The following is a 66,171-nucleotide window of genomic DNA, read 5'->3' on the forward strand; positions in this document are numbered from 1 at the left end:
CAGACTTCGGCAGGAATTATCATAAGGATCATTTCGTCAACAGAAAGTTTCTTTCTATCTATGATAGTTTTCAAGATATTGGCTGAGGTCTGCTTAAAACATTTTTTTCGCCTTTCCTGGGCAATAACACTAAGTTGTCGTCCGACATCTTTAATCGCCTCCAGACTTATGTAGGCCATTTCAGCAACTGAAAGTTTTTTACTATCTATCTTCGTTTTCAAGATATTGGCTGAAAAATGAAAAGAAAAAAAAATGCCATTAGCGATAACTCTAAACAAGGACACGTCTGACAAACTAAAAATAGAATTTTGATAATTCTACCGGTTTTGGAAATATGAGAAAACTACTGATGTGTTACCTTTGTTCTATTTTTAGTAACAGCGGCAATGTTATTATTTTTAATCCCATAAGATCTATGCAGAATACCCTAAGGAATAGGATCAATTGGTCTGGTAGTGCCAGAGATTTTTTTGAACTAATACATTAAAAAAAGGGAAACAAAAACGTCTATACAGGGCAATTACTCCAACATGGCTTTACTGATTAAAACGAAAATTCAGCTAGAGATAGATCTCATCATGCAAAATAATTTACCCTACTCAGATTAGGCCAAACCTATCGATTTTGGAGATATATGGGGGAAACAACTTCTGTTTGAGTTTTAGAGGAGAAGACTTTTGAAAGTAATAGTAATAAAAATAGCAAAAAAAGGGGCAAAGTTTCCTGAAGTAATATACTAAAGATGCGTATACTGCTGAAAAATGGATAATTTCAACGTCCTAAAAATTTAGAAAAAAATTTATTGAATTTCTCCACAATGAAGGTGCACGTCCTCAATGTGTCCAAAAACACAGTGCAAAGTTTGAATAATATTGATTTAAAACTTTGTGAGTGACATACATGTATTAACCTAAGTATGAACCCTTAGCAAGAGCACAGAGTCAAGCTGCTACTAGATCTACTACAGCAGATGGTAACTCAGGTAAATATTGCACAGAGAAGGACAGCTTTGTTATATAAGTTACGATTATATATTGAAGAACAAATAGAAATGAATCTGAATTTTATTCAGTTCCAACATGGTAATACAAGACAGGCTTATAACTGTTTCATTATAACAACACTAAAAATAAATGCACAATATTTTTTTCAGACAGCCAAAAATCACTTTTTTACAATCAACTTTATAAAGTGACTTTTAAAAAATAAACATGCACAGTGTAATAAGCATTGAATCTCCAAACGTTTAAAGCAAGATTTACTAACAAGTGTAAAACTAAACATTATACATGTATATATACTGCATGAATTCCATTAGACAATGTTTTAAAAGTGAACATAGTTCTTTTCACACATTTTCTATTTGAAAGGGCTTTATATACACATATATCAAAAACTAGTTGATGTATTGTTGCTTAGAACAATTTTTCATTGAATTTACTATATATATATATATATATATATATATATATATATATATAGTAAATTCAATGAAAAACTGTTCTAAGAAAAGACTTCATAAATTTGATATACATAATTAATTCATTTCATAACGTGTAAATTCAGCATGACCATATAATAGTTCTTCTTTTATATATTCATTCCATAACTAATATTAAGCTGACAATGTTTCTCTCTTTGAGTAATTATGTAAAAACGGACAAATCAAGTTACCTTTATAGTCACTTTACCATGGCATAAACAATGTCCACAAAACCTGTATATATTCATTTAACTTTACACAGTGAAATCTGTCTAAACTGAACCCTAAATAAAAAAACAAAAAAAATGTCTAAATAAGACATTTTTCTTTTCCCTTGGTATCGGTTCAAATATATTCTGAACTTGGGTAAACCGAACACCTGTCTAAATAGAACAAACATTTTTTGGTCTTCCATCCACTGAACTCAAACTTGTACTGCTGTGACATCTATGGCAACACCGCCTGCACAAAGTCTGGTGCCTAGACCACTCGACCAGCTAGGCAAGTCTAGGCAATGGACTTTGTGAAGGCAGTGTTGCAATAGATGTCACAGCTTTACGAGTTCCAGTCCCGCGGAGGGAACGACCAAAAATTTGATTCGCAAATTTGACAGTTCTAACATTGTTTGGAATTTTTTTTAGACCCTTCTATGCTTACATTATCTTCCCTGTATCAATTTGATCTGATGGAGCAGTGTAGCAAATAGAGTCATCACATTCTGAGACATTTGTGTATACATGTATATATATAGGTTTTGTGGACTGAAGGTAGCACATGTTATTTCACAATCACATTACAACAAAATACCATAATTGTTACAAGTCAGTATTAAACAATATTTTACACCACTGTTCAAGAGATTTACTAGAAATGCAAGTATGGATTAAAACAGTTTATGCAACAATATAAGAAGGAAAGCAAAAAAGCAAACCACGAGTCATTTGGTTATGAATATTGGTGCACAAATGGTAATATACTTGGTAACATGTAATTTGTGATGAATGAAAGATGACTTCACATACCACGCATTAATTCCAAAAATATATTGATCTCCCTTGCTCTTACACCAATAATGGGATTAATCCGAAAATCACTCAATAATAACCTGTGCTACTTCAGTGTCAATTGTTGTAAAATATCCTAAAAATGGCATTATATAAAAATTGTACACACTGATCACATATTATAATAAACAGATTAAAATCTATGTGAACATATACATGAATAATGTAGAACATACTAAACACTTTAAATGCATGATTTCTGGTTGTATTAAAACACCAATGTACAACCTATTTCTATCATTGTCAAATATATATTTCTTCCATTATAGTAAATCAGGCAAAATGAAAAACAAACAAACAAACAAACAAAAAAAACAAAAAAACAAAACAAAAAATGATAATAAAGATGTGCCACCCATTGCCAAAATTCTTACATAGAATGGTACTTAAAACTTTACTAAGGCTACTTATGTATCATGCTTTAAATGATTATTTTATACTGCTCAATACAGAAAGCTAGACATACCCATGTCTTGATGTTGAATAAGATTATGATGTATCAATTATATGGAACATGATGGAATAAAGTCAAAATAACGAAACAACCACAATTTTTAAATTAAAACTACCTTTAAGTCATTCACATATAAAGTTCTAAAAGGGATATCAGAATGTTTTTGTCATATATACAATTCATAAAATCATTTAACAGATTACAAATAAACTAAACATATATGTAACTGCTGTTTATGCTCTGTTTATGTTTCTAAGCCAAAGTACAATTCAGTGTCAGAATTTAATTTCCATCACTAAACATACACTTTACATCAAGTTCACTACACATACAGAAGCAAAGTTAGATAAAACGATAATACAATGTCCTTGAATTGATTATCAGTTTAGTTATATTAATTTTATGCCATATGACTGTATACTCAATCTGAATAATATCAAAGTATAACAGTAGCTTGTTTATTAGTAACTTTATTATTGTTTTTTTTCCCATTATTTTCACAGCCTGAAATTTCTATCTCAGACTACTCCCGTAATACTGAAATATTTCAGATATTTCCAAAGGCAACATTACGTTAAATCAACGGTGACATTGCTGATAAACTGTCACAGAATATCATCAGTTTAGAAAGTCTGGACAGATCATCTCGCCCTATAGGTTCAGTGAGATTATCTGTTTTGACATCAGAACTGCCATTATTCTGTATACATTGTGTAAAAAAACTTTATAAACCTATATTATGCTGTACTTACAATGACTATGTCACTATACAATGCTAAAACAACCTATTAGTTCATTATTAATTAATATTCAATCTTGACTCTTTCAACTCTTCTTCCTTTGATCTTAAGAGCAGTATTAAGTAATTTATACAAAAGTTTCTAATCTATGATATTAGATCATGTTACATGCTACACAGTTAATAGATACAAATAAAATTTTTATTTATCTGTAAATTCAGATATATATTGATTCATTTTTTCTGGACTTTACTATGATTATTAACTTTGGTGAGATACAGAATTTGGTTTATTTACTTATTTTATGAAAGCATTTCTAACTCCTTTTGTAACTCAGTGGTAATTAAAAAAACATCAAAATTATTTCCAAATTTACAGGAATTACTATTAAGTGTCACTTGTAATTGAAAGTTGTAATTAATCATTATTCTTGGATCTGTGCATAAATCTGTTGTCCACCATCATCCCCAGGTTGCTGCATCACATACTGAACAGTACCATCCTGATCAACAATAGCATGTGTAGCATTCTCCCCAGCTTCAGCTGTCTGTACAATAATAATGGTCTCTTGTCCTGCTTCACCTTGAAGAGTGGTGAGAGCTTGTCCCGCCAACAGTTGGGCAGCATCAGTAACATTGCTATATGTTCCATCACTTGCTACAACATATGTGGCTTCTTGTTGGCTTGGATCTAGGTGAACATTCTCAATCTGAAATACAACAGGAATGAAAATTTGAGATATTTTCTTCAAAACAAGTAAAATGTAACACAATTCTTCACATGATGTTTGCTGAATGGGAATGTGATAAATTGTGACACAGAATGAACAGAAAATTGAGATTTAATTTTTGGCACAATTTAATGAGAACAATTCACTTACACTTACACTTGACACCATTAAATTCTCCATCATATAAAATCAAAAGGCTAAAGAAAATAAATAACTTAAAGGATAAATGAACATTTTTAAGGATTATTAATTAAAATATTCATTATGTCAACATACCTCAGCAACCTCTCCTTCTTCATAATCCTCCCCTTCAGCCTCAATGTCATCATCGTTGTCCGCATGGAGATCATACTTCCTAATGATAGCCTGGGCAGCCTCCCCAGCAGTCACATGGATCTTTCCAATGTGCTCCAGTAACAATTTCTTCCGTTTAAACTGCTCGTGACACATGTCACATTGGTAAGGTGACATTTTTTTGTGAACGAGTTGAATGTGGGACATCAGATTTGATTTGTTATTGAAACATCTTCCACAGTCATTACATTTGTGAGGTTTCTCACCAGTATGGATAAGCATATGTCTATCAACATGGTACTTCTTGGTAAATCTCTTCTCACAAACTGAACATATAAAGATTTTTTGGTTGGGTGATTTCCATCCTTCATGAACTCTTTTGGTGTGTCCAATCAAAGCCCCTAGGGTTTTGAATGCAGCTTTGCAAGTGTTGCAGAGATACTGCCTTGTGTGAAGATGCATTCCTTTAATGTGAGTATTAAGATTCCCTCTAAATGCAGATGCATACTCACAATGTGGACATTTGTATGGCTTTCTACCAGAGTGGACAGTTCGCATGTGAGAACTCATGCCAGTTTTCAGTACAACTTTCCCACAGATTGGACAAGGAATTTGCATCCTATTTTGTTGGTGAAGTTCCTGGTGACGTTTCATGTTTTTGGTTGTCTTTCCACATTCCTGGCACTGTTCACCTTCATCTTCTGGTCCTTGTGTAGAAACTTTCATTATCTTTTCTCTCCACTTTGCATTTCTCATTTCTTCTTCATAGTCCATTTCATCTTTGTGTTTTCCCTTAATGTGTTTAACTAACCCTATAAATGCCTTGTCACAAAAGGGACAATTGAGAGCCTCCTCAGTGTTTCTGACTGTTCTACGTTTGGGCTCCATGTCTTCAAACAATGCAACATCATCACTTCTTCTCTTTTTCCTGCCAGAATTATCATCTTCACCTTCTCCGAATCCAAAATCATCAACGCCTAGAGGGCCAAATTTTTTCTTCTTTAGCTTGGGGTCAGTCTGAGTCAGGACAGATCTTCTCTCTGCAGTTTCAATAACAGTTTCAACTTCAACAAATGGGATTTCAACCTCTGCAGTACTTGTTCCAGGTTCTTGATCAACTTGCTCAATGTTATAGACATCACCAATAGCATTTTGATGAACTATTATTGTATGTTGTCGATCATCAACTGTTTCTGTAACAACATGTGGGGGTGGCAACATATCAATATTAGAATCATTTGGCTCTTCCTTGACAATCATCTTACTAGTGCTGGGTCCAGCTGAAGAATCTGTCATGGTTGGTCCTGATGAACTCTTCAATTTTTTAGGTGTCTGGGCTTCAGTGGGCAGAGTCTCAGTAGATTCTGCAGGTCGTGATCGCTTTTTGGAAGGCGCTCCTATCAAAGACTCTATAAGGTCAGTTTCTTCTGAGTTCAGAGCTGTGTCTTTTGGTGACTCAGCATTTTTTGGACGACGTCCACGTTTTTTCTTCGGTTCAGGAGTTTCTTCGGCTTCTATTTCTTCCTCTTCCTCAACATCATCATCTTCTTCTACAACCTCTTTCCTTGGTCTTCCACGCCCTTTCCCCTTTGGCGTATCTCCTTCATCTTTATCTTTCTTTGGTCTTCCTCTTTTCTTCCCTTCTTCAGTGGGGCTATCCTTCTTTGAAGATTTGCTAGAGGTCTCCTCTGCATCTTGACTTGCCTTCTTTGCAGGTGTCTTTTTCTCTTTAAGCTTTACTACAGGTGTATCTGATTTAGAGGGTCTACCTCTACCCCTTTTGGTTTCAGATTTAGGCTCTTGACTTTCCTCCTGCTCTGATTCTTCCTCTTCTTCATCCTCCTCTTCTTTAGATTCTTTCTTTGCACGACCTCTTCCTTTAGATTTTGTCAGTGGAGTAGATGTTTCTTCCTTACTCTGTTTACCATTTCTAGCTTTAACATCTGGTGATTCTGTTGATGTTTCCACTGCAGACTCTTTACTTCTGAGACTTCTACGAGTAATGGGCGTATTGCCTTCACTTAATGTAGAATCTGTTTTTTGCTTCTTTTTTGTACTATGACCATCCTCTGTTGGTTGCTTCGGTGGTCTGCCTCGACCTCGTTTAGGGGTTGCCACAGTCACAGTAACTGTCACTTCACCATCCTCATTTGTAGTTGTCTCAATCAAAGTTTCAGCAGTTTCCTCCATTGCTTCTTCTTTCTCCTGCACCTCCTCACCCTGTTCTGCTGGAGCAGTGTCTTCTTCAAAACCTTCTGAATCCTTCAATGAAGTGACACTTTCTGGAATAATGACAGGTGCCTCTGGCTCTGGTGGAACCTCCATTGGTTCAGGAACATCTGCTGCAGTTGGAGTATCTTCTTGATTAGTTTGATCCTCAAGTGGTGTGAAGTGTTCTGGCACAATGACACTTTCTCCAACTGGGATAATGGCCTCACTTGACTCAACTGGTGTAGGCTGGAAATATGTAAAATAACACTTTTAAATGTGTTCATCACAAGGTCAAAAAATAATAGTTACCATATTTTGGTGTGCAGAATACACATTTATGTATTGTGGGCAGTGCAATTTATAAGATCTAAATGTGTGAAAAAAAGTTTCTAAGACTTAGATTGCAGTAAAATGTTGCAAGACAAAAGATCAATATTATGCACTTGATTGGTCAATTCATTTTACCATGATGTGGTATTTCCTACAAAAATATGAAGGAAAGAAACTTATATTCAGACTAAAACCTCACATAAAGATCAATAGCTACATAAATTGGATAATTTTAATTTTGAAGCTTGATAAAATTGACACAGGATGTATGAAATAGCTCAAAAAACAAAATAGAAATTTGGGAAAATCAGACATAATTATGTGTCTACAAGACCTGCATTCAATGTTGGTGACCCAGGTAAAAAAATATGACATTTAATTGGGTACTAAATGATACCCCCTCATGTTGTGTTATCTAGACTCCATAATACCTAAAAAGAATGAACTTTCACAATTCTTGAGGGCTTCCTCATCATTTATTGAAGACCAATGTGTGGCCTCGGGTTGACATTTCCATCTCAATGAGGTGCCGTCTCCATACCTATTCTGGTTATTTTTAATATTCAAAGAAAGGTTTTGGTTGTAACTCAAATTTTGTAATTTTTCATTTTAAAACATACATTTTAGGAAGAAAATTGTAAGAAACAATCAAAATAAATTTCAAAATTTTTCATCATTTTCAACTGCAAAAGCATTTGATAAGGAGGATTTGACAAAAAAGGGACTTTTTGGTTTTTAGTTCTTTCATTTTAATCTCTAATCATGTTCCATAAATAAGAAGGAAATATTGTACAATCTTTATTTGAAACAGGTTATTAAGACATTTGAACATGATTTGGAGAAAATATCACTTTATATTCAATACTTAAATAAGTATTTGATTATTAGATTAACTTTCTTTCAGTAACATTTCACTTACAGTTTGTTTGTTTGTTTACATTATGCATTGTCTTTTCTTGTACCAAAATCTTTTATTTCATGGCCAATTCTTATTTATTGAAGCACAACATGCACTCCCATGCTATGGAAATGATTTCTATGTAAAAATGTGCGCACAATACAACATGTTGGAGATACTTTTAACACATTTATATGAAGTTCTATTTACTAAATAGAAAACTTGGCAAGTCCAACCCTATACAGTTGGGGCAAGTATGGACACACCATTCAAACTTGAAATTTGTATTGACTATAGAATATTGTGGAAAAATGCCAGGCATCAATATGCAAAAAAATTTAGAAAAAAAATTATAATAATAAGAGACACACATTTTCAATATGTATATAATCACTGTGTAAAGTTATAATAGTTGTTGAATACTTTTTCGAGTTACAGATTATACAAAGTACCCTTAAGTTTGACAGATGAACAGAATTATGCGTCTACAAGACCTGCATTCAATGTTGGTGACCCAGGTAAAAAAAATATGACATTTAATTGGGTACTAAATGATACCCCCTCATGTTGTGTTATCTAGACTCCATAATACCTAAAAAGAATGAACTTTCACAATTCTTGAGGGCTTCCTCATCATTTATTGAAGACCAATGTGTGGCCTCGGGCTGACATTTCCATCCCAATGGGGTTGCAGTCTCCATATCTATTCTGGTTATTTTTAATATTCAAAGAAAGGTAATTTCATCAACAACAAACAAAAAAAAAAATTGGAGGTAAAAACATTAAAACGACTAACTTAAGTGAAAAAAAAAAAATCCAATCAAAGTGAAGTTTGAACTTGGTCTGTATTTTATGATACTCAATAACTACACAGTTTGAAAAAGATCCCTAAACGTCTTCTTAAGTAATCATCTGGAAACCGTAGGGGGATGGACAAATGGAAGGACATGCAACTTTCCAGATGGTTTCATATAATAACTCAGCACTTCTTGTGATGGTATATAATTACTTCAAGGACATGGGGCTGTTCCATTAAATATATAAAGTAACCAAGGAAGGCATTTTTTACCAATGGAGCCACCGATAGAAGTTCTATAGATGTTTTGTGTTAAACTTTATCTTTTTGTCAGGACCTGAACACCTATCCATATACCAAGGCCAAACAAAAAAAAATGCCAAGATTCTCAGCCAACTTTAAAAAAAAAATGATGAGGGAGGGGGGCTTATTTTATTTCTTTATCAGAAGCAAGTTTTCTTTTTTTCCGAGAAATTTCATTGAATTGAACAGTTCTGTAAACGTACAGGGTGTTGAGAAGTTAAATAAAATACTCCATGGCATTAAAACTTTACCTGAATATGAGATGTGGCAAGAAATAAGAGCCATCTCTCCGCCACGACATACTTTCATTTTCATGATCAATGTTAAATAACAACCTCATTCGCATCGTATTTTTTACCTTTCTGTCAAGTGCGCAGAGGAACCTGATAACTAATTAAAAGTCCATTCCTAACTGGATATGAAATTTCTGCATAAAAATCGCAGATTCTGGTGCGTTTTAGGGATGCGGTGGTGCCTGAGAACCTAGCATTTTTTTTTAGCCAAAGAACAGAAGTGTCTTACCCCCACCACCCCCCACAAGCAGATTGAAAAATAATCAGCCATCATTATACCTCATCTACTGGTGTTGTGGCAGCTTGTTCTGTCTCTGTAGATAGGATTGTTTCTGGTAGCACTTCACCTTAATCAAATAAAAAACAAGTGAGACCAATAGTGTCATAGATTTTGTTTTCATAATACAAGCTACTTTAAGATTTTTACAGCCATGCAGAACATAATAGAATTATTTTGATCTGCTAAATTCACACACATATCAGTCAAGTATTTCTAAATACAGTATGCTAAAATCTTTTGCAAGAAGTATTTGTAATTACCAAAAGAAAATCAACCATTTTTGTGTACACTATTAACACTGAAGGTCAATCTGTGCATTGCAATGATAATACCTTTTCCACATCTACCACATTCTTTTGTGTATTTGTCACACTTTTTATCAACATTTTCTTTGTTCCAAGAGGAGGTTGTGTGGTATAAACTAAAACAATGAGTTTCTAGATTTTTTTCTAGAGACATTTTCAGGAATTAAAACCAAAGCTGTCAAAAAGATTACATCAAGCCATTTTCTATTACAGTTTTATTTGAAATAGGTCTAATCAAATCAAATTTTACTGCTATTTAATGGTTTCTTTATCCATCAATTCCATTTTCTTGCATTTCATAGTCTGTACAAAAAGAAAAAAAGAGCGAACAAAAACATCCCTGATTGTTACTTATTCAACTGTGTGCAGTGAAGCATCAAATACATAATAACAGGAGTGCCAACCTGTCCTCAGCCCATTGTCAATTAATTATCAAGTAACAAAACATCAATTTCAAAGGTGAAAACAATTGTTGCTAATTTACTTTATTTAATTTAATCCACTTGATGAACAGATTCCAGATTTCTGATATCAATACATGCTTGGCAAATTAAAACTTCTGTTTTGACACCATTGTTTTAGTGAAACACCTGATTTGCATACGAACAGGAAATATAAACATTTTAGCTGAATGGATTCAATACACTGCTGTATTTTAATCAATAAATGGATTGCAAACACAGGCAAACATAAAAAAATACATTGATTTAAACGATTATCAATGGAAGGATATGCATTTCACAGATTCATCAGAATCCTTTCATCTCAATATGGTTTTCTGCTGGTTATTTTTCCTGGTTGCCTAATGCCCTTTTTACATGGAAACCATCTTTTATTGTTGAACACCCTTGTCAAGAAGGGGGTCTGCGGTTAACACAAATGTGCAGAATACACAGAAGAATATGGTACTCACCCATCAAATGGGAGTTCAAATCAATGAAGATAGAAGTTCTAGAAATCATCATTTCCGTAAGAGGCCTAAGAGATGACGATTGCTATGGCTATTGACCTTCTGTGAAATCTATCACATCTACAGATAATAAATATTCAATGAGCAAACCCTTGACTCTAGAACTTTTCATATTTACTTATGAACCTTTCATTCATGATTGTGAATTTGAACCCCTAAAAAAATAAACCTACTCTCTTGGTTTTCAGTAGTACTTGTTTCTATTGATGACTCCACAGCTTCTGTTGTAGACACACTTGTAGGTTCTCCAGTAACAATGGTGGCTTCCTGCACTGGTTGAACCTGTGCTGTATCTTCAGTAAAAATAGTGGCTTCCTGCACAGGTTGAACCTGTGAAACTTCATTTATCTTATCTAAAACATCATCTACTGAAATGGAAATATAGTTGCAGTAAGTATACTAATGCTGTCATGAAATAATCATAAGTTTCATTATTCATTGGGTATAATTTTTGTGGAATTTATTGCTGAGAAAAAAAAACCACCAGAAAATTATGTTGTACAGGGAAAATTCTCCAAACCGGACCCTAAAAAATTTTTTTTTCCCTTCAAATCGGCTGTTTTCAACAGTCCAAGCCAATATACCTTAAAACGTGTGTTTTGTCTTCAATTGATCGGCCATCCCCTAAAACCATACATCAGCCGGTTTTTCACTTTTAGTAACATAATTCAAGTAAAACAACCTCTCAATGCTGGTCAACTGGTTATTGTTCACTTGTAATAAATGTGTCAACAAAATTGTAAATGATTACAAAATTAATAATTAATTCACCGACCTATTTTGCATTTCAACAATGGACCCATGATAATTGAAGGGGACAGTTGTTTAAGCAACAAATTTAACCCAGACATCACATTTTGTAACTGGTTAGGTGTTAATTGGTGTGTACACACTTTAGGTAATCAGGGTCATTTAATAGTATGATCTTTAAACTGTCAATTAATGTGATCTGTACACAAACCAAAACAATTGAGGTAAAATTATTAAACTATGATGACAGGTAGTTCACTAAAACAATACAAATGATTAATTACCATAAATGGCCCTTTGATCTTTAATAAACATTCTTTCAAAACCGTGAACATTATTTTGTCGCCAGTACCATTTGTAAAATCAAATCATTTACAAAAGAAGCAAGCTTTGAAATGTAATAAAATGCCCAAATATTTGAATTGGCATTATACATGCCTCCACCAGCAAACTGACAACATGTAGGGTTATAAAACACATAAATGGAGACAACTCTTAGAATGCATTGCCATTTTTCACAAAACTGGCCATTTCCTCTTGTCCCAGTGGTGACTGGTTTGGAGAAGTTTCGCTGTAATTTATTTATCTGTCACTCAAAAGATTGCTTCTGTATAAATGTATTTTCATGCAAAAATATTTCATAGAACAGAAAAATAATCCCTAAAAACTCAATTTCTGTTGAAAGAAGAAGGGGCTATTAAGGGTCTTATTGACCTAAAATACAACTGAAAATTAAAGCATTGAATAATTTAATTGTGAATTCCAGACTTTTATCTATCACAGACAAAAAACATGAAGATTTCTGATAATTCTTGTTTTGGAAGGACAAAATTATTGCATGAAGTTTACCAGTATTCTGTAAAATTTTGTACTTTTTGGTCACTTTCTGGTCATATTTTTGGCTAAGAAATGGTGTCTACACCCTAGAAACAACTTCATATTTGGTAAATACATTCATTATTACATAGTTTATCATATGTGAAAATATAAAATTGTTTCTTGGGTGTGGACATAGTCTATTTTTCTAGATGTAAATATGTCAAAAAAAACCAAAAAAAACCCAGTTTACAATTTTCAGCAGTTTTTGCTAAATTATGGCACCATTATGGCTTCAATACAATGAAATAATGACACAAATTATATTTTTTCCTTATATTTATACATGTATATATTATGAACAACAAAGTTATTACAACAAAGTTGATATAGTAAGCCAAATTCAGAGCTTAATGTCCCTACACCTTTGTATTAATGGTTAAAATTAAAGAAAAAAACTTACTGTAAATAAGGTACAACAATCATCACCTGAATTTAACTTCTACAGTTACTTTGGCTTCCTTTTAAATAAGATCATGAAGATGCATGCACATATACAATGTACATTTTTGTAGGACAGGGAATGACGTTACAGGTTGTCCCATTGCCTGGGACAAATGAAACTACGAATAGGACAAGTAAAACTTATATTATACTTGACCAAATAGTTTTCCTTTATTAACACAGATTTATTTAAAGATAACCTAGATTTCAATTTGGGCAAGTAGAATTTTCATCAACTTGCTTTATAGGACAAGGTTAATAAAATGTGGACTTCATTCCTTGTAGGTCTTCGTGTTATTCACAGTTGTCCATCTGAATGAATCATTAAGTTCATTTTTTTGGAATGAGCTTCTTTAAATCATTGTCTGCCCATTTTTTTTTTCAAATTAATATAAGGTGACATATGTTTACCAGCATTTGTAGCATCTTTTTGTTCAGCCATGATATTAGCAGGCATACCACCTGATAAGCCTTCTACACTGTAAACACCATTAGACTGGGGTGCTGCATCAGCTGTCTGGTAAACACTTTCTAGAGTCTCAGCAATCTACCAAAATATACAATGTACAAATTTAAAAACATAGTGTCAAGTTCATACTGGTTATATTATATATACACAATGTATTTAATCAAACATGTTGAACTCTGTTGGGGTAATTGTGGACACAATATTAGTTTTTGACATGCTTTAGCAATTGGACTTTCAGTTTATTATGAACACAACAACTGGTTTGGACATAATATTGCAAGAAATTTAAAGTTCAATTAAAAGTGAAAGTTCTGTTTTATGGCTGCTTATCAAAGACCTTTTCCTTCAATCCCTTTAATTAAAAAATGTAAGAGATATCTCAAGTCTGATTGAAAACTGCAGGGGTTTTCGTACGGAATCAAATAATTTTCTTTTTTTTCAAAATTGGACCAAAGATAAACAAGTTCATTATTTTTTTTTCCAATTTGTCCTAGAAGAAATTAGAATTCCAATGTGCCCTAGGATTCCAGCTTTCCCCTGAAACATATACAGTGTACATGTACATGTATCACATATCAAAACTATCAACAGACAACAGTTTGACAAACTATATAGAATCCCAAGTTAAAAGAGCAGCAATCAAAACATGCAATTATAAAAATGCAGCAACGAAATCATTCAGGATAAAGATACAACTCTGTATTCAAATTAAAAAAATCTTCAGCAAATAATACTTATCAAGATAAAAAATGGCAGTTGACCAAACTGACATAGTGCATCTCCATAATGCAATTGGGTTCTTAGATTGATCTCCATTGTAACATACCTCTATTTGAACTTTGGTTGGTTCTATTCATTGTGATGTACAATGTATGTTTTCAGTATGCCCAGCTCACTTCATGCAACAATGCATCAGTAATATTGAATTTTTAGGAGTTGTAAATTATTTCTTTGAGGGCTCAACGCCCTTATATTAGTCAGAAAAAATGAAAAACAACTTCTATCATACACCAGAATTATATTTTAACCCTGTATATACTTCATTTACCTGACTTTCAGATAATTTGACCAAATCATCAACTGTTGCAATGTCAATTCCATCACCAGCCCCATCAGACACAATACTATCTCCAGCCCCAGCAGACACAATACTATCTCCAGCCCCTTCAGATACAATACCATCTGTGGCCCCATCAGACACCTGCTGCAATCCCTCCCCAGTGTCCATTCTGGGCACTGCTAGTAATTACTGAAAAAAAAATACAATGTATTTTTCGAGATATATTTAACAATTTACATATGAAAACACAAGCTTAGTCTCCCCAACTTACATGACAATTAACATAGCAGTATTTATGCAATTGCAATTCTGTTGAACAGATGTGAAACTGCGTACATGTATTTTGCCTAGTAAAGGTTTTTTTTAATTTCCAGTTTTATTTCAATTTATCGTTCATGACTGTACTCCAATCTTCTTAAAATGTTACTAATAATTATGTTTCTCCTTTTGAATCCCCATTTGAAATCAAGATGGTTTATAAAATAACAGTCTTGGCCATATAAATTTCTGACAATAAGCCCAAGCTAAACATTTAAATGAACTTATATCGCAATCATATTTTTTGGCATGTTAGCCAAATTTAGCTAGCCCACCATTATTTTAACCAGCCTTGGTTGTTAATTTTGAAAACTGAAATAAGCTGGTACTTGTAAAACAATAAAAACACACGTATGTCCATTGGCTAAATGCATTAAGCATAGAATAGGTAACAGTCAAGAACATTGTACAATTATTCAATTGACCCCTAGAAGACACATACACAGCAACTCTTTTCAGGATTGCCGTGAGTAATGGTTTCACAGATAATAATTTGCTACACTCAATTAAAATCCCCCAAATCATAAGGAACAGGGCTCACACTGTTGGACAATTTGCGGTAACCTTCAAGACAGCATATAGAATGAACCTTTTTCACTACAGCTTACAATAACTGATGTATAATACATCAAATATTACTATTATAATACTATTATCATTCATACTTCATTAGGAAACATGCAAATAAAAATTTTGTTGTGTAAATTTTTCTCATTGGTAAATTGGTGGATTATATAATTGTTTTATTCCATAACTGTCAGAACAATAAATTTTTCATATTGTATTTCTTCTGCTTGAGACATTGTTTGTACAGTATACCAATCACCCCAAATGTGTCAATAAAGCTGATTTGTTAGTCATAAATTATGAACGAGATATTGTCCAGTTGTTGTTGTTGTTTTGTTATGTTAATTATTATTTGTTTTGCATTTTTTGTAAGATTACGTAGATTTTGTTTTTTATGAATAGTTTCACTTCATTTGTTTTGGGGCCTGTAACAGCTCGCTTTGTGGTGTGGGTTTTTTCCATCATTGAAGACCATACATGTACATGTATGGTGACCTGTAGAAGTTAAGTCATTTCTTACTTGGTATTTGGGGGATGACTCTCTCATTTGCAATCATATCACACCTTTTTATACTAATACTCTTGATCAACTTACATATGTATATCCTGAGACAGGATATACACGTATTGACTAAGGAAGCTGAGCCCAGGAAAAAAAAACAGTACAAAATAAAAATTCCAACTGAATTGTCTCCATCTGAAATTTTCTAACAGATTACTGCTTAAAAAGGAATAAAATGCTTCAAAGGGTGAAGCTTATAGCACTCGCATAGGTCAAACCCTCAATAGTTGAAGCAAGTAGGGACACATTATTTAAACTTCACACAGCTTTGAATTTTGATTACAATCAGACTTTTGACACAGGCCACAGGCACTTTTTAACCCCTTATTCTTAGATGGTTTCAGTCAAAACCTCCAAAATCAATCCAAACTCTTGTGGTATAATTACAAAGTGATTTATTCCCTTGTATTCAAATTATCATCCAGAAATCAGAAAGAAAAAAAATCTTGGTTTCTGGCCTGTCATTCTTAATTTGGCTCAAGTAACAACCCCAAAAAATCAATCCTGGTCTTCCTTTGTGGTAAGAATTACAGTAAATGATTATAGCATGAACAAAAACAGTCAAATGTAATATACCTTACATATAAACTAAATTTATGACCATGGTGCAACAGTGGTGTAAATCTGATCAAAACAGATTTATCTATGGTTTTAACATTATATATTAATATAATTTCTGTTAAATTAAATTGACTTCAATTCCAATATTCATTCATGAATTTGATAGTTATTTATAGTATTTCTATAGAGCTACTGTTTAATATTCATGCTATGTCTCTTTATAATGAGATCCATTCACTTTTACTCAAGTTATTGTTATCGTAGCTTTCCTTTCCTCGTTTGTCTACCCCGGACTTGACTTTTTATGAGCAACTCGGTGGGTGTTTCTAGAAAAGCAGAGGACGCTTTGAAATCTATCATGAAATTTGCTCAATTTCCTTTGAAATGTACAGTGCGGTCTACATAAAATTATGATGGGTCTATGTTGACCAAAAATTAAGTTTCTAACACTGAAATAGGGTCCATAAACATGCATCTCCCTGATGTCCAGACCATAATTTTACTATTAGTGAATGGATCTCTTTGAAACTGTTTTCAAAGGTAGGAAAGAGTAATCAAGGGAACCAAGGTTATAGCGTGATCAAAAGAATGTAATCTAGGGACAAAGACTAGACATCGAAAACAGACATATACAATAAAGAACATAAAGTAACTAAATTCATACATACAAAGTAACAAAAGCAAATGAGCAACTCAGACTCCACTAAAAATGGAAGCATGTACCTGGTGCATCGGTAGGGTAAGCGTCCTCTGCCTTTCTAGAAACACCTGTCAAGTTGCTCATAAAAAGTCAACATCGGGGTAGATGACAGAGGGAAGGAAAACTATGACACGCTGAAAAAAATCAGTTTTCATGGCACAGATGGATACACCATAGTGATCTACCAGTTCATGATGATGACCATAAAACTACTGTAAAAAAATCAGTTTTCATGGCACAGATGGATACACCATAGTGATCTACCAGTTCATGATGATGACCATAAAACTACTGTAGTGATTACTTCAATCTTGTAGCCATATAACCCTGTTCTAGAAGCCTATTTGTTCAAATTCTAGCGCAATACAAAAAGCCACGCATAATGAATTTGAAAGCCTTATTTTCAAAAGCTCACAAGAGCTTCTGTTTATTGTTTTATGTCTTACCGACTTTAAATAAAGCTTGTCTATGTCTATGTAGTTTCGGCAAGCTCCGGCATAATGTAGGTGTTGCAATATGAACACTCCATATGCAGGTGCTGAAGGGATGCTCACACATCAGTGGCAGATCTAGAGTTTTATGTGAGGTGGGGCCAAACAGAATTTCTTTACCAGTGAGGATCACAAAGTGATCCGCATTTGCTAGGGGGTTTTGGGGCATGCTTCCCCGAGAAAATTGTGAAATATTACACCTCAAATCCATTCTGCAGGTATCTTGAAAATTTTTAAAAATTGCAGTTTTCTAATGGGTGGTGGGGGGCAAGGCCCCCTGGATCTGCCATTGTACATGTGTGAGTAATTTGCCTCCATGATGTCAGTTAGCAGAAAAGGTAAAAATGTGGATTTTCAGTATTATTTATTCAAGTAAATTTTGTGAAGAATTTCTACAATCATTGTATCTTTGGCATAATGATTTTGAAAGTATTGGTTTCTAAGCATTGCAATGGTCCACAACTTTAAAATGTCATTTATCCTGGGAATTCACAGTGAAATTTTGAAAATAACTTTTAACATGTAATGATGTAAAGTAATGGAAATGTTTGAAATGGTTAGTGAGATCATTAGCTGAATTATGGCATACATGTATTTCAGAGAAATGCATAATTTGATGAAAATTGCTTTTCCTGGTCATTATTATTTTCCCATAAAATCAGTGTAGTGATATTGGTAATCTCGCTATGGTTTAAGAGGTGCGTTGTGCAAGATATCGTAAAAAAAACAATGTAGCAACAAGATTTTTATCATTATAAAAGAACAGCATTCCAATGTCCCCTGTGAAAAATCAATCAACCATAACCAAAGTCGAACTTAATCTGTAACTCTTCAAAATAGAAATGGACTCATAACTTGAAGTCATCCCTGAAATACCTAATATCACTGCCTGGGATATTCAAAGTACTCAAATGGTCATATACATGTAGCACTGACTAAGAATCACATAGTAATGATCTGAAATACATGTAGGCATGATATTAATTCTTGAAATCTGTCCTTTTTTCCACAATGATCTATGATATTAACTACATGTACTACAACTTTTTGAATTATCAGATATTAAATTGGTATGACAAGTTACCTAAAATTGTCATTTTGTTAGTAATTTAGGGAGAATATCACTGAGGGGCATAATATAAAAATTGCTGTTTCTTTGCAGTCCCATGTCTAATTTTGATGTTTTTGGTCTAATTAGACTTACAAGCTTTCATAAAATGTGCTTAAGGTCTAACTAACCACTTCCAGGCAACCCCCTATGTACATTGTACATTTTTTATAATACCATAAGACACACTGAATCAAGACCTATGCACACATTGCACTATAAGTGCATTATTTGTGTGTATTCTGATCGAAAGTAGTCAAAATAAAGTTGAGAATGTGTACATTAAACTCATATTTGCAATTTACTACAAAAGTGTATTAATATTGTTTACGTCATGTGCGAGTAATTTGCCTTCATGCTGTCAGTTAGCAGAAAAGGTAAATATTTTCAATATTTTTTATTCAAGTAAATTTTATGAAGAATTTCTACTATCATCATAACATTAATAGCATAATGAATTTGAAAGCCTTAATTTCCAAGGTTTGCAATGGTATGCAACTTTGAAAATGATGTCATTTCTCCTGGGAATTCACAGTGAAACTTTGAAAATTACTTTTTTAACATGGAAAGTAATGGAAATGTTAGAAGTGGTTAGTAGACCAGAAACACTTTATGCAGATGTATCTTGCAAAATGACAAAAACTTTTTATTCCAATCTGAAGGCAACAAGTTGCATCTACTATTTAGTTGTATTCACAGTGTTATTAATTGAATTACAATGACATACATGTGAACCTACATGTACCAGCAGTAGTTCAATTCTTCTGGAATTGGAACCTTCCTACTGTTCTACCATTGAAACAGAAAAACTATGGCTTTCCGAAAATTATCCTGTAAACAAATTTTGGACGCCAATTTTTTTTTTTCCTGAAGGAAAAAACTTGAGAGGATCGCATAACGAAATTTCCAGTTGATCTCAGGTAGACAGGTGCACATGTTAATTAGGGTCATAAAAACAGTAATTAAGAGCTTTAACGGTTATCGACGAGATGTAATTTAAAAGGTGTGAAGATTATATAACAACAGGGGATGATTGACAATTATCCCAAGTTTTAGTGGCACACGCTTAAATGGTTAAACAATTTTATTACCGATGATTGGGACTTACTGTGTAAACATTGGTCTTTTGATGGTTATGGAAACATTGACCATGCATCCACTGAAAATGAAATATATTCAAAGTATGGCTTGTTTTTTATCCAAGTCAATGGAGGAACTATGTGAATTTTTCAATTTGGAGCACTCTCATCAACTGTCAAAATGCTGAAACGTCATATTTCATCTTCCGCACCACCAGCCAAGAAAGCAATTAGTAGTTATACTTAGTACTATTCAAAATTCAATGCTGCATGAAAGTCAAAGTGGTGCCCAGCCAGTAATGACTATTTGAAATGAAATAATTTTGATGCATATTTATGCAACAGTAGCAATTACAGTGACAATTTTTAAATGAAAATTATTTATTTATTAATAGTAGCTATATACATGTAGTAATGATGACACTTTTAAATTGAAAGTTATTTATGTTAATGCTGTTCTTGTTATGTAAATAATGTCATTAATAAATAAAATCATTAAAATGGTCAAGTGTTACTGCATCAAAAGGGTCATTCCAACTATTCAAATGAAGTATTCAGTATTTCTCCTCATGGAAACAGACTTAATGCAAGGTTATCCTCAAGTTCACACATATTTGACTTGTTACGCTGCAAAAAGAACGCAGATAAAAAACCTCCAATTTTCAAACCCAATCTCCAGCTGAAAATGACAAATCTCCAGTTTTGAAGGAATGTCTTTATCACATGTATGCAATAAATATTACAGCCTGGTGTACATGTATGTGCGTGTGCATGATATATATACAATTTACTGCAGTCCATTGATAACTAAACCAGAGTGGTGCATACATAGCTTTAGTAAACTGTAATCCATTTATTTTAGAGATATAAAGACTACAACCTGGATGGGGGTTGTATAGCTGCAGGTTGTGTGCAACTGGACCACAACTGAACATACATGAGTGATGGCTATTAATATACCTGATGTAATTTTGTAATTATCAGCCACCCTTTATATTATTGAGGGGAATACTGACCAGAGTAGTTCTTGCTAGCAAGTAATTATAGCCAACCAATTTTTCATCCACTCCTGTCTTGAAAACAGTGAGATCTACTCTCTGACCAGTACATCAGTTGTACATGCACATGTATATATTAAACTGGGACCTACTTAGGCTCCTGACCCATAGACTATTACGACAGAAGACACACAAATTTATTTAATATATAAAAAGAATTAAGCACCAACACACCTCTATCGAACAATTGATGAATAGATGAGGAAACTTGCATATTTAATTGTTTTGGTATTTGTCCAGTCTAGTCACTAGTGACGGGATTCGGGAAGCCGCATAATGTTTCCGCCATTTTGAATTAAAAATGAAACAAGGAAGGGTTTCGTTATTTTTCGTCTACGACAGGCTAATTACATAATTATGAAGGTCCGTCATGACGCGTTCACGTAACTCTATTCGAAGCCGGCACCCGGGGGTGCACAACTTCAAAAATTGTCGCCCTTGCCCAGAATCTTCAAGGGCAGTAATCACAAGGGCCACTGCTTTGTAGTTGTCGCCCGTTAATTTAATAATGAAAGAAAACGCCGTTAAAAATCAACTTCAAAATGGTGACAGTTGATGCCATATAGGCGTACCATTCCAATATTACCTTTGAAGTGTCCAAATTAAAAGAAAACTTCAAAATTCTTCTTTTGTTGTCCTCCCAACAAATAAGTTGACGCACGCCGTCCCAGATTTTACCCACAATCCTTCAAGATAATCACGTGGAGAATTTGCGGGAAATTCAACATTGAAAAAGACAAGAAGTTTGGTATTAACTTTAAAATAACGAACGATAAAAGTTCTCGATCGATCAAGTTTATTTCACAACTCAAAATTAAACTTTACGTTAATTAAATGTTACTTCTATCATTTAATTACTGTCATAAATAGCGAGAATAACAATGAATATAATGCATGACCACGCGGCACGTGTGTAGATTTTCCACACTCTATACGTTGACGTACTCCCAATGCAAACAGTTAGAGTGGGGAAACGCTCTCGGACCCACGTGGTGTCTGGGAGTAGGCCAGAGTGTCAACACAGCAGCCCAGCCGCTAGTAGGACAAACTCTGACTGAGTTCTTCGGTCAGGTATCCCGAAGGCTGGGCTCCGCTACCTTCTACTACTGACCGGCATTACTAACAGAATCCCCGTAAGAGGCGGTCGTGCGAGATCCGTAAGGATAGTCAAGATCGTAAAAACCCAATCATCACGTGTGTAGATTAGTTTGGGAGAGGACACTTGGTCAGAAACTTCTAGTAGATCAAACACCTGACCCCAATCCAGGAATTTTTAATGGATCTACACACCCCATGATAGACAAAATGATGTATTTGAAATACTTGAAAGACTTATTCTTATATGATGCCGGAACATACCAGCCCAGTACCATCAATGATAGATTTGTTATTTAATTTAATTATAGGTATCTGGTACAATACAGGGGCGTAGAGCCTAGCACATCAGGTACAGCCAGAGCAGTACAAATAATTTTCGTTGGTACGGCATGCAGCACCTAACTCTTTTGTAAAGAAATTGTACAAACATTTTTTGTGATATTTTACTCTTTCAGTAGTATACCAAGACAGACAGCCCGGACGGAGAGAAGCGAGGAAAGACCATTCTCGGGGATAGAGTTTTTGAAAAAAAATACTTTAAATTTCACAATGGTATGTGGCATGTACCTTTCAAGCCGTGACATCATCTGTCCTTAGATTTTTTTGTAAAATGCTCATTTGAAATGGATGGTCAGACCTTAAAACGGCGATTTTCAGTATCCACGTCTATGACTTGGATCAAAATACAACTCTTAATTAGTTGTGACCACGAAGTAAAAACTAACTCTGAAAATTGAAACAGTCAGCTGATACCCCAATTATAATTTGAAAACAAAATATTCCAGTATTCAGTTTTTAATTGTAGAAAACTGCTTGTATTAGTTTGATAACTTTTAGACACAACCTTCAATTTACAGTAAGAATTTAGGCGTGGATTATTAGGAACGGTCTTGGCGTAAGCCCCTCTTAAAATTCGAGTATTTTTTTACACAATCTTTACACCTCAAATAATCATGCCTTTTTTCTTTAAGTGTCAGTATCTATCTGAATCGGGCAGCGAATGAAACATGCGGTATGAAAAAACTCACCATTTTGAAAGTAGAAACAGAATCTAGGAAAAAAAGACAAGATTTACCATATCATTTTAGTAAACGGAGGTATAATTTCATTAATGCACTATAAATTAACAATTTAAGGGCATATGACTGTCAAAAACCTATTTTTTCTAACAATGCTATTAAGCAAATACAGTGGTGCAGAGATCAATAACGTTTTTTTTTCAAATAGAGAAAGAATCATTGAGCGAAATTATATTGTCAGATCGGTGGAGTGTTGGCATGCACGCGTCTGATTTTTCCCATTTTGCCCGATTCTTACAAAAACTTACATTTAAAAAAATATTCATTTTCCGGGATGAAATCTTGATATTTCCGGAACGATATGAATTGATCTTTGGTCATCAATTATTCAGAATTTTATCTTGATGAGTATAGACTTAGAAAACTCGTAGCAAATTTTATTACAGAGCTCAAACACGATGATATATCTATTTGTAATATATATTTTTTGTTTAAAATATTTCTTTGTCATTATTTTTTCTATAATATTTCCTGTTTGAAATCGGAGATAACTAATTCATTTAACACGACACTTGATAATTTAAAGTTAAAGTCTCTTTATTGTTTATAATACTTAAGCATCATCATCATCATCTTCTTCTTCTTTTATCTAAATTGATCCAAATTTCGGCAAAAATATTCTAAAGCATCAAAACACACGAAAGTTTGTAGGGAAACAGAAAATGTAGACAACAAAATAAAATATTACAATAGGATACTGAAGATAGGGGACAAGGCAGGCCAGCACAAAAAACAAAACAAAACAAAACAAAACTAAACTAAAGTCTCCAACAAATCAGGTGCTTCGGAAGATTAATTAAATGTGAAAAGCAACAACCTCATCATAATATCTTAAAATCAGAATCGGAACAGATTACACTTATTTGATCCAACCTGATTATTTATTCAAATAAATACTTTCCCAATTTTTCTTCCAACATCAATTTTAATCCTATCGCAGATCTTGAAGAAGGGTTTATTTTTTAGTATTATAACTTAAAGGCAACCGATATCATATACCATTAACACTAAATAAATTATTTATCAATTCATAGTATCGCAAAATAGGTTTTTAGCAATTTACCCAAATTCGTTTACCTAATGCCAAACGTGAGTGAAGTAATAAGAAAAATTCATAGAATACAAGCATCTTGAAATCTCTGATCATTCACAGTTTTATAGCGCAGGATATAAACATGTTTGGTAATTTCAATGAACAACATGCATTGATGGTATTAACACACATCTTCAATTGTTTCGGTGAGTTACAATTTAAATTAGCAGTTAAGAGCGGATCCAAGGGTGTTGATTTAAAAAAAAGGGGTTCCAGGCTTTTCTTTGCCTTTGGCAAAATTTGCACGAAATCAACAAAATTTTCCTACTAAAAAAGGTCATGCAAGCTATCCGCGAATAATAGTAGACATTTGTTGAATATTTATACTTGGAAAACAGTCAATTTTTTATCACGGTATGTGATTCCTTTATTAGCGATATTTTATTAATAGCGTGTGATCCGGGTGTACAAGCAAAATCAAATGAACACACATTCTTCTTTTTCTTAATGTTTGAGTTGACCAACGAGGAGACCACAGAGGTCAAAATATTTCGTTTTTATCGATTAAGTTAATTGCGTCCTGTGGCAAATTCAATTCGACCATGTTAGTCTACACAGTTCAGATTTATTGTTACATTTGTAAATACTGAAATCAATCAGCTACAAAATTGTATGCCGTAAAAATGTAGCGAAACATTAAGTACTATTATCGAAATAGGATGCCAAATCCAGTACCGATAAGATCCAACAAGCAGTACAAGGAATGAAGTTTCAATGTTTTAGGGCTTTTGAATGTTGTTACACTGCAGATTTCGGTAATAAGGGAGCAACCATTTGATTTTTAAGGGGGGTTGTTGGTTGGCTTAATTTTGAAAAAATGGCAGGGTGGTAGCAGATGGTAAAAAAAAATCAAATGGTTGCTCCCTAATGCAAATGTAAGAGGTTGAATATATTGGCATTTACAATAACTTGGATAAATATTTGTCTTCTTTATTAAACTTTGATGTGTGAGCTATAAACACATTTTTTGTTAAAGATACGAACTAGCAAGATCCTTTCTCTGTATTACTGGTTGTCGACCGGGATTTTACCACAGGGACTTGAGGTCATGAGTTAGATCTATTAAAAGGAAAAACTATTTTTTACATTTTACCATCCATTGCCATACTATTGACTTTCGAACTACTGACCATATTTGGGCTATCTTACCAACAAACCACGCATGCTCAGACATGATACTACTAAAAGTCGGAAACGGAAACAGATAGAATGCAAGAAGAATGGTTATAGCTATACTATATTTTTTTTGCCTCAAACAAATCGTTAAAGCGCGGTGAATGTTCAAAGAACATTTACTGAATATCCGTGTCTGATTAAAATTAACTTGTGGTGTACTGAATTGTAAAAATAAATGACATTTTCGTTATAATCGTTGTTTGTTGATTTGTTTATTTGCATTCATTAGCTGTTGTGTTTTTCAAGTTTACTGAGCCATTATCTTCGTTTGATGAACGCGTTGCGAGGACACGGAAGCGACATTTTAACGAACACTTACAACATGTATAAAACAAAATGGTGCAGCGTAATACCCTCAAAGGTAGACAAAATAAGGTCAAAACATAATTCCAATCACCTACAATACATATATACTAAGCCATAGTAGGCAAAAACATCAATAAAAAAAAAAATCGGTTTTCTAATATTAAAAAAATTATAAAAAAAAAAATAATTGCTCATGTTATCATTAATTTCTTTTAATTATTATATTGAAAACTATATAGTAGAGTTTTATGATGTTAGAAAATTAATTCCTTATTACACAATTTTCTAAATATTAAAAGATCAATTTCATATATTAAAAAATAAAATTAAAATATAAAAAATAAATTCTATGCAGAAAAAAAAATCAATTATGAAAAGTCGAATTCATATTCTAAAAAAAATATCAAATAGTATCAAATAATATTTTTTTTATATTTAAAATAACATCAACATTTTATAAATAAAAGCCATTCTTTTGAATATTTAAATTTGATTTAAAAAAAATTTAATTTGATTTTTTTTTATATTAAAAACCGATTTTGAATTAAATAAAAACCATGATTTATAATATTGAAAATTAATTTTCAAATTAAAAAAAAAACTCAATATTTAAAATTCAAATTCTAATTTATTTATTTGATATCAACAATTCCATAGTTCGTATTGGAAAAGTAAAAGATACATTTCTAATGCATGTTAGCAAATTAATTTCTTATTTCGAAAGTTAAAAAAAAAATCAAATTTTTCATATTAAAAAAATTACAATCTTGCTCCAAATCTTTGTTGATTTTACATATTGTATATATTTAATTATTCATCACTTTAGATCATAAGACATCTTAGATTTTATATAAGGTTTTTTTTTAATGTATAAAAACATGTTGGAACTACAGCATTTGAAAAAAAAGATCATTACAGATGAAATGGAAGAAAATCTTAAGTTCCGAAATTTCCTCCATTTTAGATTAGTCTTTATTGTGACATCGAAACTCAGAATATTAAGCACTTGGAATGAGCAGATATGTTAGATATATCGATAATTGTAACACATGTGCCCAACTTGCCCTTTTTTACTTTGTTAATGTGCTTAAAATTAACATTTTGGCTCGTTTTGAAGTGGTTTTTAGGAGTAGGGACGGCAATGTTTCATCTATATGGAGTTGAAATGCTTCAAATATATATTTATTGCATGGATTCATTTGAAAGCTAAGACACTACATAAAGATTCTGTACCATAAAAAAGATTTTTTAAACTAAGGTGTTTTAACAAATTGACAAAAAAAAACGTGTTAAATGGTAAAAAAATCTGAAATTCCCAAAATTCCTCCTTTTTAGATAAGATCATTATTATAATCTTAAATTTGACAATTGATACATCAATAACTATAACAACTGTGCCAAAAATATCTTTTTTACAATGTTTTTATGAAAACAAATAGTATTTTGGTTAATGTTGATGGATTTTATCAGGGGTAGGGGTGGCAATTTTTCACCTAAATGGAGTTGAAATAGCTGGCACGGATCCAAGGACTGGCGTGCCGGGCGTAAGCCCCCCCCCCTAAATCGGTAAGAAAAAAAATTTCACCACAAGTTTCATCTCATAATATTTTTGCCTTGCTTTGCACGGCATTTAATTCAATTAACGCCCCCCCCCCAACTCAAATCCTGGATTCGCCCTAAATAGTTAAACTATTTACTGTCTAGAGTATTTGAAAGCTAAGACAGTACATGGGTTGTATATTAAGGTACTGTATCATATAAAAGTTTTTTTTTTGAACTACGGTATTTCGTTTAATTTACAAAATGGGAGAACTAGAAGAAAATCAGAATTTCAGAAAATTTTTTTGACAATTATATAATTATTGATACCACAAAACGAAAAACTAAGTGCTTTAAATGCGTAGATATGTTGGATACATCGCTATTTTAAATTTAAATGACAAAAATGTGAGTTTTTCAGTGTTGGTATGTTGTGAATTAGCATTTTATTTCATATCAAAATCTGTCATCTACTGGCGGGTTAATATTTTAGTATTCTAGGAAAACTCTTACATGAAAATAGGCTTTTTCTGGATTCATGGTGTAACAAAATGAACTATTTATAGTAACAAATTTGAGACGTTTTGCCCGCAAATAATTGTAGAGTCAAATATATCGGACTTTTAATAAAATATTCGGAAGTAAAACTTTTAGCCATTTTTACTAAATTCTGAATGAAAATCACTACAAGTCACCAAGAGAACCACAGAAGAATCAATTGTGATATTACTAACCAGAAAATACTTAATAAGTCATTTCATGCAGAAGCATTATACTCCAGGGGTTTTCACTTCGAAAATACATCAATTTAAGTAATTTATCTCTGGGATAGGAGTACACATATTGCACATAACTCAATAACCGTAAGTGTTACTGCAACATTCTTGGTACAATTGGAAAGCTGAGATATTGGGCATCCTCCCAAGTCAGGATTATGAGTCAACCTTCACTCCCTCTCAAAACCCTGACATGGGAGGATGAGATATTGAGCTGCTGAATGATTCATATGTATGTCAATTTACTTCCTTTTTGCAAAAGGAAGTGGGTTGAAGAAACCAAAAAAAAAAAACAAACAAACAAACAGACAAACAAATATTTTGTTTTTTTCCATGAATGAGAAATGAAAAAAAAATGTTTCCGTTCATTTTTTAGCGGCAAATTGATTCTTAAATGGGAGGATTTAGGGTACCTTAAAATCATATTGGAGATGACGAGTGGTGGGGTTCAGGAATGCATACACATTCACAAATAACTTCATTATCATTGCTTAATTTCAGTCATAAAAAATTTTGAACCAATAATTTAACATTTCAATATTAAAAACATAATAATCCATAATTGCTATACCTCCAGAACATCAGCGTGAATGAACATGGTATATAATCTGTGTTTCTACAAGAACAGATATTGCCATCAATATTTAGTTTTTCATTATTTCCTAAAAGTGTTTCACAAAAACAACGGATACCAAAATCAAAATCATACGAATTATGTTTTTTCTGAATTAGCATTATCGCCTTGTTTTATGGACCATCCGTGAACGGTTCACAAACCAAGCCGAGATCCTATTGTCGTCGTCCACCACTACATCTTTTGTAATTTTTACCACATACAACTAGGAGTTGTTTCTATTATCTCGAATTTGATGGATTTGTTAATTTTCATTTTTGGTTTCTTGTGTTATTCCTAACGTGCACTTTACCATTTGTAAGTATGTTTCTATTGTTCATCCTCACCTTATTATAGTCACGTGATTGTTTTAAAATTTTCTTGTTCTGCATCACGTTCTCTCTTCGTTTCTTTGCATCAAATGTTTTTACCAAAACTCCAGTTTTTTTAATCGTCGGCTCTATCTTTTCTTTCTGTCCAAACGACTTTCACATCTTAAAGACCAAGTCCGTCACGGATAATACGCACTCTCGATTTTTTTGTCATCTCTGGAATTTTCTTTCCGCTTCTGTTTCATTTAGCATCTTTATAACAATATTAGTCTGTTGAGTCATCGTGTTGGGAAATTTGTTTTAGATTTAATCTTGCTAACGTAACTTTTTATATTCTTAATGTCTACCTTGAGTTTACCAATATACTGTCTTCACATTTACATTTGTCATCTTATACTTCAATTATTCTTCCTTTATATCTACTTCTTTCATGATTTTATTAATGTCAACAGTTTTGTTTATATCTAATTTCTACAATGTTTTGACGTTTGTCTTTTTTCCCAAATACGTTTACCATTCAAATTCTTGTTATGAAGATATCTTTGAAAGGGCTAATAAAAACCCTAGTACTGATAAGCAAAATTGGGATCTCCCGTACTTGGCGATCGCAATACAGGTATACCAGTATTGTGCACAATACTGGTATAAAAATTTGTTCCAGTATTGTATACCATTATTGTGATTTTTTAAAATATACATACAGTATAGTATTGTAGTAAGTATTGTCATGAGCATTGTGAAAATTCAACTCAAGTTCAGTTTTGTCATTACACATGATTAACTTTTATTGATGTAGCAATGTTGACTTTGATATGAAAGACTGCAAAAACTGTTGTATGATATTTATTTCGTACATGTTAGAAGAAAATTGAGCACTATTTTAAATGAAAGCACAAATCAAAGTACTTTAGAACGAATCAAAATATTATGATAAAATTACATATAAAGATGGTGACACACATCTACTGTTGGGGCAATTGTGGTAACCAGGCATTCAGCAAGATCCTGCAGCATATAGCAGAACAGAATTAGTGTAAGACATTGCTCATCATTGTTATCTTGGTTGTTGTATTCTGATATATTGATATGATGTTATGGTAATAAATTAATACACATGTACTTTTTAATAGTAAAGAAGGATATGGCAACTAGCATATAAATTGATAACACAAAATCTATAAAAGCAAAAGGAGAGTACTTTTATTGCTGTTCTTCATCTCTTTTGCTTTTCAACAAATGGTGGCATGAACCAATACAATATACTATAAAACATATGCGATATCATATTTTCACTATTAAACTACAATATTAATATCTTAATTACAATACTAGTATACAATACTAATTACAGTACTGGTATACCAGTATTGTACACAATTTTGAAAAAAAATCACAATACTGGAACAATTTTTTTTACCAGTATTGTGCATTATACTGGCATACCAGTATTGCGATCGTCAAGTATAGGAGATCCCAAAATTGTTCATGCTATATTAGGGAAATTTTGTACAAGTACGGTTTTATTGATGTGTGGTTATATCAAGGAGTCAGAAATATAAATGTATTTTTATATGAATTTAAACAAAGAGCAGTAGATAATTTTGTGAGTGAAATGATTTTTCTTAAGAGTCACCAAAATGCCAATTGTATAAATATGTTTATGAATGTAAAGTTTTACAGTTTTATTTGGACCGTCCGGTTAACTATATTTATAAATCATATATATGCAGATACAGAATATCCGCACATAATTTAAATATAGAAACTGGTAGATTGTGTAATGATGACGACAATATATATATTGTAATATGTGTGAAAAATAACTATTGAGAATGAATACCACTTTATCCTAGAGTGTGAAAAATATTAGGATATTAGGAAAAATATATTAGTTTATTATTGAAAACAAAACATCATGTTGTGCAATTATTGTCTACACATCCTCCCTAGTCAGGGTTTCGAGTCCACCTTCGCTCCCCAAACTCAAATCCCTGAATTGGGAGGATGATAATAACTCAATAATTTAAGAAAATATTTACATCTTGCTGATAAAATTCGTAATTCTTCGAATGTTATCATTCACTGCTTATTGTTATTACTATGTTATATATCTAATAATGTGTTATGCTAACATCCCTGGTGTATGTAAAATGTATTTCTATAAGCTGTATTACTTCATTTTCAGAGTAGTCTCTAACGATCGAGTTCTTTTCAACCTGCTTTCTCTTGGTTTACCAATATTAGTTTTGAAATCATTTGCTGAGTTGAATATCTTATTTCACTTGCACTGGTTTCATTGTATTTATGACGCCATACTACATGTATGTGAATGTATCGAATGTGCAAAGTTTATAGTTTCATATAACTTACATCCAATATCAGGGTACTTCACGAACATCGACACATCGTTCATACATGAGGGGTCTGGTGAGTGGGGGGGGGGGGTGGGGCGGCGGCGCAGGGGGTCTCATCACGATTCACGGGTTGAATTTTTTGTCAATCACGACTCACAGAAAATAAATTTCCATGATCACGGATCACGAACATATAAAAAGGTATCCCCAATCAATCTCGATAATAGAGATTCAGAAGCTGGTTGTTTGTGTTGTAGATTGGTTCAATTAAGATACAATCAAATACATTACTGGCTCCTTACTTGTTTGAATTCTTCCAGGTTCTATATGCACTTTTAAAACTATCGCTCCATTTCAACTTTTTTTATATGTCTCAATCACGAAGATCGAACATAAAACTCCAATTAAAACGATTCACGAACAATGCTTTCATTACGAATCACGAAAAATAAATCTGTAGAAAAACGGATCACGATAGCGAAAATGCGCCGATCGCGAAGAACGGAAATAATCTATCAGGCCTCTCTTACATTCATGAACGCCAGTCAACTTGAAACCAATATGGCGGCTGTGTAGTTCGAAAGAGTGTGGCAACGAACCATACATGCCAACCCTACCACTTTAGGTGGTAGTCTACCGATTTTCTGGTGTTTCTACCGCCTACCGACTACAGAAACTTTTCTACCGATTTCAAAAATGATTACCGATTTTTTTCATCTTTATTTAATTCAAGTCTACGTTATGGTTGAGTCCATAATGTGACGAATTTGCCATAACTGGGGGAGTTTAAATAAAGGGCAGTGAAACACATGTCCGACAAAGTATTCATTGGCTATTTAAATACTTATGCACCAATTAAAAAAGTTTAGTTGCGCGGCAGATTATGAATTTGGGAAAATCCCTGATACAATACAAAGATGGGGGATGAAGCCCCATAAATGGAAGTCCAAGTTATGAGGCGTTATGACAATACATTCAAGTCCTCATGGACCGATGAACAGTTCTTATATTCTGTCCTTTTCAAAAATATGCCTGACAGGATGCAGCATTTTCCTTCATAAAAAAATCGGGGAGATGGGCAAGTATTAAGAACAAAATGGTAAGTTTTCACTCCCTTTATCAGGTGTCTTTTATTCTCCAAAATGTGCCCAGGATGCAGCATTTTGCTTCCAGGATAAAAAAAAATCGGAGTGGGAGACCCCCCCCCCGACCCCCTACCACTTTTGGTTCAAAAAAGGTTGGCATGTATGACGAACTAAACGGCATAATATAGCCGTAAGAATAGTTTATTACATCCACATTGATTATTACCGGTCAAGATTGTTTACGGTGAGCAATTTTCTGCTCGGAGAAAGAAACTTGTAAATGCTTTTAAAAATCTAACTACCAGTGAATTCGCCTCAAAATTAAATTGTTCCAGAAATAGATTTTATTAAAAAATAATTCCCAAATGTCGGGATAGAATTATAAGGATTAAACAGCTATCTTCTGTCGTTCATGCACGTATGAACGACCGCAAATAGCTGTTTAATCCTATGATATCAGAAAAAGTTTTAGAATTAAAAAGTTAAAAATCTATTAACATCAACAAAAAAGTATGGCTTTTATAAACTTTTAAAAGTTTTGAATATATATTTTTTTTAATTTAAACAATTGAATTTTCAATATCAGAAATTCATTTTTTTTGTCCTCTTTGGCTTTCCATATCTGTATAGTAAATGATCGACTGGAATTCATGCTCGTGCTTTGAATTATTTGTCTAAATTAGACCTCCACTTGTTGTATATTCGCTTATTGTAAGCGTTAAAATGTAGCTTTTTATGTCTCCACAAGGAGATCATCGATCGAAGACAATGATTAGGACGACTCGAATAACAAAACAGCTAATGAATGCAAATACAGGAACTAACAAATAAACAATAATGAATGTAATGAAAATGCATAAAATGTTCGTTAAACATACATCGATTTAAGAATTTAAGAAGTGTATACAATAACCAAAACCATCAGCAGTCATTCCGTTTTCCGTTTCCGTTCAGTTTTCAGTTCCCGCCGTAAAGTAACAACAAAAGGATTAAAACATTTTCCTGTGATGTGTCATCTTAGTCGATAACAATAAAAACAATTGAAAGATTCATAAAAAAAAAAAAAAAAATTGACAAAATGGAAATCACAATATAAGAAAAAAATACATTGGTTTCCGCAGTAAGGGACACAAGTTGCTTCAGATTATGAAAGCTTAAGGTAAGTTTAAGAGGGTTTCCAGAAAAGGGGGTTTCAGACTATATGCGTAATATCTTCCAATTTTAGCCCACATTTTGCACGAAAAAAAATCTGACAAAAGGGGACATTGAAATATGTGTACTAAGTGAAGCATATGGTATTTGTTTTCATATGTGGTAGCTAATATCAGTCCCTCGTGCAACATTGCGGAATTTTTCATAACAGAAGAATACTGTATTTATAAACAATAAGAAAGAAGCAGATATGGCGAAGCGAGAATGTTTGACGTAAAGAAACAAACGAAGTAGGTTTATGATATGGTTCAGTTTGATAAAAACAGTTGTACAAAAGGTAGTAAATATTCAAGTACTAGTGTATTTGATGCTGGGAATCATCTTTCACATTGTCAATTCTTATTATAAGGAGGTAATTATAAGATTATGAATACACCGAATTGTGGACCTAGGGACGTCAGAAATGCATGTGATAGTATTTTACGGCACGTGCTAGATGTACGCCAATATGGATTTGATGCTGCCGTTAAAACATCGTTTAATTTTGAAGTAAAGCCTGCACACAAATTGCCGTTTATGTTACTGAAAATCCAATAGTTGCCCTTTCTACTGAAACCTACAGCACCTATCTAGGGGAGGAGGTAATGAATGGAACAAAATAAAAAATATAAGGCATGGCCAATGTTCTGATCAAAGTCTAAGATATGGCGGTTATGCGAGTTGTACACAGTACATTCCATTCTGGTTTAGCTGGAGTGGTGGTGAGGTACGTGCTGGCCTGGGGAATAAAGTAGGTATTAATTCTATACTAGCATGGAAGGATTCACACCCGTTCGACGTAAAAGGCTTAGCTATATCTACCTGTTGGGGTGCAACAGGGGAATGGAAAATTCAGGTAAAAAGTAAGATGATAGTATCATTATCTAATAAAAGTGTGTGATCTCGCCAAAATCTGTTATCTTGATCTTGAATGTTTTGAAACATGGCAATTAGTCCAAAAAATATTTTAAAAAATAACACACTTTTTTTCTTAATCGCTGCGGTCGACCTAGCTTTAAAACTGACAGCAGCAGTCTTGGATATCACCTGACTTGGTATGTTGCTTAAATGTTTCATTGGGTTGCTTATAAATTTATATATTTAGTAGTTATCCGCTAAATAAGACTAATAAATACAAATAAGACAGTGGATAATCCATATATACAACCGATTAAGCTTTGACAAACTGGACCCAGGAAACGTATGGAGTTTTCATATCACAACTCATACGTCATATGAAACTACGTGGACTGTTTGTACTGGGCAAGACTTGTTACGATTAAGCTTCTTGAATAGGGATACAAGAATAAAATTTACACTACAAAATTTTTATGGTTGTCATTGTGAACTCGTAGATCGTTATGGTGTATTCTTCTGCACCATGAAAACCTATTTGTTCAACGTGACAAGTTTTCCTTTCGGATTTTTTTGTTGTCCCGATGTGGGGCCCCTTAGGCGATTCTCTGGATCCGCCACTGATTTGCTCAATAATGATATTTCAGTCAAGGACAAGTTTACCGGATTCTTCTTCAAATGTAACATGAGCGACACAAAAGCTATTGTGCCTGCCATTGAAACATTGTCGATATCACCAACCCTGTGTGCTGCAAAATGTTCAACTTTCGAGAAGAACTGCCTTGGATTCAACTACCATGCAAATGCTAAAAAGTAAGCCATTTGAATTAGCTTCTGTATGTAGAATACATTCAATTTATTGTATTTGATGTATCATAATAAGCATTTGAGGAGTATTTTTTAATGAATTTGGCAATGTCATTCGGAGAGATACTTTCACTATTAAAAGTCTTTTACACCACACCACACCAGGTTCAGTGCAACCTTATTGGTGCATCCAGTTTTCCGAAGGGGGAATTAAGTTGAATCGAATGAAATTATATTTGATACCCTTTTTTTTTTGTATTTTGTAAATGTGAACTGTTGGTGAATATCCTTTGAGTAACATTTACAGAGTGGGGTTAGTTGGCTGGAATTTCTATGTAAAACGCTACAGAGCAAAAGTAGTTTGCGTTGGAAGCTTCTTATGACGCATTGAAACAGTTATTTCTGACATGCTTATGAATTGTTGTGTTATAGTAATACTGCGCCATGAAAAATGATTTGTTCAACGTGTCATAGTTTTCCTTTCCTCTTTCATCTACCCCGATGGGTGTTTCTAGAAAAGCAGAGGACGCTTACCCTACCGGTGCACCTGGTCCATGCTCACAGTATTTAGTGGAGTCCGAGTTGCTCATTTGCTTTTGTAACTTTGTATGTATGATTTTACTCTATGTTCTTTGTTGTGTGTGTCTGTATTCCATGTCTGATCTTTGTCCCTGGATTACATTCTTTTGATTACCGCTATAACCTTGGTAACTCTTTCGGACTCTTTTCGGAGATTCGCTCGGTTTAGATAGTCGCTCAAAATGCAATTAAATTGATAAAAGGAACTTTAAATGTTGTCTAGTTTAGATAGTTTGTTTTTTTTATTTTAGAAAGGTCCACTGTAATTATAGAAAAAATGATCAATTATTGCTATTCTACCCATGTTTTTTTTCGTTAAGTTATACCACGCACTGACATTGATTATGTACAGGCACAATTCATTTTCGCTCAGACTGCTTTTGAAATATACAGAAAACATCCCTGTATATCATCGTACAAGGGTTACAAAGTCGGTTGGATATTTTTAATCACGCTGAAAATGGGATAGTTTATTAGTTGTGATCAATTTCGTTAGATAATAGCAGTCTTCATATACATCAGAAAGGAAGCAATTCATGCATATAATTCTAGCATAAACTAATTCTGACTACATATTTAGTCTTACTTTTTCATTCGGTTGTTGCACTTTGATTTTTCACGAACTTGCAAGACTAACGTTCCTTGACTTGGCGTTTTTCCAAAATATTGTTACATTGCTACCCATAAATATGACGTATTGTAAAGCAGTGTCTGAATTTTATATGGAGTGGTACTGAACTAATCGAAAAATAAAATTTAAGATATAATAAACTATTCACAAATTGGAACTATCTCCAGAGGCCAGTATAATTGTGCTATCACAACTATGACTGTGGTTAGTTTTCCATTTAAGTACGTGGGCTGAGATTACCTCCCGTGCACCCTTAGTATTTATGGTTAAGTAGAAAAAGGCTGATTTGGTATTTTCTGTTTAGTTCCATCACAAATAATACTTCTGGGGTCTTTTTGATGACTTGTGGCGATTTTCATTGTCAGAATTTATCAAAAATTGCAAAAATGAGATTTTCGACTTCTATTTCCAATACTCAGATACAATCCGGACTCAAAAACATAATACGTCGTTGTTACTCCAAAAAGGTACTTGGTAGAGATTATTCATACTTAGTAAAAAAGATTCCAAATTATCTTCCTAATGTACTGATAAATTATCTTCCTAATATACCGAAGAAGATGTTTTCAAAATGCTTCAATTTTTGATCGACAACATATTTGTCTAGTGTGGTGGACGCGTTTTTTTAACAAACTGTCGGCATTCCAATGGGAATCAATTGTGCTCATCTACTCTGGCCTATTCCTTCACTCTTATTTCTGATCTTATTCAAAGGAAGAAACCACGTTTAGCCAGATCCTTTGAACTCAGTTTTTGCTATATAGATGTATCAATTATCGCTAAACAATCCTAGCCTCAGGAATTTTATACATCGCGTCTACCCAAAAAATAAAAAAGATACTACAGACATTGTTTATTCAGCCTCGTATCATGACCCACACTTAGAGATTGATGGTAAATAAAAACTACTGACCAAACTAATCAACAAACGCGTTGACTTTTCATTCTGTATTGTTAACTTTCCTTTCATATGTGACAACATTCCTTCAGCATCTTCGTATCACAATTCATACGTTATGCAAGAGCCTGCACTAACTACGAAGACTTTTGTATCGCGCTACAATACTGAAGTCATAGCTACATAAGTTTTGTCGTCATTATGAACTCGCGGATCTTTACGGTGTATCCATCTGCACCATAAAGCTGATTTGTTCTACGTGTCATAGTTTTCCTTTCCTCTTTTATCTACCCTGGATTTGACTGTTTGTGACCAACTCGGTGGTGTTTTAGAAAAGGAGAGGTCGCTTACCCTACCGGTGTACTTGGTCCATGCTCCCAGATTTTAGTGGAGATCGATTTGCTCATTTACTTTTGTTGCTTTGTAAGTATCATTTTGGTTGTTTTATGTTCTTTGTGATTTCCGCTAGAATTATGGTTCCCTTGATTACTCTTTATTATAACTTCATATGCATGCAGCAAGCATGCATTATCAAATAAAGGTTGCATGAGACATATTTAGAATTAACTTCAGGGTAGAACATAATCACACCGGTATTTAAAAATGAAAAAAAGGTCCATATGGCAGCCCTTTGAATAAGCAGAGAAGTTCTAGATCAGATGCCAGAAGAATGTCTTTCGTCCAAAAAAGTATTCAGAATGTAATCATGATTACTCTTCATTTTGGTTACAAATAATCATATTGTTAATAATAATTTGCTACACCTAATTACATGAAAAAATGTAATCAATTACAGCTGGTTACAATTACAATGGACGATTACCACATGTCTGCATTATAGCACCTTAAAGTCTCAACGAATCATTAAACTATCATAAAGAAACAATTTACCAGGGTTACGAAACACGCCGTTTAAAATTTTAAAAGTTAATGAGTCTATCAGATAAACGTACATTTATATTTAGATACATTGCATTCAGATATTCTTTGTATATTATTTTAGATGATTTTTAACATTGACCTTTGACCCTGAAAGCCCGATTGAACGCCAGTTTATTTCTATCAAGTTTTCATCAGAATTTATTAAATTTTTGGCAAATACATTTTTTAACATCATATGAACCAAAATAGAAGCCATGTGCTTTTGGTACATGTATTCAATCCAAAATGGCCGTAACTACATAAAGGCACATGCGGCAAAATTGCTATTTTTTATCAGATCCGAGGACCAATGGTCGAGAAATCGTTAATATATTTCACCATATTCATAACATAAATAAGTTATTATACATCGATTTGTTTTTTCGATATTTGAAATCAACAAGAACGACTGATGGATGATTATTATCCAACTTCATTGCGAGACATCAAACACCTTTACCGACAATCTTTTACGCGTGCAGCCAGGTATTATTGCGAAAGAAAATAAGCATTACATTCCTGGACAGTCATTTGATCATAACGGTCGCGTTCGCAACTTTTAAAACATGCAGTAATGTCTCTAAAAAATTGGCTGAAGAACGGATCTTTAAAAAGAAAGTTTGCAGAATCAGATGGTATGCACGGACAAAACATAAACATATACTTTCCACATCTTTTATCACCTATATTTCCTGACTTGGGACAGGCACAAGAATATAGAGTTGAACTAGTTTGCTGGATGCTAATACTTATATCTAACCAAGTGAAAGCAGTATGCATATAAGAATATTTCATTCTATTCACTCCCGACTCTAGTTCACCGGCATAATACATGTATTGTGGAGAAGTCAACATGGTTTGATATATCGGATCCAAATTTAACTTTAACAATAACTTTAATTTACCAAGTGTTTCCAATCGACCTGCCCGTGAATCTCATATCGCAAGACTGAAGGATGCATTGCTGTTTTGCAAATGTTCCTGAATCTCAATCTGAAGAATCTCAAGCCCATGATGACCGAGCCATGACATTGACAACAGCTTCAGACAATGAAACATCGGGTCCATCCTCTGCCGATAGGCAATCCAAAAATGTGTTGAAGTCACCCTCTGATACAATTACGAAAGAAAATGCTTCTGTGACATTGCATGATCCTTTATTATATAAACCGATACGACTCACTTATTCAGAAAAAATATCGATTTTCTTTCTTCAAAAAGCGACATCAAAGTGCCGTCTAAAGAACATCCTCAGACAAAAGGTGGTCGCTATCAACCTTCATGGGAAAACAGTTTCAAATAATAAAACAAAGAGGATGCAGCATATTGCAAACATTGCTTTGTATTCTCGTATTTAGTACGAACAGATTTAATAATGGGAAAAAAATGCGCCGGGTTTTAAAAGGTCTCCTTTCAAGGTGCACGAGGACACTTCAGATCACATCGATTCTGTTGAAGCCTCAAAGAAGTTATTAGCGTTTTTTTAAGGAAATAAACTAGACATTTGTTCTTCTTTAAGTAAAAGATCAAGAAAATAGAAATAGGCTATACTAATGTCAATAAGGGATGTAATATACTAGCCAAAGAAATACTGCCCTTCGCGGAAATTTGCACAAAGAATAAGGAAAAGAGGACGGAAAATTTCAGTTTTGCATCGACTGGAAGTTTCCTTTAGATGATATACTAAAGGAACACTTACAAGTAGCTAGTCGATTTCTGAGATATCTATATCATAAGGAGGTTCAAAATAAACTAATTCACTGTGAAATGTGTTTGCAAACAATTTAATATATTCTGATGAAAACTTAATTTGAAGTAACGATCCAAGAAAAGTTAGTTAATAATTGTAAGAAAAGTAAACAAATAATTTTCTTGGATATTTGGAATCAGGTCAGATAGATCTAAACATATTGCCCAGTCAATCAAAGATAATTTGTTGATTTGGGGTTTCGATCAAAATCAAGGATACGACGGAGCTAGCGTCATACTGGTGCAGTTTCCGGTCTACAAACAAGAATTTAATTGAGAAAAATGCCCATTCGCACCGCACGTGCATTGCAAATCGCATAATCCGAGTTAGGTTGTTATAGAAACTTGCAAAGACATTTGTCAACTCCGGAATTTAATGGCATCTAGATATCGGTGAAGACAATATTGATGCATCACTTCTTAAGAAAGGCGGCGACTTATTTCTTGTTAAATTGAGCGAAACTAAATGGACTGCTAGGATTGATGCAGCTTCAGCATTAAGGGCTCCATACCAGTCCATCCTTTCAGTTATAAGCGAGATTAAAAATGTTAGTTCCGCGGAAGCAAGAACAAAAGCAGCAAGATTCAGAAAGACTGTTTGAAGACCCTGAATTCATAGTGGCAATATTCGTCGTTAAGTTCGTCTTGAGCGTAACAAAAACTTAAACACTCTTTTTACAAAAACCGATTGTTATATGGTGTCTGTTTTTGATGAAGCCAAAAAACTCAAAACTAAGCAATATAATGAGCAATTTATATGTAAGAGCGAAGAAAATTGCGGACATATTAGATTTAAAGCCGAAGCGTGTTGGAGGTGTCTGTCTGCAGAAGCAGATACCAGTCCAGAAGGACATCGGTGGATTAACCAATTTTTCATTACTTGACCATGTCGGCGCAGAAACGAAGAGGCGATTTTCGGATGAGCTGAAACACCATATGAAGCTTTTTAATCCTTAAATATCTCGACAATTCAATGCCAAGTATGATACAGTTCTGTTTATCTTACTAGCAGTAATGACTTTTCGGTCGAGGTTGAAAGATGGCGATCACAACAGTGATTCCGGGCTACAATATGCGCTACAACTTGCTAATAAAAACCTATATCCTAACTTCCACGTGATACTTAAACTTTTTATAGGCAAAATAACTTCCAAGACTATTTTGCCGGCTCCGGTAAAATAGCTTATATAATGTCATTTGGCTATTTTGCCGTCAATATTTAACAAAAATACAAGACTTCATACCAAGGAGTTAAATATAGAGTTATTGATATAGTGCTACATCTATAAAGCTTTGTTCATACATACAAAACTTTATAAACATAAAAGAGATTATAAAACTGGAAATATAATGTAGAATGAAATTTTATAAAAAAGTTATAAAATTTTGAATGAAAACTATAAAAAATTAACACATAAATCAAAGTATTATAGATATTCTAATCATTAAAAATTTACAGATTTTCTGTCGTAGAAAATGGTTAAATACGTTAAAATTTTGAATAAAAAATTCTAAAATTGTACACATAAAGTAAAACAGTAATTCCAATATTTAATTGACACAGATTTCTTTACATAAAAATATGACTGTAAAGATTGATTCGTTAATTGTTGGGGTTTAACGCCCGAGCAGCAATATTTCAGCTATATCCAGGCGATGAACATGAAATGGATGGTGGTGATGAAATGAAAAAGGGATGGGACACATGAATAATGGAGTCGACAAATTTTCACGCAAAAATTGAAGTACAATAAAAATTCGAAATTTCTAAAAATCGATACAGAGATCTTTACATGAAAATAGGACTGAAGTTAAAAATGTCATGAGTTAACATTGTACATAGCTTAAAAGACTACTTCATTTGCAGTTGATACAGATCTAGTATGTTTCGCTTTTATATGTTGTTTAATAGGTGTACAAGAAAAATGTTGCCATTCCAAGCATGGACGGCACTTTATGCTCTTTTCTAGAGTATCTGAATCTTCGCCACAAGTTTAATTTACATATTTATATAGGATGGCCCGATTTCTGCTTAAAAATGTTATATATACTTTTTTTAAAATCATAAAAAGAAATTGAAATGTGCTCAATATAGCTTATATATAAAGTCAGTAAGAAGCTTACGTAATAAATTTTTGACAACAGCATATCATATATATATTTTAATTAGGTCCGGCAAAATAGCTTCAGACGCTATTTTGCCGGATCCTGCAAAATTGTCTCCCAGGCTATTTTACCAGATCCGGAAAAATAGCCACTGCCTATCGAAAATTGAAACTGCGTGCCATGTGTTATTTCCTGAATGAAATGTAGAAAATTTTAAGTAAAAAAAGATCAAGTTTTACTGCATCGGCTATCTCTTTTTTTAAGGTAGTACTTGTGATTGTTCATAACACAACTCATACGTTATGCCAGAGCTTGCCTTAACTACGCAGACTTTTTGTATCGCGCTAGAACTCTAACAAATAGGCTTCTGGAACAGGGTTATGTTGCTACAAGACTGAAGTCATCACTACAAAAGTTTTATGGTCGTCATCATGAACTCGTGGATCGTTATGGTGTATTCATCTGCAGTATGAAAACTGATTTATTCAACGGGTCATAGATTTCCTTTCCTCGTTTGTCTACCTTGGACTTGACTTTTTATGAGCAACTCGGCGGGTGTTTCTAGAAAAACAGAGGACGCTTACCCTACCGGTGCACCTGGTCCATGCTCCCAGTTTTTAGTGGAGTCCGAGTTGCTCATTTACTTTTGTTACTTTGTATGTATGATTTTAGTTACTATATGTTCTTTGTTGTGTATGTCTGTTTTCCATGTCTGGTCTTTGTCTCTGGATTACATTCTTTTGATTACCGCTATAACCTTGGTTCCCTTGATTACTCTTTTAAATGAAATCAAATGGCCTAATCTTTACCACAAGTCATACATGTATTTTACACGCTAAATATCTTATTATAAAATACTAGTGTAGATTTTTCAAATATTCTGTAAAATTAGTCACGTGAACTTAGTCAAGTTCGCGTAAGACAAACTATATCATTATGTGTTATAACTGCATATCACGTACTTTAAAAGGATGTGTTTTCTTTAATTGACATCAAAAGGATGTAAAGTTTGAATTGGGTGTTTTATAGCATTTTTGTAAATATTTTAATACTCGCATCTCAATAATTTTAAATTCTAATATCGCTAGTGAAAAATACATCGATCGAAACTGTTGCATGGTTTACCCTGGTTTTGAGAACAAGAATAACAATCTACGCCCAACAAAAATTAATCTTACAGGTGCAAGTTTCTAATAAAGCTTTTTAAACATAAGCGTCAATGAATGACTGCAATGTCAAAAATCTAACTCAAAATGCTAAATCAAGGAATGACTAAGTTCTCCAATCCAGAATACCGCTCAGTACTGTACATTCTATCTGTGGCTTGATAAAGAATTTCTTTCAGTGAAATAGTATCCTTGGCAGCAAACTACCTAAAGCAAGTTTCGTCAAACCCTATTCAGAAACCTCATATGAATATAGTAAGTGATAAGCTGCTATAGAAATATATTTCTAAAATTTTTCTTAATGTAACATTCACAAAATTAAAATTAAAAAATTAAAAATTAAAAATTAAAAGACCACTATTTGATCCCTGCATCACTGACTTTGTTTAGAAAGGTTTTTGACATAGTTACGGGGTATCCATCTCTGAAACTTTCAATAAAATCAAAACTCATTTTACCAAAATGATATGAAAAATCTTCTCCCATTTCCTTGATTCTGGTTTTGCAAATAGTAAAATTAAACTTTCAAAATGGTGGATTCTTGATCTGTAACTCATCATGGTAGAATCGCATACCAATAAAGAGCTGCGCTTTAAGCACATGGTACACCCGTTGCCCTTTTAACTTGTCTTTATGCTTTCAATGAATTTATATGATTAACTAGAAATACTGTGAGCCCTGTCAAATACCCTCCCCCCCCAAAAAAAAAAGTAAATATAAAACGCACAAAATATTTGGCACTATCAAGGATACCTAAAGTTTAACTACGTTTGTTGTCTCGATTTTTCACCAATACATTTTTATCTTGTTCAAATCACACTTTTCTGACAAGGTTACCAAGTACCTTTTTTTTTGTCGATCATTATAACAAATGGTCCGTTTCCAATGATTTTTCAACGAATAACATTTCCTTGGCCGTTTCCGCCATTTTTAAGGAGTAAAACTTAAAAACATGGAAATGTATAATATGACATTTATACAAATCGGAAGGGAGCTTACTTCAATAGATATGAACAATTCACCAAAGTTTCATAAAAGTTAATGAAAGAGATTTTGAGTTATTGTGCGAAAACATGAAAATCCGCCTTTTTTCAAGTCTTAAAATTCATAACACTGAAACGATGAATCTGAAATTTATAAAAATAGAAAGGAAGCTTATGTCAATAGATATGAACAATTCACCATAGTTCATAAAAGTTGGTGAAAGTGTTTTTGAGTTATTATCCAAACACTTGAATAGTAAATATATTCATCACATGGTAACTATATATCGAAAATTTATAAAAATCCAAAGGGAACTTACGTCAGTAGATATGAGCAATTCACGAAAGTTTCATAAAAGTTGGTGAAAGTGTTTTTGAGTTATTGTCTGAAGTGTGGATGACGGATGGAAAGACGTACAATGGTATACCGTAATACGTCCCGTCTTAGACGCTTAGACGGGTATATAAAAATCAGCTCAATATCTGTAAGCCTTCCGAAAAGTCTGGAAAACTAAGGACTAATGGACTGACAGATGTGTGGACTGATAGACTGATCAAAATCATCATACCCAACACAACTTTGTTGCATGGGGTACAATTAGGGGTGGTAGGATGAATTTTATTTTATTTGTTATCAGTTAAAGTAAAAAATGATGTGAATTTGAAATGATTTGACCTAAATTGGAAAAAAAAATCAAAACAAAATTTTACGGGAAGGGTGAAAATTGGGGAGGGAAAGGATGATATTTTTTTTTATTTGGACCTAAAATACTAGTAAGCTATTTCAAAATACTTTAGTGCTGAATGAAGTTTGTTTTACAATTTCTGAGAACGTTTTATGCTATGGGGGCTGAAATGGGACTTCATGACTACCTCTTTACCTTGGTTCCATGAACAATTAATCCAATAACAAATGGACGAGTCGTAACAGTTTAATATTCTGCAAGAAATTCTCCGCCATGCTTGCCAAGCACATCTGGATCTAGTGTATTTATATTAAAATCTTTAGTATTTGAGGATGCGTCAGAGCCTTCCATGGCCATGGTACTTGTTGGCAAGGACTGATCAGTAACTGAGAGAGAGGGCCCTTGTTTTGATGTTGAAACAGTTCCATTATCTACTGAATCTGCCGATATTTCAGGAGCTTTAATAGATGAAACATCAGTTAAATTACATTTTTGACGATAACTTACATATGGATGATTGACAGAGTTGAATTCCATGTTTCCCATTCTTTTTACCTATTGGAAATAAAAGACTACCCCATAACATCATCAAATATTTATTACAATCTAATGCATGTGTAAGGAGTTGCATAAGACAGATTCAGTGTTAAACAAGAGGCTCTCAGGAGCCTGAATCGCTCACCTGATTAAATTTTTGCCTTTTAAGGGCAATAACTCAAACAAGGAGTTGTCAAACAATTTTGACTCCATTTGATTCATTGGACACATTTGTAAGCCTTATAGTAACGATCATTTCAGCAAATGTTAGCTATTGCCTAAACCTAACAGATTTGGAGGTGTATCCAAAAATCTGCCGTCTGACCCCATTGTTCTATTTTTAGTAACAGCAGCCATGTTTTTTTCAGCGATCAAAAATCTGTCATTTCGTTAAGGATACCCTATAAAACAAAAATGTCAACTTTCACTAAATACTGTAGAGCAGTTTCTGAGAAGATTTTTTAAAGTAATAACATAAACAGAAAAAAACGTCCAAAAAGGGCAATAACTCCAACATGGGTCAACAAATTTTCACAAAAATTTGACCACAGATAGATCTCTTCATGCTGAATAATTTTACCCCATGTCAGATTATAATTAAACCTAACCGTCTTGGAGATATATGCGAAAAACTGTTGTCTGACCCCAATGTTCAATTTTTAGTAACAGCGGCCATGTTTTTCAACAGACCATAAATCCTCACATCAGTTCTATACATGATACCCTAAGAAACATTCATACCAAGTTTGGTTCCAATTGGTCAGGTGATCTCAGAGGAGAAAATTTTTGAAAGAAATAACATTAAAGATAGCAAAAAAAAAAAACGTTGCAAAAGGCAATAACTCCAACATGGCTTAATAGATTAAAATGAAAATTTGACCGCAGATACATGTCATCATGCTGAACACTTTTAGATCTGTCAGAATTTGGCTAAATCTAACGGTTTTGGAGATATATGCGAAAAACTACTGTCTGACCACTACGTTCTATTTTTAGTAACGGCGGTCATGTTTTTTGACGGATCAAAAATCCCCAGATTAGTTCTATGCAGGATACCCAAAGGAACATTCATATCAAGTTTGGTTCAAATTGGTCAAGTAGTTTCAGAGGAGAAGAGTTTTGAAAAATTGTCAACGACGACGACGGACGACGATGGACGCCAAGTGATGGCAAAAAGGTAAAATTCATATTTTTAAGTAGCAGGATAAGAATCATGTGAATTCTGTGATATATATGATACACCCCCAAAAAAGCTACACATTTTTTATTTTTGTTATCAAGTTGCTTTATGGGTCGACATGTATATAATATGTATATCAAGAGATTGCTATGACTCACCCAGTAATCTTTAAGAAAGCATATATATACTGAAAAATGTATGAATGGACAAAAGTACCTTCCGAGCAAATTGTGCATGTGCTACTACTAAAAGTAGGACTATGATTTTATTTTTTTTTTATATAAGTTTATGATAAGGCCATCATAAAAAAAATCCTAGATTCTCATCCAACATATTTCAAAATAAGGGCTGGTGGCGAATTTTAATTTTTATTTTTTACAATTTAAGTGACAGCATTTGTCAATTTGAAAGAAATTTACCTCAATTGGGAAAAAATCAACACGAAATGTTTAGGCAGGGTTCTCACTAAGATTTTTATATGGTAAGTCTTGGGACTCATCACCTTTTGGAAAGGTGAGTCCCACCTTTTTTTCGTGGTTTAAAGCCAATTTGAATGTTACATTCATTATTTTAGTGTGTACAGTACTACATATGTATCTATCATTAGCCATGTCATACAAAACCATATCTTAGTTAATGCAATTATGCATGTCATCCATATCAAAGTGTGTCGAGTAAACTCATCATCTTTCTTTATTGGGTCAGAAGGGGACGAGAATCTAGGGTATTTTTTATTTTGGCCTTTTGATCTAACAAGCCAAAAATTGAAAATAAATCAATATTTAATCTAGTGTTGCCATTAACATGTTTTGATTCGCACCATTTTTGCTAAGTGGTTTAGTTCAATGGATATTGGTAACTTACCAATTTGAACCATATATTAATTAATTTGTATTTTACATCTTATTTACCTACCTGAACCACTGTAACAACAGAAACTGTTTGAAATGGAAGCTCTTTAAGATTAATCAAACCATAGCTGATGTCAGGGACTGATGTCACCATAGCTGATGTCAGGGACAGATGTCACCATAACGTCACCAACTTTGATATGCCGTCTTTTTGAACCACCAGAACTACAGTGAAACATAAATGTGTTAGGTGTGTCCAGTTATGAAATAGATTTTTTATTATCTCGTTTCTTGCATTCAATTATTCATATTTCAAAATTAAAAAAATGTTGAATACATCTATAAAGTACATGCATAAATGAAGTTAAATGTGTTGTCATGATACATGTACATTTAGGTACATTTGTATACATCCACTTCTGAAGTAATCCAATGAAACATATAGCAATCAAAACTGCTTACATAATATAAGCATAGTCTATACATAGATAAATGCCAAGTTTGATATTGATCCATCCATTGGGTAATTGTTATTTATTTTTGATAGACGGATGGAATGACAAGTGGTTAGGGTTTAATAATCCGAAAGAGTGTGATAGGGCTATATCCCATCTGCAAATTTGTAGAGTTGTCTCACAGTACAGTTTATATATTCATGTTTTATAGAATAAACAGAACAAAATGTAAGTTTTTCCAATCTTAATATATCAGTCTGAATTTTAAGACATCCTTTTAAACATCTAAGGTAATACTATACACATTAAAATCAACCCTACCTCAGGGTTGTCAGATATAAATGCACAATTAGTTTTTTTTTCAACAAATAAATGCAAAATGGTTTACAAAAGCCTTAAAAAATACATTTAACATACTATATGTGAAATTCTATTCTATAAAGAGAAGACAACTCAACTGATAAGCGATAAAACATGTATACAAAAACATCAACCACAAGTACCGGGTAGAATTCATGTCCCTATCAATTACAATGACAAATCCAGAGAATACACGTACATGTTTTTGAGAATGGAACCACAATAAGTATCACCAAAGCAGCACTACAATATGGCAGTTTGAAGAGGTACAATTACATGTAATAGACCCTTTTGTGGTAAGTTGGTGAGCATGCTCAATATACACTTCCGTGGGGTAGGGCTTGGGTAGAACAAAAGAATTTTTCTCGTTGAAGTGTATATTAAGCATGCTCTACGCATGCTCATCAACTACCCCAACGTTAGCACAAAAGGGTCTATTGTTATCATTAATGCAAAATATTTCTGGAGATTTGACAACAAATTAGATTTATAGAGAGACAAAATGTGAAAAAAGTTACCTGTACATTAGTAAAAAATAACTGAGTGTCCAGCAAGTCTATGGTTTGATGAAGGCAATCTTAAAGTGTACAAAGATAAACATAGTTCCTGTGAAATTCATGTGAACTTCACATGCAGTTCATGTCAAATTCACTTAGCATGAACTTCATGTGAAGATTTCAAATGATTTTGCAAGTTGAAATTTGTGTGAATACCTTGTAAAAAGATATTGCCTGTATACAACATACCATTGTACAGTTTATAGGCAGGGGTGGATCCAGACATTTATCATGCTTGTATTTGCTTTTTTCTATCCAAAAATTAACAAATATCTTTTTTAAAAGGAGGATTGGAAAAGTAGGGCGCAGCCCAAATCTCCTCCCTGAACCCTTTCCCCTCGATCTGCTACAGATCTACTTACTTAGTAATGAGGCAGAATATCTCACCAAATTTTAGCATCATATCTATAAAGAACTGTTCATTCATATCTTCACCTTTACATGTCCTTATGATCAGTTCTTTAACTCGAAGAATAAAATGATAAGCTCCTGCATAAATCAGAAGCATGTTTTCTCTACAAATAAAAAAAACAACTAGTACTGATCTCCTTTTTGTCGGGAACCAAATTTCACAGTTTAGCATACCCATGAAAATTGGTACCCCACAAATAACAGTACTGTCACAGTAAATTCACACTTAATAAACCTGTCTGCTAGGAAGAAATTTTATCAATGTTCTAGGTGTCCACTTTCCTGTCACCCAAGGCAAGTGCAATTCTGGTGAGGGAATGTTATTTATTATGTTCAACATTCCCTTTCAAGACCTTGGTCAAGTATTTGCCAGGTAGAATACTTGAATTTCTGAAAAAAATTAGTTAAGTTCATAAAGTGGACTTTAATTGTGGGAAAGTTAAACTTCATTTGTAGCTTTCCCATGGAAACTTAGATTTAACAAGCAACTCCATCAAACAAGCCATATATGTATAAAAAGTCCTATAAATCATGTAAATTTGTCAAATCAAAATGGCAGTGCAATATGATAAACTACATATGGGGACTAACAATCCTACAAAATTTTAACAAAATCTGTCAAGCAATTTTCAAGGAGCAGCGTCCATGTGTGTGACCAGACGGACAGACACACAAATGCACACTGTTTTTTTTTTATTTCCCCTTTGGCGTAGTGGCCAGGGACAAAAAATATATATATAAACAATAAATAGTTCAAACAGCACTTCAAAGAAAATATTCTGTGTTAACTTGACAGCACAGAGATTATTAGTCACCTCAAAATATAAAATATGTAAGGCAATGGTATCCAATTTGCAATAGAATACTAGTTCACAGAAATCCAGGGGACAATTAAGAAATTCTAAAAAGTGACTCTGTTCCTAAAACTAATGAAAAAAGAGTGTTCATTTGCTTATATTATTCCATAGGAGAACTAAATGTACAACAGTATTTCTTCCTTTGGCACTAATGGATACCAGTCTTGTATTGCATATCCCAGAGCATACTAAAATTGTGTCTTTTCTTTTGGCAAAAGATATGAACTGCACGTATGACTCAAAAAAGAGCTGACATCACACTATTACACAACAAACTAATTGTTAAGAAAATTTAACATTATATACAGTACTGTGACTGAACACATACATACATGTAGTGGTGACCACTTTTAGAGTAGTTTTCAAGAGATTTTTTGTTACTTTCTTCTGTATCATGAGTGTTAAGCTCTACCACTACAAATGCAGAAACAAAATATAACAAGAGGCTCCCAGGAGCCTGAATCGCTCACCTGGTTAAATTTCTGTCTTTCAAGAGTAATAATTCTAACAAGGACTTGTCAGTCAATTTTGACTCATTCAGATTTATCATAAGAATCATTTCATCAATTCAAAGTTTCTTTCTATTTATTAAAGTTTCAAGATATTGGCTGAAAACTACTAAAAATCTCGTTTTTTTGCCTTTCAAAGGCAATAACTCTAACAAGGAGTTGTCCAACATTGTCCAGAATACCCTAAGAAACATTCATACCAGGTTTATATTTGATAGGTATAGTTTTAGAGGAGAAGAATTTTAAAAGAAATAACATAATAGGGAAAAAAACATTGAAAAAGGGCAATAACTCCAATAGGTTTTACAGATTAAAATGAAAATTTGACCAGGAATAAATCTTTTCATGCAGAACAATTTCATTCAGTCAGAATTTATCTTAACCTAACAGTTATGGAGATATATGTGAAAAACTTCTGTCTGATCCCTATGTTTTATTTTTGGTAACAGCAGCCATATTTTCTGATTGATCAAAAATCTCCATATCAGATCAAAGCAGGATACCCTAAGGAACATTCATACCAAGTTTGGTTCTGGTTGGTCGAGTAGTTTCTGAGGAGAAGATTTTTGAAAGAAATAACATTAAAAAATAAGGAAAAAAAACATAACAAAGGGCAACAACTGCAATATTATTCTTAACATACATGTATTGGAAGGAAAATTTGACCAGAGATAAATCTCATCATGCCTAACACTTTTCTTTGTGACAAAAATTTGGCTAAATCAAATGGTTTTGGAGGTACATGTATAAGCGAAAAACATGTCTGACCCCAATGTTTTATTTTTATTAACGGTGGCCATATTTTTCGACTGATAAAAAATCCCCACATTAGTTTAATGTAGAAACCCCTAAGGAATATTCATACCAAGTTTAGTTCTGATTGGCCTTGTAGTTTTAGAGAAGAAGAGTTTTGAAATATTTTTAATGACCACAGTGACGGACGCCAACTGATGGTAATAGCTCACATGGCTTACATGTATGGCCAGGTGAGCTAAAAATACCTTCAGACTGAAAAAAAACATATTTACTGCCACTCTAGAAGTGGCATACTATGTCAGAGATCAGTCAAATATATCTCTTTCTGTACTGTACATGTAATAACATATTTTTATTTATTTTTTGGAAAATGCAGGTCTGATGAGTGTAAAGTGAAAGTATTAAAAAAGGTTATATATACATGTAGTTCAAGACTGCCAATAAAACTTCGATGACACCACCTACTTTCTTGGGGGATTAGTTTTCTACATGTCCTTAGTAGTGCTATATGAGTAAATTAAATTTTATTGAATCATTGTAAAAAAAATATATTTTTATGAGTCCTTAAAATACAAAAAAATGTACACGCATGGGATTTACTATCAAGTATGGGAAAATCATTTGAAAACTGATACTTCATCCAAAAGTAAATACATGGACAAAAAGATTTGATTTACTTGGACATTCTGTACAAAGCATTACTTTTATAACACCACCACAGGTAAATCAATTAAAACATGTGTTTGATGCCAAAGGCCAATTAACTGGTTTTAACAGGTTTTTACGTAAGTGTCAAAATTACAATAAATTACAAAAATTATAATTATCTTATTAAATTTATGGGTATTTTAGTTAATCCCAGCTGTCAGGGATATAGGGAGAGTTCAGTTTAGCCCTTGAACAGGCAACATGTACATTTTTGTTTTTTGATATTTAGTGCCATTATAAGGACTGCAATATAAAAGATGTAGTTACAGTTTTGCAATATTTTGGACTTGTACATACGGAAATTTGTTGATTAATTTGTACATAGTATTAAACTATAATTAACTTTTACTGGTTATATGTCTTATCAAAGGAACTTACTTCATAAAACCCTACACCATGAGCTAGATTCCCCCCCCAAGAACATTTAAGGACAAATCTGACCCCAAAAGGAGGAGGCACTAACATAACCAAAAAGGCACCAGTCCTGCATCGTGCCTCTCATCTCGCTCACAGAGCACTTCGCCCCCGGTCAGAGACTCCACAGTGTTGAGTGGAGTTGTAACTTGCAATGATTTTATTCCAAATACAGGAATAGACTCTAAGGCCAAAAAAAATATATGTGTTTCCTATTACATGTCATTTCAAAACAGGGTATTTACGTGTATTAATATGTAATTTTTTTGTACATGATTTATTGTTTTTGTTTTTTTTAATGATGGGGTGAAATGCACATGGATATGGTGTGTTGACACAGAACTACATTCAAACTCTTCTCTATTGGTTCCTTTCCAGGCAAAGAAAACTGTTCCTCATCAGGTGGTTTCCAAGTGTTGACATTTGTTAAACCGTATGGCCAGCAGATTTGTTGCCATAGTTATTTGGTATCACTTAATTAGAGACAAATTACATTCCAAAAAAAAAAAAAAAAAATTCTGAAAAAGCTGAAAAATAGTCAGGAAAACGGGGTAGGTCGGGTAATTATGACCAGAAATGTATATGCATGTAAATTACATGTACATTTGTACATGAAACTCATCTGGTAAATTCTATTTTGGAAGATGGATAAAAAGAAATAAAAAGCATGTAGGTCACCCTTTGTACATGCAATTTAGTACCTTGATTCCAATGATACTACTTGTAGCTGCAAAAAGTTTGTTTTCAACTTATTCAAATTTCCATCCATGAATTCGTCCATTTTTATAGCAACATCAGACCTATATTCTCGTCTCCTTAATGTGTAGTCCTCAAATACAATATCATGCTTATTTGTAGTTATATTAAAATCAATGCACTCTATAAGATAGTTTATTAAACGTTCACATTCATCAGATAAATGGGACATTGTCTAAAACTATTAACGGAGAATTTGCAAACGCAATACCAATAGATGTCAAGTTTTTTAAAGTCCAACATGTTACATTATCAGGCAAAGCTCTGTTTGAACAATGTATTAAATCAGGGGCTTCTAGGTGATCTTCGTGTTTGCGTTTAGAAGCTGACATTTGTAACTTTTTTTTTCTTTCCCCAACCTTCGGGAGGGTATTATTGTACAGGGGAAAGAAACGTAAATTTTAGTCAATCGACACGATTTGATCGGAAACTTGTAAATAAGTACCAAATTTGGTCATCGTTTAAAGCAATGTAAAGCCCCGGTAGACGTTTAGCATTTATATATAATTCCGAACTAGACTTTCAAACTACTATGCTTAATTTATTTGGAATATTTCCAAACTTTTTTGGCTATTGGTGGATGACGATTTCATTGGCAATCAAGTCACATTTAAAATACGTGTATATGGCAGTGAAGGCTCACAGCATAGATCTGTAATTAAATTATATCGACATGGTTTGTCTTTGACAATTTCAACATTCTAAATACAGTCTTTTTGGTTTTACCTTGCAGAATATATGAATTAAACTTAACCAAAGTCTGTATTTTGCATTTCATGAAGTGTTTAATTTATTACTGAAAACAAATTGTGATTACTTAGGTCAACAATGCTATTATAACGATTAAACCTCGTATTTGAATAAACTGACCAAATACAAATGTAAATTTAAATAATTTAATTTCAGAAGTAAAACGGTTTCTGTTTGGATAAAAAAAAAATCGTTTATCATCTCATAGTGACTTTGACGTCATCAAACTTAGAGATCGATGGTAAAGGGAAACTATTGATCAAACTTTTTAAATGACAAACGTGATGACTTTTTATTCAGAATTGTCAACTTTCCATTCATCTGTGGAAACATCACTTCAGCACCTACGTATAAAGTATTCATAACAATAGCCATACGTTGTATGCCAGAGATTGCCATAACTACGTAGACTTTGTGTATCGCGCTATAGACTTCTTACAATTAGGCTTCTGGAACAGGGTAATGTTGCTACAAGATTGCAGTAATCACAACAGAATGGTCCCCACCATGAACTCGTGGATGTATCCATCCGCACCATAAAAATTGATTTGTTCAACGTGTCATAAATATAGTTTTCCATTCCTCTTTTGTCTACCCCGGACTTGACTTTCTATGAGCAACACGGCGGGTGTTTCTAGAAAAGCTGAAGACGCTTACCCTACAGTTGCACCTGGTCCATGATCCCAGATTTTAGTGGAGTCCGAGTTGCTCATCTACTTTTGTTACTTTGTAGGTATTATTTTAGTTTCTTTGTGTTCTTTGTTGTGTTATCTATTTCCCATGTCTGATCTTTGCCGTTGGATTACATTCTTTTGATTTCCGCTATAAACTTGGTTCCCTTGATTGCTCTTTTTGACTGATTTACTAAATTATAAGGAATGACTGTTAAATTTGTTCGGTTTATTTGAAATAACCTCAATGCCCGTGGTACACACTTTAAAACAACCTGCTACGCAGGTTATTTAATGTCTATCACTAGATTGAGGTTATTGCATCATAGACCGAAAAAATAAAAGTCATTCCTTAAAAACCTTCAATATCTAAAAATTATAGAACGATTCAGGAACTGTATTGTGGCATTCTAGGAATTCAATTGTTCATGACCCTCCTGATTGGCCAAGAAATACTTTACAAAGGTGCAAAGTTTGTTACGATCGAGGACGAAAGATGCATTTTTTCTGAATTGTTTAATCAAAGTATTACAAGTGATTTGCTATGAAACTTTGCAAGATTGTTACAGAAGTTAACTCTAGACCGTCCTTGCAGTTGATGCCATTGAAGCGGCTCCTTTCGCGGCTATGGCCACTAAAATGTGTGGAAACTTTTTATATTGTGTTTTGTTTTATACTTTTTTCTGGAACATTCAGCCTATAAAATGAATATTGGCAAAATAATTATGAACCACATTCAAACACAGACAAAACAGCATTATTTTATATAAATTATTTAATACAAAAAAAAGAGTAATAAAGAGAATATTTTAAAAACACATGCAAAAAGTTTCACCTTTTATTCAATACATGATATATACATAAAACACATAAAAATGTTTTTGGATAGTCTAATTAAAATCCATCAAAACTGACTTTTAATTATACATATATCAAAATTTATATCATATCAATAATTTGATTGGATTCTAACAATCTAGAATACAATTAACATTGTAACTTGAAAATAAAATGTTTTCGCTAATTCTGCTTGTATGGCTTAACTACACATGGTAACATGTACTATAAACAACAGAAAAGTCTGATTAATTTAGACAATTTTAATGGCTTAGAAATAAGAACGAAACAAGACGCTTGAAATCTTTTAGTTACTCTGGTCCAACTCCGTGGAACAACCTACCAACAATAGTAAGAAATTCCGAAAAACTGCCAAATTAAAAAAAAAAAAAACAGATTAAAATGCTATTTACTCAGCAAACAGAGTTGATGTTTTTGTTTTTGTGCGACTGTATGTTAGTGTGTATTTTAAACAATATGTATTATTGATTTTTTGTATTTATTTATTGTTGAGGGCCTCAGGGAAGATTAGTGTATTTACTAACTGTGTTACCCTCTTGAAATAAAGTATTATTATTATTATTATTATTTAATATTTTTCATCAGAAGTAGACTTAGATCACTGATCAGCTTACTCCTTTTATCTGAGAATGAAATAGTTATTAATTACATTTGCTTGTTCCGTAATTATATTACCCTCTTTATCTATTGATTGCCAGTACTTTTTTTCATGTTTCAGAAGTATATGTAACAACTACAAAGAAGTAATCGACCCAAACATTTAAAAGATTTTGGAACAAATGAACAACTCTCCTTATCCACTAGCTTATTGTGTGTTGTCATTAAAACTGTTTATGCGTGTTAGGCAAATGAAGATGAAACTTTTGAACATATGAATTAACAAAGACAAACAACAAGACAGACAAACTATAAAATATACAGAGACCATCATCACAAACCTGTACAACAAAATCTTTTGTGGTACATACATTTCACATTTTTATACGAAAATGATATTATTGGCTAAATATTCAGTTTTTTCTATGTACATGATTTAATTTCCTCTAATTGATGAAAAAGATATTTACATCAGGGACCAAATTATATCAATGTACAAGTTAAAGTTTCGTTAATATTAAAAATGTGTTACAATGTATTTTCAGTTTTAGTAAAGTTAGTGGGTAAACTATGTTGAAGTAAAGGAAATTTCTGGAAAACATTTGAGCTCACTCTTTTTGTAAAATATATAATGTAATATATCGGAAATAAGTATGGAATAAGAAAATTTACTTTATCTTAATTCACAATTGCCAATTTCAAATTTTCCTCAAATTTTTCTTCAACTAAAATTTCTCGGAATTCAAGGATTTGAGAATTTTTTTATAAAAATTATGAACCTCTATGTATGTCCACTGTGTAGTACAAATTGCGTAAATATATCAGTAGGTTTAATTCAGAAATACTTAAAACTGACCCACTAGCAAGTATAGCAGATTGAGTTGATGTAATCAGTCTTAATTTAATATACTGTTTTATCAAACATACCAGCTGAAGCCATATTGTAGATATTCGCGGCATGGGTGGTAGATCTGTAAGGTGCCTTAAGTCATTCGCCACGATATTCCACAATAAGCTTGCATTGAAACGGACAAAAGCAGCCAATTAGTAATGGATATACGGAAAGTGCTATCTTTTCCTATTTTATTGATATAGGGTTATTTAACCAGGCCTGATTTGTAACATCATCTTAAGCATTTGAAGCATTTTTGAAAGCATTTGAAACACTTTTGAAAATGAGAGTACAATATCTGCCGGAACTGTTCTCCCATTACCAGATATATTATAAAGTTGACAGCAAATCCTGTCATTAGACTAAGTTCCAAATAGTTGTATAGTTCACTATTTTCCCTCATTGACTTTTTTCGGAATGACGTGTAGCTATCGTAACCTCTTCCAAACGATAAACCATAATAGTATTGCGTGGTTCGTTCAACTGTCCATTTTACAATTAATGTAACATTCACAATTTCAGAACAAAGAAATACAACACAAATTAAAACTACTATCAATGCTGAGTTTCTCTTTCGCCTCTGGGATTCATCTGATTCATTAGGTCGTTGATGAATTCTACTAAGAACACCCAGCTTTATTGTTATATACATTGTATTCATCAGTACAACAATAATGACAAAAAAATATATGTAGTTCTCTATGCTGGATATTGCAGTAGATTTAAAATTTACATTTATAAAGCATAAATCTTCATAGAAAATAATTTTGTTTGTGTTCGTCTACAAATGTAAGTGCCCCGTGCAGGTCCGGGTGTTAAAAGAATAGGCCTGCAGCAGCGCTAAGCTTGTCGTAAAAGGCGACTAAATAGTGCTCAGAACCCTAGCCGGGGGCTAGGGCGCTCTGACCACAGAGCAACTGGAATGTGTGCCCAAGGTGGTGGAACGGGGTACCCCTGGCGTGTTACATGCTGGGGTTGTCAAGCTATAATACGGAAAACCTGACTGCAAACCATAGTGGTGCACCGTGTTGGGAAAGATGCCACGTTCCTCGCACGTTAAAGAACCCTACTGTTGTATTCTCCCGGAGTAGGAACCATAGGGCTCCGCCACAGGAGGCTAAATTGCCCGACCCTACCCACCTCTCCCTATTTCCAGTGGCAATAAAAAATTGTCGACCCCATTGTCCTTGTGTCCCATCCCTTTTTCATTTCATCATCATTTCATGTTCATTTTTATCATCAATTTCATGTTCATTGTCTGCATATAGCTGAAATATTGCTGCTCGGACGTTAAACCCCAACGGACAAACAAACAAACAAATGTAAGTGAGTATAACACCATTGAAAGTATGGATAAAATTGCTACACAGATTAACCAGAATCTTATCTTAAAATATGACTTAGTCCATATTGGCAAACAAATAACCACTGTCTTCTGAACACATAGTAGCATCGTAATAAAAATAGACAGCATATGGAAGGCTCTCTTTACCATCAAAGCCAGTAGATGATATATACATTGTGGATACTTTGGAAACCATTCTCTTGTAAAACTCCCGTCATGTAGGTCATGGAATGCAATAAATGGCGATTCATTTGTCATCAATATAGTTAATGAAGTAATGCTATCTGTAAACGCCAATACTGAAAGCAAAAACGTAGCTGGACTTCTATTTTCTTTCTTTAAAAATGCCGTCATTACCACGACGTTTACAATAATGACTATAATGACTATAATACAGATAACGATTCTATGTAAATAATCCGGGGATATGTAACAAAAGTAATGTAGAGAATATTTCTGTGAAGAATATGTAAAGAACGTATATATGTAATAACAAGAACACAAATCGGCATTGATGTTAATGTCTCGAATAGAAGGATACATATGGGAGTCAAATGGTATATTTCTGATAGCACAGTTAAAGCATTTTAATGTTTGAAAATAAATATAAGCATTAGGTCCATGTCCTGTTGATAATTGTAAAATATTGGTAGGTGTTTTATGGTTATATTTAGTAATATTTAGCTTGAAAACGTTGTGATCGTCATTAAAATATAAACATTCTATACATGTTTTATACTCGATGAAAAATGAATTAATAGTTAAATTTTCACCAGTCAGTTTTGTTCTATTTATTGCATGATTTAGCATATTCAATAGCCATATTTGGCATCTTAGGTCTGTGAAAAAGTACTAATAAATGTTACAAGAAAAAGACATGTTAATCTCTGTAAAATACGGTATAACGGCCGTTTTATTAAACATAACGGTCCATAGGTCTATATATTTGAATGAGTTATCCACTTCAAAAACACTGATGATGTTTACACAGTCTTCTAAATTCAATGTTATGACAGAAGGAAGGCTGTTCGTTGTTGCAGAAATCATGTATCAAATACGAACAGCTTTCATTTTTGAACTTTATCCTGATAACCTCTTTAATTCCTTCATATTTTCTTCTTCCAAATACTGTATGTGTTTTGCGACTTACAAAACATTTCCCACCGAAAAAAACTTAATCCTCATATTTTTTATTGCTGCTTCATTCGACTTTGAACACACATGATTGTTTTTATCAGACAATTCATTTCCACTACTTTCTACCTGGACTGCTATAAGAAAAATGTATATATATAGAAAAGTCTGAAAAATTCCCAACGATGTTAGAACTGTCAAATTTGCGATGCCAATTTTAGAGAGAACACTAAGAAACTTTACCACAGCACTTTTTCTGAAATGACAACCTTTAAATATTAAAGAAAAACTGAAAAATGTTATCACGTAGACATCGAAACGAAACATAACTTCCAATCATGAATAGTCTGTGGTTATTTACCAAGGAAATGGATTAACCTAAATAACATGTACAAATAAATAAAAGTAAATGAGCAACTCAGACTCCACTTAAACATGATGTCATGGATCAGGTGCATCGGATGGGTAGGCGTCTTCTTGAAAATACTTACTTTGACCATGCCAGAGAAACAGTACGGTTAAGAATCTTTGATAAGAGTATTCACCGAAGAATCAGCTACAATTGCAAGAAAAAACAGAGTGGCTGGTAAACTGAAGTTAACAACCAATATCTTAACCAGCCTATAGGTATTGTTTAAACAACGAAGTTGCAGAAGAAGAAGAAGCCATCATTCATATTGCATGTACCATCACAAACGATATAAATAAAGCACCTCCAGTTGCTTTTCTTATAGATGCCATTAATGCATTACAGGTTTTTACAGCCTACAGTCTACAATTTTAAAAATATCAACAGCCCTACAATTGCGCTGAAGTGGACCCCTCCTCACTGTAGAATATATGTTAATGAACTAGGTGGCATTTTATCAAATCAAGGTGTTGGACGACAGGAAGAACACCAAGTCGCCTAACATAGACGAGGACCATCATCAAATTTCTGTACTGTTAACAACAAGTCAGTTTCCTCCGAACTGTCGTCATCAGACTTGGGACTGGGCAAACATACTAAAATAACATCTTAACAAGAATGTTAATTGTAAATCATCACCAATGTGTCTCCGTGGTCAAGCAGAACTTGATACAAACCCACATACTACGGACATACAAGAACCATTCGATACTGAGACAACAGATATAGCAATTATCAACACCAATACAGAAAAAAAACAAGATATGGAACAGTGGGTAACTTACAGACGACCACCAGATTCTTAGAGGAACAAAAATCAAAGTGTTAAGGCGTATGGCAAGAAGAAGATTCAAAGCCTATCTGATACAGTTTTGGACAACCCGAAGTAATTGTAAAAATCACTCCAATGCAGTAAAATAGAACAGCTTTAAGAACCCAAATCACCTTTTTAAATGAATATATAAACAGAGAGTTCAAAATAAAACTAAATAAAAGGTGTGATCATTTACAATTATATAAGGAGATGGGGTTGGGGTTAAGTATCATGTTCTTTGCTTAAAACATTTAATTGGTAACTCATGTCAAGCCTTATATTGACATATGGGAAACAAAAGTTTTGAGAAAGGAAGGAATGAAATACACAGTCATGGTTTTATGTTTAATTTATACTGTATTACAAAAACCATACATGGTAGATGTAACCTTCAAAACCCAATATACTTTAAAATGTCAATTAAATGGTAACCATGCCAGTTTTGACATTTAATAAAATTTCAAGGAAGGACATTAAATTATGTATTTTAGCAGAAAAACACGTTTTTGATAGGGTTATTAAAACATGGTTTAATTTTATCCATCAATCAATATGCGTTTTAACATTACCCCTGACTTGACTTTATATGAGCAACTCGGCGGGTGTTTCTAAAGCAGAGGACGCTTACCCTACCGGTGCACCTGGTCCATGCTGCCAGTGTTTGGTCGAATCCGAGTTGCTCATTTGCTTTTGTTACTTTGTATGTACGAGTTTAGTTACTTTATGTTCTTTGTTGTGTATGTCTGTTTTCCATGTCTGGTCTTTGTCCCTGGATTACATTCTTTTGATTACCGCTATAACCTTGGTTCCCTTGATTACTCTTATATCAAAATAACAGCAAAATTGTTTTAATGAACTAAACATGTGTTTCATTGAAAATCTAAAAATTGGCAATGGCTCACATTCCATTTTTCCATCGTCTTATCCAAGTCCAGGTTGAACTGGATCTTTCGTTTAGTTTAGGTATAATAATTTAAATGTTGATATTGATATTAATCTATAATGTATATTTTATTTTTAAAAAAAGTGAAAATGAAATATAAATTGAATTCCGCAGATTGTTATTCATGAAAAACGATAGAACCTTGGTTCCCTTAATTACTCTTAATATCTTTAATTTGTCATTACTCGGAACTTGATTTCTGACGTTCACATACAAGGATATAGGCTCTGTTTTTTTTTTGTCTTGTGTTTAATACATTAGTACTTTTCTTAATTTTGATCCGACGAAAAAAATCATGGATTCGATGTTCATTTCAAATAAGCATAAAAATTATACCCTATTCAACTAGTGCTTTATTGGAGTCACCATATTGTAGACTGTAATTTAGTCAGTTTTCATGAACTTTGTCACAATCTCGGTTTTCAAATGTTGTATTTGGTTTTATATACAGGAGATACGTTGTGAGCGTTTTTGATTCTGTCCCATTTTTTTACTTTGATATTTTACACTATATGGAACGAGTGGGTGCGACAACGCCGGCATCTTCATGCTGTATTTTGTCTTTCCATGATGAAACTTGTGTTTGATAATGTTCATTGAAAATAACCATATTGTTGTTGAATAGTATGGTACATGAAATAGTTTACCGTTAATAACGAATAGCAATCTTGATTCCCTTTTTAACTTGATACATCAATATATAGTAATTAGTGGTAGAGAAATTGAAACAATATCCTACCAGATTTGACATTAAAATGTACAGATCTGTTATCAGGTTATTAACATTTTCTTCACACGAACAGTGTGACTCATTACTGTATTATTAAAATGCAAATGAAAAAAAAGCAAAAGCAAAACACAAAAAATGTGTTATGCAATGAAATGTGCATTTAGACAGTCACACAAGTTCTTATTCTTGCACGTGTTTAAGTATATTATATAAATACAATGTATACAAGAGATCTGCATGATTAAATAAATACACAAAACTGCTGCATGTTTATTTCAATCCTATCATGTTGAAAGAGTAAACAAGAGAACCAAGGTTCTAGCGGAAATTAGAAGAAATCAATCTAGGGGCAAAGACCAAACATGGAAATCAGACATACACAACAAAAACATTAAGTAACTAATATAATACATACAAAGTAACAAAAGCAAATGAGCTCGGACTCCACTAAAAACTGGGAGCATGGACCAGGTACATCGATAGGGTAAGCGCCCTCTGCTGTTTTAGAAACACCCGCCGAGTTGCTCATAAAAAGTCAATGGTACACGAAAGAAGAAAAGAAAACTATGACACTTTGAACAAATCAGTTGTCATGGTGCAGATGGATACATCGTAACGCGGAGTTCATCATGAGTTCATGATGGCGACCATAAAACTTCTGAAGTGATGACTTCAATCTTGTAGCAACATAGCCCTGTTCCAGAAGCCTAATAGAGAGAAATCTAGCGGGATACAAAAAGTCTGCGTAATTAAGGCAAGCTTTGCAATAACGTATGAGTTGTGATATGAAAACTCCATATAAGTTGACAATTCTGAGTGAATAGCCATCACGTTTGTCGAAAAGTTTGGTCAATAAAAGATAAGAACAGATCACGGAATCTGTAATGTTCTAAAGCTTGTGCCGAGGTACTTTCCATAGTTTTAATAAGGCACGACCTTTATTGAGCAACACCCTTTACAAACACATGCAATTAATTTGACAAGTATTCGGAGAGCCCTCTTTTTTTCATGAGCATTCTGTTTCTGTTTGTTTACTATTTTGCTGAATCATGGTAACACATGATTCTGTTTCTGTTTGTTTACTACTTTGCTACATTATGGCAACATATAATTATAATACTAATTGTTTACTACTTTTCTGAATCATGGCAGCAGATGATTCCGGTACTGTGTAATTTCTATTTGTTGAAAAAATGACAACAGATGATTCCATTGCATCTGAATAAAACACTATTATCCGGAGGATTTCGAAGTTCCGATTACAACTACATAGATGCGACAAACTACTTAAGTGCAATATTTATAAAAAACAATGAATTTAGCACAAAGTGTTTTCAAGTTGGTGAGAACTGGCAGCAGAAGAAAGGAAGCCTCAGAGGCTGTTTGTTACCAACACTGACCGCCAATGGTCCATGAAGACATAGTGCCAGATACCTGAAAGCTCCACAACCATTGGGTAGTAATTGGGGGTCTACCAGTTTTAATGCTATTTCCTCAGAACAAGAGATGGTGGTAGGAGTTTCAACGATATCCATCTGCAACTACACTTTTTAATCCGTTTTACTCAATTTCTGAAAATTATGAAACAATTAAGGTAAAAAAAATGGCTGAAGAACTGCTCTTCAATCACTAACAAGGCTACCTGGACGTCACAGATCAATAATAAGAAGCCGATTAATGGACTCATAATTGTTCCTCTTATAACTGGTGCTATTTGTAGACCACCAAATTCACAGATGTCATTATTGAGAATAATTTACAGCCCATTGTTGATATGAACATACCCATTTTTTCTAGGAGGGGATCTAAATGTATATATGTTAACCAACTCTGGTGGCCATCTTGGAAACCTTTTAAGTAGAATTAACTTGGAGAATGTGGTCCTTGAACCTACAAAGATCACTGATACATCCGCTACATGTCTAGATCTATTGATTACGAATCGACCAAATCTTATTCTGAATGTTGATGTTCTTCCAGACTTTTGTAGTGACAATTGCCCTGTATGTGTAGATATTAAAGAATATTTGAAACAAAATTGTTATAAACGTACGGTGCGTAGATATGAACAAGCAAACTATATTGATGATATACAAAGGAATGATTGGAATGTATTTTTCGAGAATAAGACTATAAATAATGCTTACTCGATTTTCCAGTCAAAATTCATAGAGATATGTGACAAATACATTCTTACCAAAATAGTAGTTATCCAAACGTTATGACATTTATGAATAATAATATACGGCGAGCAATTCTAAAACGTGATCGTGCTTCCTATAGAGCAAAGAATACAGACAACCCAAAACACTGGGCATCGTATCGACAAAAACGAAATGACGTCATGAAACTCGTGAGAGATGCTAAAGCATCATATAAGGAAACATTAACGTCATTATTGACTGATAAGGATATCCCACCAGATAAATGGTGGCGTACTGCAAAGTCTGTATGTAGGCTTAGCAAGTGTGGTAGCACAAGTCCATCGCTAGTAAACAGAGGATACATCCATCTGAGAAGTGTGTAATATCTAATGATTACTTAAATGTTATATCACACGTTGAAAATGAGCCAGAACTTTCAGCTTAGAATCATGAGCCGGTTAATACTGCCGGATTTTTTTATTACTGAGCAGGGCTCCCCAAGGCCTTTTCTATTTCTTATTTATATAAATGATATTAAAAATAGTATAGACTGTCACATAAAACATTTTGCAGAAGAAACATCACTTTTTTATTGTTGATGCTGCAGACAAATTATCGACAGTTTTATCACATATACTTAACTGGTCTCAAAATTGGGCTATCAAATTTAATCCATCCAAGACTGAGTCTCTGCTGTTCTCTCGAAGAAATGTGATCCATCCTGTATATTTTGGAGGTCCAGATAACCAGATAAACGACGTCAAAGTGCAACCACACTTGGGTCTTGACTTTCAAACCAATGCAAAATGGAATTATTACATAAAAAGATTTAATAAAAAGGCATGCGAAAGACTAAAATTGCTTAGAATGTTGAAGTACCAGGTCTGTAGGAAGGTTTTGATCAATATATATTTCTTTATTTGTTAGTACAGTACTAGAATATAGGGACATTGTATGGGATAATCGTACAAAATTTGAATTGAATTTACTTGAGACTGTAAACCTGTCATTGTTTCTGTTACAGCGTTGGCGCAACAATGAATAATGATGAAGTCCGAGTGAGGGGAAGTCTCTTAAAGACCATGAATTTGTCCAAGCCACTTAAAATCAACCCTTTTTTGCCCATCCGGAGGATGTTGATCCAATTGCTTTTAAATCCCAAAGATCTTCCCCCATTTTGGCTCCAGGCTTCGAGCTCTGCCCATTTGTATGATTGAAGACCCAAAACCCAAATTGTCTACCTGTGGCTTGTTAGTATTATGAAGCTTTTTGTTCGTATGTAACGTTGATATGAATGAGATTTCCATCTCTCCATA

General features: G+C 33.3%; 1 protein-coding gene and 1 pseudogene across 3 annotated transcripts; both read right to left on the minus strand.

Moving 5' to 3' along the window:
* Positions 1 to 1,052: 1,052 nt before the first annotated feature.
* On the minus strand, positions 1,053 to 21,882 carry LOC148605619 (uncharacterized). 3 transcript variants are annotated; one of them, XM_088548302.1, is made up of 7 exons: positions 21,781 to 21,882; positions 14,739 to 14,939; positions 13,633 to 13,768; positions 11,325 to 11,516; positions 9,876 to 9,943; positions 4,748 to 7,222; positions 1,053 to 4,450 (listed from the first exon to the last, which is right to left on the minus strand). In XM_088548302.1, the coding sequence occupies exons 2-7, from the start codon at positions 14,916 to 14,918 to the stop codon at positions 4,166 to 4,168; spliced, it is 3,336 nt and encodes a 1,111-aa protein (XP_088404428.1). In that variant the 5' UTR covers positions 14,919 to 14,939; positions 21,781 to 21,882; the 3' UTR covers positions 1,053 to 4,165. The 3 variants fall into 3 exon arrangements, with proteins under 3 accessions (XP_088404428.1, XP_088404425.1, XP_088404426.1); XM_088548299.1 differs by having other exon boundaries at positions 11,325 to 11,519; XM_088548300.1 differs by lacking the exon at positions 21,781 to 21,882 and adding an exon at positions 21,153 to 21,279 and having other exon boundaries at positions 11,325 to 11,519.
* Positions 21,883 to 45,400: 23,518 nt separating this feature from the next.
* LOC148605620 (uncharacterized) lies at positions 45,401 to 53,900 on the minus strand (annotated as a pseudogene).
* Positions 53,901 to 66,171: the final 12,271 nt, after the last annotated feature.

Source organism: Perna viridis, chromosome 10 (genome assembly GCF_037379345.1).
Source record: "Perna viridis isolate PV_CMFRI_1.1 ecotype Kerala chromosome 10, ASM3737934v1, whole genome shotgun sequence".
Lineage (NCBI taxonomy): Eukaryota > Metazoa > Mollusca > Bivalvia > Mytilida > Mytilidae > Perna > Perna viridis.

Bases quoted from the DNA above. Each gene is read 5' to 3' on its own strand.
- LOC148605619 (XM_088548299.1), bottom strand. From the start codon at position 14,918: ATGGACACTGGGGAGGGATTGCAGCAGGTGTCTGATGGGGCCACAGAT. The intron at 11,520-13,632 runs GTAAACATATGT...TTTCCATTTCAG, and splicing joins AAAAGATGCTACAAATGCTG to TAGATGATGTTTTAGATAAG. The intron at 7,223-9,875 runs GTATAATGATGG...ACATATTTCCAG, and splicing joins CCACAACACCAGTAGATGAG to CCTACACCAGTTGAGTCAAG.